The sequence below is a fragment of the Sciurus vulgaris genome (assembly GCF_902686455.1).
Source record: "Sciurus vulgaris genome assembly, chromosome: 6".
NCBI lineage: Eukaryota > Metazoa > Chordata > Mammalia > Rodentia > Sciuridae > Sciurus > Sciurus vulgaris.
The window spans coordinates 88,558,258-88,630,346 of record NC_136466.1 but is presented as its reverse complement, the minus strand read 5'-3'; positions in this window follow the sequence as shown (position 1 = coordinate 88,630,346).

Here is a 72,089-nt window from a genome sequence, read left to right as displayed (position 1 = left end):
AGTATATCTACTATTAAAATTTCTATTTCATGCTTATAGTGTGTTTAGAGATATATTATCAAAATATTTTTCAAAGCAGTGTACCAAATTGTATTCCCAAAGACTCCAGTCACTTAACACCTTTTTTAACACTGATTTTTGGCAGTTTATAGGATCTTATTTTTAATCTATCTCAGTGTATTAATTAGTTAAGAACTTAATCTTCTCTATGTACACGAATAGACATTTATTTAGCAACTCTGAGCTTCTATCAACTGATCTCAGTTTCACAATGTAAAATATCAGTTCTTAACTGGGGACAGTGACTCACATCTCTAATCCAGCTACTGAGAAGGATGAAGAAAGATGAGGGGGAAGGATGAGTTGAGTCCAGGAGTTTGAGACCACCCTGGACAACATAGTGAGACCAATCTCTTAAAAAATGACAAATAAAATATCTGGGCTTGAACATTCATATTTACAATGTATTTGTGTGCATTTGCATTTTTTTATTTTAAGTGACTTTGAAAACAACTATAGAATTACCTTAGTCTGGCATTAGGAATCACTACAATCTGGTCACTTTATTTGTTTATTTATTTATATTGTATATTATACATGCATGGTGTCTCAAATATTATGGTTCAAAACGAGGTTATATTAACAGAACAGATGAAATATTCCCTCCTATATCTAATGAAAATAAAGTCTTAGACTTTTTCTGAGAGATTCCCTTTTCCTTTTAGAATAGCTCAGGTTTTTCACTGGGTAGTTGGTGTATCACATATAATGGAGATAAGTGGTTAAGGGCCTGAATTTGGACAGGTATATATAAGTACATTTATTTAGCTCTACTAAAATTCCTATTTCACCAACTTACTTGTGGTGTGATTTATGCATGCATATTCTTATATCATCCTCTTATAAGATTATTGGTATAATGAAATAACACAGGCAGCACTTAGCTTTGTTTTTGATATACGGAAGATACACAATACTTATAAGTTATTTCTTCCCATACTTGAAGGTCATGTTTGAGCCATTTGTTTTCCACTAACTGTTTCCTATACACTCTTTAATTATTTATTTGATAAATTCTCCTTAATATTTGCTTATTTTTAATTTCTGTCATCTACATAACTTCCAAGGGCATCTTTTATTCCTTGAAGCCTACTTTACTTAGCATGATAGCATCCTGCTTCTGTTTGATGTATGAACAGTGTATAATTGGCTCTCCAAAGCTGTTACAGATCTTTTAATAAAAAGTTTCTTGTGTTCTTTGTATTACTTATTTTCTCACAATATTGTTTTCCCATTTTCATGCTTTTTTATGTCTTCTACCTTTGCAATTACAAACCTCTTTAAATGTCTGGGGATGTTGAGCTCTTCTTGCATCCTAATGAGTGAGAAATAGGAATGTAGGTTGACAGGGCCATATATATGGACAGGGCTAACTGTTCATTGGTGGGTTTCACTGAAGGATGGTTTCAATTGGGATCCATGAAGCTTCATCTATACCACATTTCATTTCAAGCTAATCAATTTTTAATGAAAAAGTAATAACCAGTTTCCCATCTTCAATGTATAACCCTAGTTACCCATTTTCTTAGAGAACAGAAAGAAAAAGGAACCAGTATATCAACTTTTTCTTTTTATTGAGATAAAGAAATGCAGTTGGCCTTTTTGCACAGAACCAGTGTGCGGCCAGCTCTGGCCCACCCACAGGTTGCTTCAGAGACCAGCACAGGGCAGCCAGGGACATCCCCAAGCAGCCCGGCTCCCTCCAGCAGGAAGCGCCTTTTTAGGCTAGCTTCTCGGAGCAGACCACCCAGTGAGAGCCTTTCTACGCAGAGCCAGCCACAAGTCCCCAAGCCAGCGGAGACCTCCGACCCATAAGCAGCTTCTGGGACCAGGGTTGGGCAGCCAGAGACCTCTCCAGGTGGCCTTGCCCCCCTCGAGCTGCAGGCTTTTTCCACGGGGCGATCCAAGATGGTGGACTAGAGGGTGACTGCATCTCCAGTCACTCCAGAACCCAGGATTCAAGAAGGGGAAGCATTGAGAGACTTGGACTAAAATAGAACCACAGGGTGAGTCTCCCCCACCCAGTGAAGCTCAGGTGGGCGGCAGACCCGGATTCGGGCTGCTTATTAGAGTAGGACAGGGCAGATATAGTCTCCCCCAGGCAGCCCTGAACACTCTGGTGGTGGGCTCCTCCCACAGGGCCAGATTCTCCAGCTTCGCAGAGCAGGCCCCCGAGTGAGAGTCTTTCTGCACACAACCAGCGCACAGCCAGCTCTGGTCCACCTGCAGGTTGCTTCAGAGACGAGGACAGGGCAGCCAGACCTTCCCCAAGCAGCTCGGCTCCCTTCGGCAGGAAGTGCCTTTCTAGGCTAGCTTCTCGGAGCAGACCACCCAGTGAGAGCCTTTCTACACAGAGCCAGCCACAAGTCCCCAAGCCAGCGGAGACCTCTGACCAGCAAGCAGCCTCTGGGACCAGGGTAGGGCAGCCAGAGACCTCTCCAGGTCTCTCTCCCTGGAACCAGTAGTGGGCTAGGGGCAGCGTTCTTCAGAAGCACTGCATTATCAAGTTACTCCAGGACTTCAGGCTACTTAAGGCTGGTAGGTGATACACTGGAAATCTACAGGGACACTATAAACAAATAGAGGAAACCTGCAATATCACAGAGTCCCATTGACATCTGACCAATATGAGAAAACAAGGGAAGAAAATGTCCCAAACAAACCTAGATACTATGTCAATAAACCCAATGACAGCACACCAGAAGAAATGTCAGAAAGGGAGTTCAGAATGTACATAATTAAAACAATCAGGGAAGCAAACGAGGAAATGAAAGAGCAAACGCAGGCATTAAATGATCGCACCAATCCACAGCTAAAGAGCAAATACGGGAAGCAAAAGAGTATTTCAATAATGAGGTAGAGATACTGAAAAAACAAACAAACAAACAAACAAACAGAAATCCTTGAAATGAAGGAAACAATAAACCAAGTTAAAAACTGCATAGAAAGCATAACCAACAGGATAGAACACCTGCAAGACAGAACCTCAGATATTGAAGACAAAATATTTAATCTTGAAAACAAGGTTGACCAAACAGAAAACATGGTAAGATCATGAACAAAATCTACAAGAATTAAGGGATATCATGATAAGGACAAATTTAAGAATTATTGGGATTGAGGAAGGCTTAGAGAAACAAACCAAAGGAATGAACAATCTATTGAATGAAACAGTATCAAAAAATTTCCCAAAATTGAAGAATGAAATGGAAAACCACATACAAGAGGCTTATAGGACGCCAAATATACAAAATTACAACAGACCCACACCAAGGCACATTATTATGAAAATACCTAACATACAAAATAAAGACAGAATTTTAAAGACCATGAGAGAAAAGAATCAGATTACATTCAGGGAGAAACTAATAAGAATATCAGCAGATCTTTCAATCCATACCCTAAAAGCTAGAAGGGCCTGGAATAATATTTACCAAGCCCTGAAAGAAAACGGATGCCAACCAAGAATCTTATACCCAGCAACACTTACTTTCAGATTTGATGATGAGATAAGATCCTTCCATGATAAACAAAAGCTAAAGGAATTTACAAAAAGAAAGTTGGCATTACAGAACATTCTCAGCAAAATAATCCATGAGGAAGAGATGAAAAACAACGATGCAAATCAGCAACGGGAGGAACTAGCCTAAAGGAATAGCCAAATAAAGGAGAAATCAAAACATGTCAAAAAACAAAAAAAGAGTCAAATGACTGGGAATACAAATCATATCACAATAATAACCCTGAATGTTAATGGCCTGAACTCATCAATCAAAAAACATAGACTGGCAGATTGGATTAAAAGAAAAATCCAACAATATGCTGCCTGCAAGAGACTCATCTCACAGAAAGAGATACCCATAGACTAAAGGTGAAGGGATGGGAAAAAACATACCATGCACACGGACACAGCAAAAATGCTGGAGTATCCATCCTCATTTCAGATAATGTGGACGTCAAGACAAAACTAGTCAGAAGGGATAAAGGAGGACATTACATACTGCTTAAGGGAAGCATAAATCAGCAAGACATAACAAAGATAAATATCTATGCCCCAAACATTGGCTCATCCATGTATGTCAAACAAATCCTTCTCAATTCCAGAAATCAAATGGACCACAACACAATAATACTAGGCAATTTTAACACACCTCTCTCACCGCTGGATAGATCGTCCAAACAAAAACTGAATAAAGAAACCATAGATCTCAATAACACAATCAACAATTTAGACTTAACTGACTTATATAGAATATACCATCCAACAAAGAACGAATACACTTTCTTCTCAGCAGCACATGGATCCTTCTCTAAAATAGACCATGTTTTATACCACAAAGCTACTGTTAGCAAATACAAGAAGATAGAGATACTACCTTGTACTCTATCAGATCATAATGGATTGAAATTAGAAATAAATGACAGAATAAAAAACAGAAACTTATCCAATACTTGGAGATTAAATAATACAGTATTATATGATGAATGGATAACAGAAGATATCAGGAGGGAAATAAAAAAAATTCTTAGAAATAAATGAAAATGAAGACACATCATATCAAAATCTCTGGGACACTATGAAAGCAGTACTTAGAGGAAGATTTATTTCATGGGGCGCATTCAACAAAAGAAGTAGAAATCAACAAATAAACGACTTAACACTACAGCTCAAAGCCCTACAAAAAGAAGAGCAGACCAACACCAAAAGTAGTAGAAGACAGGAAATACTTAAAATCAGAGCCAAAATCAATGAAATTGAAACAAAAGAAACAATCGGAAAAATTAACAAAATAAAGAGTTGGTTCTTTGAAAAAATAAACAAAATTGATAAACCCATAGCCACACTAACAAAGAGAGAGAGAAAACTCAAATTACTAAAAATCAGAATGAACAAGGAAATATCACAACAGACACAAGTGAAATACAAAACATAATTAGAAGCTATTTTGAAAATCTATACTCCAACAAAATAGAAAACCTCGAAGACATCAACAAGTTTCTAGAGACATGAATTACCTAAACTGAACGAGGAGGACATACACAAATTAAATAAATCAATTTCAAGCAATGAAATAGAAGAGTTCATCAAAAGCCTACCAACAAAGAAAAGTCTGGGACCACATGGGTTCTCAGCTGAGTTCTACAAAACCTTTAAAGAAGAGCTCTTTCCAATAAAGAAGAAGAGGGAACCCCCCCAAACTCATTCTGTGAAGCCATTATCACACTGATACCTAAACCAGACAGAGACTCATCAAGGAAAGAAAATTTCAGACCAATATCCTTAATGAATATCAACACAAAAATTCTCAACAAAATTTTAGCAAATTGCATACAAAAATATATTAAAAAGATAGTGCACTACGATCAAGTGGGTTTTATCGCAGAGATGCAAGGTTGGTTCAACATCCGGAAATCAATAAATGTCATTCACCATATCAACAGACTAAAAGTTAAGAATCACATGATTATTTCAATAGATGCAGAAAAAGCATTTGATAAAATACAGCATCCCTTCATGCTCAAAACACTAGAAAAAATCGGGGTAGTGGGAACATTCTGTAACATTGTAAAGGCCATCTATGCTAAGCCCATGGCTAATATCATTCTAAATGGTGAAAAACTGAAAGCATTCCCCCTAAAAACTGGAACAATGCAGGGATGCCCTCTTTCACCACTTCTATTCAGCATCATTCTTGAGACTCTAGCCAGAGCAATTAGACAAACCAAAGAAATTAAAGGGATACGAATTGGAAAAGAAGAACTCAAACTATCCCTGTTCGCTGATGACATGATTATATATTTAGAGGAACCTGGAAATTCCACCAGAAAACTCTTAGAACTCATAAGTGAATTCAGTAAAGTAGCAGATTACAAGATCAATGCTCATAAATCCAATGCATTTTTATACATAAGTGATGAATCTTCAGTAAGAGAAATTAGGAAAACTACCCCATTCACAACAGCATTGAAAAAAATAAAATATTTGGGAGTCAATCTCACAAAAGAGGTGAAAGACCTCTACAATGAGAACTACAGAACACTAAAGAAAGAAATTGAAGAAAACCTTAGAAGATGGAAAGATCTCCCATGTTCATGGATAGGAAGAATTAATATTGTCAAAATGGCCATACTACCAAAAGTGCTATACAGATTCAATGCAATTCCAATTAAAATCCCAATGATGTACCTTACAGAAATAGAGCAAGCAATTATGAAATTCATCTGGAAGAATAAGAAACCCAGAATAGCTAAAGCAATCCTCAGTAGAAAGAGCGAAGCAGGGGGTATCGCAATAGCAGATCTTCAACTCTATTACAAAGCAATAGTAACAAAAACGGCATGGTATTGGCACCAAAATAGACAGGTAGATCAATGGTACAGAATAGAGGACATGGACACAAACCCAAATAAATACAATTTTCTCATACTAGACAAAGGGGCCAAAAATATGCAATGGAGAAAAGATAGCCTCTTCAACAAATGGTGCTGGGAAAACTGGAAAACCATATGCAACAGAATGAAATTAAACCCTTATCTCTCACCCTGCACAAAACTCAACTCAAAATGGATCAAGGACCTCGGATTCAGACCAGAGACCCTGCATCTTATAGAAGAAAAAGTAGGTCCAAACCTTCCACTTTTTGACTTAGGATCAGACTTCCTTAACAGGACTCCCATAGCCCAAGAAACAAAAGCAAGAATCAACAACTGGGATAGATTCAAACTAAAAAGCTTTCTCTCAGCAAAGGAAACTATCAGTAATGTGAAGAGAGAGCCTACAGAGTGGGAGAATATCTTTGCCCTCATACTTCAAATAGAGCGCTAATTTTCAGAATCTATAAAGAACTCAAAAACTCTACACCAAGAATACAAATAATTGAATCAACAAATGGGCTGTGGAAATGAACAGACACTTCACAGAAGATGATCTACAAGCAATCAACAGATATATGAAAAAAATGTTCAACATCTCTAGTAATAAGAGAAATGCAAATCAAAACTACCCTAAGATTTCATTTCACCCCCCAATTAGAATGGCGATTATCAAGAACACAAGGAACAATAGGTGTTGGCGAGGATGTGGGGAAAAAGGTACACTCATACATTGTTGGTGGGGTTGCAAATTAGTGCAGCCACTCTTGAAAGGAGTATGGATATTCCTCAGAAAGCTTGGAATGGAACCACCATTTGACCCAGCTATCCCACTCCTTGGCCTATACCCAAAGGACTTAAAATCAGCGTACTACAGAGATACAGCCACATCAATGTTCATAGCTGCTCAATTCACCATAGCCAGATTGTGGAACCAACCAAGATGCCCTTCAGTTGATGAATGGATAAAGAAAACTGTGGCATATATATACAATGGAATATTACTCCATCATGAAGAATGATAAAATTATGGCATTTGCAGGCAAATGGATGAAATTGGAGAATATCATGCTAAGTGAGATAAACCAATCTCAAAAAACTAAAGGATGAATGATCTCGCTCATAAGCGGATGAGGACATATAATGGGGGTTAGGAGCGGTTGGCGTTAGGGTTAGGTTTGGGTTTAGGGTTAGGGATAAGGAGGGTGGTAAGAATGAAGGAAGGAAGGACTGTATAGATGGAAAAGAGTGATGGGAGGGGTGGGGGGAAGGGAAAATATAACAGAATGAATCAAATAACATTGCCCTATATAAATTTATGATTTTTAATTAAAAAATGGAAAAAAAATTTAAAAATAAATGTAGTTAAGAAAATTTTCATAGATTTTAAGTGTAGTTCAATGAGTTTTCAAAACAGTAAACAGCAATATAAACACTATTGCAAAATATAGAATATATCATTGCCCTAAATTGTTTGCTCACTTTCCTCACCAATCCTCTGCATAGAGATAACCACTAATTTCTAATCAAGCTACCCAATTTCTAATTTCTGTCAAGCTACCAAACCCCAAATTTAGCTCTTTCCTTCCTCCAGTTTGTCAAATCCATTGATATTTTTCTCTGCTAGAGGTTTCCAATCTTTACTGCTATACCATTGTATCATACTATCATCCTATCCTTTTCTCCTTTCTTTTGTCTGTTTAATCATTTTAGCATTAATTTGTTAGATTTAGAAGGAATCATAAGAAATATGTTTGCTCTCACTTTTTTTATTTTGTCTTGTTTTTGTTTGGTACTGGGGATAGAACCCAGGGTTGCTTAACCACTGAGCCATATCTTCAGACCTTTTTGATTTTTGTTTTGAGACAGGGTCTCACTGAGTTTCTGAGGCTGTCCTCAAACTTGTGATCCTCCTGCCTCAGCCTCCTGAGTTACTGGATTACAGACTTGCACCGCCATGCCCAGCTAATCCTACATTTTTAATGTACTTTTCAATATAATTTTCTAACTTTTTATTTTCATACTTATTTAATTTTTGAGCCTACATAGTACAAGCACCTGCAATCCCAGTTACTCAGGAAGCTGATGCAGGAGGATTGAGAGTTTGAGGTCAGCATGGGAAATGTAGTGGAACTCATTTCAAAATAACAACAAAACCGTCTTAGTGCTTCCGCCATTGTTCTTACAGTTTATTAGTGAATGACTTTAATCACTTACTCTCCCAACATTGCCATAGTTCTATTGAGTGAATGAATGCAATTTTTGTTTTAAATAGACATTACTTTTACCACTCCAATCCTTTGGTGTCATCAATAATAACCTTTCTTTGTTCCCTAGGACCTTTAAAAATAATGTTAAGTATGTCTCTTGCAGATTATTTAACCTTCTTAATAATTAATATTTGACAATATTTTTCCATATAAAGAGTTATTTATTAAGTACATAAGCCCTCTGTATACAGCTCTTGACTGGCCTTGAATATACTACTGCAAGATAAAGTGGGTTGTGACATATTAACATATATGTTTTCCTAGGTATGCGCCTGCTTTTTTCAATCCCAATAAACAAAACCAGAAAGTATATTAACATTTTATCCATTCACAGGTATTTCACCAAAGTCACTTGATTGTGATTTCTTTCATCGCGCAAACCATGTGACTCCTTCATTACTTTTCAAATACAGGTTTTTTTTTTTTTTTTTTCACATAAGTCCTTAAATAATTATGTTTTGGGCTCTAGTTTTCACAGCAAATACTCATTGCCTTACTTTATAAATGAGAAAATTATGATTTATAGGGATTGTAATTGCTCTAGATTTATAAAACTATTTATTGGTAGTCTAGATCCCTTAAAGTTGACCCAGGGACTTCTGGTTTTTGCTTCCTACTTTGCCACCTGGGCCACCTACTCTGTGCAGAGATTAGAGTTAGTAGAAAAAAGAATGGTCACCTGGTAGATCATTGCCAGTATTCCCTGAGCATATAAATGGCAAAACTTACATTTCTATGCAAGGTTTATATCTCTCAGTGACTCTGAGATTGGGAGGCTGAAGGAGGAGGATTATAAGTTTAAGGCCAGACTCAGCAAATTAGCACGACTCCATCTTCACATAAAATAATAGAAAAGACTAGGGGTGTAGCTCAGGATAAAGTGCCACTGGTTTTAATCCCCCAAAAGAAATAATAATCATCTAACACATTAGAGTCCCTCTACATAGGGGAATATTACTACTCTGTAACAATTAGAAAGCTTTACTGTAAATGCCTAGGTAATAGAATTTTCCTGCTTCGGAGATAAGGCACTGAGATTCACGACTATTAACTTTTAACTTATAAAATTTCCATTCCCTCTCTGTCTGACTCCTATGATTAATATATACCCTATGAAATGTGGTTAATTGAACTAGGTATTACAAATGTGATCATCCATAAACGAAATATAAGAAAATATCAGAGGGACAAATTTCCACCAACCGACATGTACTTAGTTACTTGTTGAGGCAACTTGGTGAAAATATGGAGGGGGTGCTGTAGAAAGACTCCAAAAAATTTCTTTACTCCTCAGAGATCAGCCCCATTGTGAATTCTCATGATTTGGGTACAGTTGTTCAAAATAAGTTAGTGGAGAATATCAGCGCAGTCGGTCCTGTACTATCTGCCAGTGGTTGACATCAATAAACTAAAAGTCAGAATACAGAATATTAAACCTCAGAGGCTCTGCTCGATTAAAGTGTTGTCATGTTGTCTTATTGGTATTTGAACTCTCCTTCTGCCCTCATCTCCAGGCAAAGCCTTACTCTCCCTGATCATAGCTTGTTCTCATAAACTGAGGGGTGGCATCCTCTAGGCCTGCCATTCAGCTGCGGCAGAGAAGCTCCAGGACTCTTTCCATGTGGGGAATTTATTTTCCATTAGCAGATGCTTCCCGCATATTATTCTTCTTTAAAGTGCTGAAATGATGCTACATTACAAAAAATGACTATTGTAGAAAGGTCTAGGAAAACTTCTAAATCCTGTTGGCTCATTCCAAAATGTAACTGAGGAAAGAAAGTTTAAAACTAAAATATAAAATAAAAGCTGTACCTAAGACAATGACAGAGTCCCAAGCCTTAATCTAGAACTTGGGAAAATAAGCCAAATCTCAGGTAGAAAATATTTCCCTTCTTTAGAAATAGCCAGAACTCTAATACAAATGTAGGACAAATTACTTACTCTTTTTCAACTAAGGAAACAAAAAAAAAAAAAGGAAAAAAAGAGAGAGCTTATTGCAATACTTTGATTAGAACTGGTACTGACTTCCCACTGAAGTTTTACTGAGGGTGGGAAAGAGTTCTCAAGCAAAGCAATGCCAAGCTCATTGTACCCTGTTGCACAGTGGAAAATATTCTCGGTGGGGTGGGAGGGGATGTTTAAATTTCAAGGAATTTGGTTCTTTTTTTTTTTTTTAATGTTGGTGGGTCTTCATTTTATTCATTTATTTGCATGTTGTTGCTGACATTCGAACCCAGTGCCTCACATATGCTAGGCAAGTGCTCTACCACTGAGCCACAACCCAGTCCAGGAATTTGGTTATTAAGAGAAATAACTACATTGGACAGGCCCCAGACAATCTGAGCCTACTATCACTCTGGGAAAAGCAAATCTTCTTTCCTGTAATCATGAGAAAGAAGGGCAGGGCTCTTGAGTGAGTCCACAACTGCTTCAGCTCTCCAGGATGGTGGAAAGGAAACTATCCTAATCAAAAACAACCACTGCACTGTGGACCCTGCTCTTTAACCTTCTGAAAATAATAATGATAATCTTTACTCACTATTACAGTGATTAACAGAGTCCAAAAATAAGGACTAAACTGTATAGCCAGGCTTCACTAATTTGGGAATGGAACTAGGGGCTAAGAAGTAGAGCTTTCTTAAACGAATATTGACAGTGATTTCCTGTCCCTTTGACTGACCTTTACTCCTGCCACTATTACACTCTCAGAAATGTTTTTCTTTTTTGTGATTTTGTTTCTTCTAGAAATGATATATGGAGTCCATCTCAGGCTGAGGCTGCACTCCAGGATTTCTCATGACCTTGGTTTCCAGTCATTCAGTCAGGTTTTTAGTTTTGTTTTTCATAATCCCTTCCAAACCTCTGGTGATGTGACCTTCATACCATTGTCCATTTGAAATTTATGACCACTTTCATTAGTGTAGCCACAGACAACATGGGTTAGGTTGATTCACATTTAAATTTGGTAAAAAGATTCTCCGCCCAAAGAAATAATACACTCACAAACCAGGCAACTTGCAGATTGCGCAGCTCAGTGATGGCCATGGCCTTAAGACTGAAAGCAGGATTCCTGGGTGAACTGGCAATGGGAGTGAAATTCTTGACTTGCCTTCTTTCTGATGTCAAGTACAATGATGATCACAAGAAAAAGAATCATATTAATACTGATAACTAGGGACCAGTGATAAAATTACAATCCCTAGCACATTAAGTATTTAGAAAAAAAAATGGCACTTGAATTTTCTCACCTGTTAATTACTTTCTGGAATGAAAATATTGTACATTTTTATTTGATGACTACACTTCTAAGAATTCATTCCTAGCATATAATTGGATGAAGGCACAAAGTTATGTGTAAGAGAACATTTTACAATATTGGTTTTAAGTCTAAAAATCAAAAATAAATATCCATCAATAGAAAATTAAGTCAATGAATAAAGCCATTCAATAAAATATTGTGTAGTTACTGTAAAGATGATATACAGCTAGATCAGCTAGATTTAATTCTAATGAGCATACTACATATTTAGTGATTATACTGCTGAATGGAATATAGGATGCTATTTATATCTAGATTTTTGTATCTGTTTATATATGTAAATATATATGCAGGAAAGAGATATCTGAAAGGATTATGCCCAATATAATAACAGTAGTAAATTCTTTTTTTAATTTTTGAAGATGTTGATGGACCTTTATTTTATTCATTTACTTATTTGTAGTGCTGAGACTCAAACCCAGGGCCTCACACATGCTAGACAAGTGCTCTACCACTGAGCCACAACCCCAGTCCCGTAGTTAATTTTTGTTGGCCAAATTTAGATTCATATTCATTTTCTGTCATTCCCTATTCCATTACTGTTTTTTTAATACTTTAGTAGTATATGCAACATATATGAGCTATGTATACTGCATCAATATTTATCTTTAGAAATGATAAAAACTAAATGAACTAAAGAAAATGTATTTCCCATATTTTATTATCTTTTATTTAGTAATTATAAGTTATATATACATAACTCTTAAAGATAATATGTATATATGTGTTTATGCATAAATCTATGTTTATGTTTATTCATACATACCAAACGTGGAGTAATTTTTATATTTTACATGGATTATTTCAGTAACACTGGTGATATAAAAGATGCTATGTTGTTTTTAATATTCATTATTTCTTTTGGTATCTTGCAATAAATTTCTTGTGTAATCCAGAATAGAACTAAAAGTCCTTAGAAATGATAAAACATAAGTGAACTAAAGAAAACATACTCACATATTTATCATTCTATATTTAGTAATTTTGAGTTGTTTATACATAGTTATTGAGTTGTTTAGATAAATCATTTATAGATTTAGGTGTATTACCTAGGAAGTGTTCAGGCTAAAACTATCTTTCTAAAGGCATGGAGGTAGAGAATCATGATTTTACTGTGCCCTGCTGTCCTGACTATTGGGCCTGATGCTAGATTTGCTTTGGCTTTATTGAATACAGAAAGTAATTTAAATGACTGGCACTCCTCCAGTTGGAGGCCAAGTGATACTAGTCATCATTCCAGGGCTATGAAACAAAACAACTAATGGTTCCAAGTCAGCTAAGAATCAGTGCATACGGAAGAGATCTTTTGAGAGACATATAAATCCTTTTAACAAGATTTGGAACTGGCACCATTCCAAATTCTAGGAAGAAGAAACCCTCACTGAACCCAAACAAGATTATGCAATGCAAATTATTCCAGGAACCTAATGATGGTAGACACAGAGATTTTGGATTTTGTTGGTTATTACAGGTGTATACAAAGATACTTAATTGTATTTTGATTTGTTTTTCTGTAGTTGCCATTTTAGTTGAAACAACAGTAACCCAAGCTTCTAGGATCCACCACTGCAACAGGTGTATCTGTCTATAAATCATGAAGTCTATGTCAGAGACAGTTGGACAATTTATTTCTTCACTGTTCTGTAGAGAACCTCTGAATTACCCATCTCTATTCATTGAGTTTTACCCTATGTTTGAGCCAAACAGTGACAAATATAAAGTTACCCAGAGTTCACCAACAAAAGTACTCCCACTAAGACTTAGTTGCTTCTTTCTAGACTTGTTTTCTTAGTTGCTTTATTTTTCTTTTAGCGTATTTTTCTGATATTAATTACTAATTTTGATGTGGTGCACTGTGCCTAAGGAAAAGCCTTTTCTGGAAGCATTTATCATTTTCAATAGGATTTCTTACCTTGGTAGGATACATAAGTTGTAATGAATGTCAGCTTGGACAAAAAACATCAAGTTCCTATTCTATGCCAGGTTTCCTGCCAGGCCCTGAGGAGAAAACTGTGGACGTAGCAGCGTGGTGTCTGCTCTGATGACACCCACATCCTTACTTGCTGTTAGGCATTAACCTGATATCATTTTGAAGAGAGCACATGTCAAGGCAGATGGACAAGATGCCCATGCACTGCTAATTGCTAATGAGTGGACATGGTTATACTTTGCTTTACTTTCCTCATCTATGAGGTGTAGATAATAATAAGACTTGCTTCAAAGGGATATTCAGGGCATGAAATGAGATAATACCTATACAGTGCTTTGAACACAGTCTAACATACAAAAAGATTCATGAATGGCAGCTATTATTAATTCTTACTACACCTGTTTAGTGTTTATTTAGGAAATCATGAATAGTTTGCAAATGTTTCTTCTGAAGTTGTTTCTTCTGAAGTTGAAATGTTTCTATGAATTGAAGTGGAGGTGGCAATCGAAATTCCCACAGGACAAGTCCTGCAGTAGTTTCTGTTACGCATCCCTGAATCTTTAATACTCATTCTGATTCACCACTTGTACAGCTGTAATACTTTATTCAAAAGTTATTTTATTTTTCATTTTTTCCTAATTTTTATTAGTTCCTTACAGCTACACATAATATTAGGGTTCATTTTGACATAATTATACAAGCACAAGCATGGAATAATATAACTTACTCCAATTCAGTCCCCATTACTTCTCCTTTTCATCTCCTCCTCCCCCGTCTCTCTGTTCCCTTTCCTCTATTTTACTTCTATGTAGTAATCTTTCTTCTATGTAGTTATAGTTTTCTTAAATAATTAATAAATTTTATATATAAATAAAGTCGAAATTCACTGTGGCAAATTCATATATGTTCATAGGAAAGTTTGCTCAGATACATTCCACAATTATTCCTTTTTTCTGTCTCTCCTTCCCACCCCTCAAACCTCTTTCCCAACTCCACTGATCTCCTATTTTCATGGGATTTTCCCACACACACTTTTTTTTTTTTTTTTTTTTTTTTTGCTTTATTTTGAACTAGCTTCTGCATATGGGAGAAAACATTCAACAGTTGTCTTTCTGCATCTGGCTTATTTCACCTAGCATGATGTTTTCAATTTCATCCATTTACTAGAAAATAATACAATTTCATTCTTCTTTGTGGCTCAGAAAAACTTCATTATGAATATATACTACATTTTCTTTATTCATTTGTATGTTCATGAGCACCTTGCCTGATTCTATAGCTTGACTATTGTGAATTGTGCTACTATAAACATTGATGTGACTAGATCCATATAGAATGCTGATTTTAAATCTTTCAGAAATATGCCAAGGAGTTGGGTAGCTGGATCATGTGGTGGTTCTATTCCTGGATTTTTAGGAATCTCCATACTGCTTTCCAAAGGGGTTGCATTAATTTGCAGTCCTGCCAACAACACAAAAATTAACTTAAAGTTGATCAAACATCTAGGAATCAGATCGGAAAATCTGCAACTTCTAGAAGAAAATGTAGGCTCAAGGCTCCAACATATGGGTACAGGCATTAACTTCCTTAACAAAACTCCTAAAGCACAAGAAATAAAATTAACAATAAGTAGATGGCATTAAACAAAAACTTCTGCACAGAAAACACTTAAGAATCTGAAGACAAAGCCCACAGATCTTTGTCACCTATTTTTCAGATAGTGGATTAATATTCTGAATATGAAAAGGACTCAAAAAACAAACCCCAAAATAAATAAATAAAATAAATAAATAAATAAATAAGCAAAAGAACTAGAGGCACTTCTCAAAATAAAAAATACATATGACCAATAAATTACTTTAAAATTGTTCACCATCTTTAGCAATCAGGGAAATGCAAGTCAAAACTACATTAAGATTTCATCTCACTCTAGTCAGAATGGCAATTATCAAGAGTGCATATAATAATAAATGTTGGTGAGGATGTGGGGTAAAAGATATATTCACACATAGATGGTGGGACTGAAAATTAGTGCAACCACTTTGAAGAGTAGTATGGAGATTCTTCAAAAAAACTAGGAATGGAACAAATAAATGCTATTGCATTCTTTGGTATATATCCAAAGATCTCTAATCAGCATACTATAGGGATGCAGCCACATAAATATATATAGAAGTGTAATTCACATTAGTCAAGCTGTGGAACCAACTTAGGTGCCCATCAACAGATAAATGGATAAAGAAAATGTGCTACAAATGCACAATGGAGTTTTTCTCATCCATAAGGATAAACGAAATTAAGCACTTATTTAGAAGATATGTTTTATAGTCTTTTGATTGTTGGACTATATCCTGTCACCTTTACATATAGGAGATCATTTCAATGCCTAAAAAAGCCTGTGTGTGACTTGCAGCAGATGCTGTTGGTGTTCACCTATGTCCTTTTAGTACTTAGATTTCAGGAATATCAATCAAGTTTGCAACTGACAGCATTTGCATCTTCTTCCATGAGATTATTCTTTGGCTTCCAGAGCCCACCCTGCTCACTATGCCTGTATATACAATATACATGGGAAGTGCCATGAAATCAACTCTGCCCTTAGGTGGCCCCCTACTAACGAGTGCTTGAAGTCAGTGGATAAATGCCTCACTACTCTTTATACTTGTGTGGGATAAATGTGAGGTACACATTTTGCATATTTCTCAGACTTTTCTGGAATGATTAGGCTCCAATTACCTACAGAAGAAACTTGCTTGAAAATTCACCCAGTGCCTAACATTACTGTCTCACTTCTCACTCCCCCATCACAGTTCCTTGGGATCATTCCACCAATAAACTACTTGTTCTCAATTTTTTATCTCAGAGTTACCATTTAGAAGAACCCAGTCTAAGACCATACTTTGACTCTAAAAACTGAAAAACATGCTCCATTTTCTTATATAATCAAAAGTTGCAGAGAAGTCTAAGAAAAACTTCAATCATTATTTCATTGGAAATTACCTTTTTCCCCTTTATCTTCATAATTCTAAAGATTTTCAAGATGCTTATAGATATGGATCTTTTTTCTTGATAGTGTCTAAAACTTAAAAATTTTAAGTTATTTATTCAGATCATAGTTTTTTTTTTCTATTGTGTTTTATTATTGTTTCTATTCTAGTTGTTTTCATTTCCAGAAATACAATAGTATTGGTATAAATTATCCTATATTTATATTGCTCTCATTCTAATTTTTTCTTATATTCAATGATTTTATCCTTGTCTTTCATGTAATCAATTTAGTTTCCTAATGTGATTTTTGTTGTTTTCACAATGTCCAATACAGATGTTTGCTTGTTGTTACCCAGCAATTCTTTCCAGGGCCACTCTTTCCCTGATGCCAAGAGACCATAACATTTACCATCTTATTAAGATGAAAAGTTGTCTTCCTTTTTGGGTCTTCATTCAGAAGAGTGATTACTTTTCTGAATTCTGTTAGAAACTCCATTGTTCTATTCTCATGTTTTGTAGCATCTCATACAGTAGTTCCCTGGAAGTGAAAAAAAAAAAAAAAAATTCTCCCTAGAGAACATCTTGCCACATGCTGATTTGTGCATCATCCTTTTCCCTCTCTGTCTCCTGATGCTGGTGAGATGTCTTCTCAGTTCTACAGCGGGAGTGGTGTAAGTGGGTACAACTCTTACTCTCATTTTCAGAGGTTAACTTTTATCCTCCACAGTTTATGGACTGAGATGGAAAACTATCAGAACTCATTTGTTTGGTTTTCTGATATTGAAAACATGAAATACATGAACATAATTCTTCTATGTACATACATATATGCATGTGTCTATTTTATGTTATTTGAAAATGATTTAAGACAATTTGATCCCAGTTTTGTACTCTAGCACACTCCTGTGTCCAGCCCTATTTAAAGTATTTTAGTTTGATATTGCACAGTTCAATGTAAAATATGTACCTCAGGCCTCCTCTTTCTTTCTATGTAATTTTCGTTTTTCCTTTTTTTTCTTTTTTCTTTTCCCCAGAAAGTGTAATTTCTGAATCAGTACAAATATGGATGAACACATGGTTCTTTGGTGTATTCAAAGGCAGCCACACAGTGAAAGGATTCCTGTTCAGTTTTCTGATTAATAGAGATCTCTTGTAGATTCTGTTCATGATTTCTTACCATCTTCTCTGTTTGTTCAACTTTGTTTTCAAGGTTAAATATTTTGTCTTCAATGTCTGAGGTTCTGTCGTCCAGGTGTTCTATCCTACTGGATATGCTTTCTATGGAGTTCTTAATTTGGTTTATTGTTTCCTTCATGTCAACGATTTCTGTTTGTTTTTTTTTTTTTCATTATCTCTAACTTTTTATTGAAATGATCTTTTGCTTCCTGTATTTGCTCTTTTAACTGTCGATTGGTGGGATCATTCAATGCCTGCATTTGCTCTTTCGTCTCATCATTCAGTGCATGCATTTGCTCTTTCATCTCATCATTTGCTTCCCTGATCATTTTAATTATGAGCATTCTGAACTCCTTTTCTGTCATTTCATCTGCCATGCTGTCATTGGGTTTTATTGATGTAACATCTAGATTTGTTTTGCAGGCATTTTCTTTCCTTGTTTCTCATATTGTTCAGGTATCAGTGGACCGCTGAGATATTGTAGGTTCCTCTATTGACTTACAATGTCCCTGAAGATTTCTATATATATCCCCTCTTAGCCTTCAGTAGCCTGAAGTCTTGGAGGAAGTTGATAATGCGGTGCTCCACAAGGAAGCTGCCTCTCTAGGAGTGGTGGCCTTCAGGTGGGTTATATTCCCTGCTAGTGGGCAGAGGTGCCTCCACTTGTTGACCAATGGTCATCCATAAGGGGACCTAGGCTGCGGGCTGAGGCAAGGCCTGTCGGGCCTGTTTCTCTGGTTTTACCGTCCTTGTGGGGAAACCTTCCCGGCAGGGAAGACTCACCCAGTGGGGAGGTCTCACTGGTCATTTCCCTCCTAGAGGTTCCCCTCAATTTACAGCTACCGCCTGGGCTGGGCTGCCTTCCTCTGCAAAGTTCCCAGGGGCCTGGCCCTACCTCCTGGGCCAGGGAGCCTTACCCTTCGCAGATGAATCTCCTTAGGCTGCCCCTCCTTAGAGAATCTGCCCGCATTCCTGGAACCTTCACTGCGCCCCTAAGCGTGTCTCTGTGGGGCTCTTCCACCAAGAAGCCTCCTAGATCCTGGGACCCTGCTGTGCACCTAATCGCCTGGCTATGCGGTCCCTCCTCTGAACAGTCACCTGGGGCCCCGTACAATCGCTCTGAGTCCCTGAGACCCGCCACACACCTCTTCCTCCAGACAGCCGCCCAGTATTCCGGTGCGGTCACTAGGAGTCCAAGAAACTCACTTCGTGCCTCCTCCTCCCACCAACCACCCGTAGCCCTGGGCGATCAATCACTCCGAGTCGAAGTGACCCTCCCCGTTCCTCCTCCTCCTCCTGGTAACCCCCCGGGTGTTCAGGAGCGGTCGCTCTGAGTGCTCGTGAATCCACGTGACCCGCTGCACGCGTCCTCTGGAAACTGCCTGGAAGGGCTCTTGATGTGGCCACTCCAGACCAAGCGACCCACCGCGCTTCTCCTCCAGGCAGCCCCCCTGTGTTCAGGAGCGGTTCGCTTAAGGCCAAAAAACTCACCAATCGCCTTCTCCTACAAGACTATGGGATATCATGAAAGGTCAAGATTAAGAATTATTAGGATTGAGGAAGGCTTAGAGAAACAAACCAAAAGGAAGTGAACGAATCTATTCAATGAAATAAATCAGAAAATTTCCCAAATCTGAAGAATGAAAGGAAAATCAAGTTCAAGAGGCTTATAGGACTCCAAATACCAAAATTACAACAGACCCACACCAAGGCACATTATAATGAAATACTACATACAAAATAAGGCCAGATTTTAAAGGCTGTGAGAGAAAGAAACCAATTACATACGGGGGGAAACAATACGGATATCAGCAGAGTTTTCAATCCCGACCCTAAAGCTGAAGGGCCTGGAACAACATTTTCAAGCCCTGAAAGAAAATGAGAGTACCAACCAAGAATCTTATACCCAGCAAAACTTAAGTTCAAATTTGACGATGAAATAAACCCTTCCATGATAAACAAAGCTAAAAGAATTTACAAAAAGAAAGCCCAGCATTACAGAACTTTCTCAGCAAAATATTCCATGAGGAAGAGATGAAAAACAAAGAAGCAAATCAGCAAAGGGAGGAATTATCCTAAGGAATTGTCAAATAAAGGAGGGACCAAGTTTGTGTCAAACAAATAAAATAAATAAAATTTAAAAAATGAACCAAATGACCGGGAAACCAAATCATATCTCAATAATAACACTGAATGTTAATGGCTGAATTCATCAATCAAAAGACATTGGCTGGCAGATTGGATTAAAAAAAAAAGATCCAACAATATGTTGCCTACAAGAGACTCACCTCATAGAAAAGATACCCATAGACTAAAGGTGAAAGGATGGGGAAAAACATACCATGCACATGGACTCAGCAAAAAAGCTGGAGTATCCATCCTCATTTCAGACAATGTGGACTTCAATCCAAAGTTAGTCAGAAGGGATAAAGAAGGTCATTTCATACTGCTTAAGGGAAGCATAAATCAGCAATATATAACAATCATAAACATCTATGCCTCAAACAGTGGCTCATCTATGTATGTCAAACAAATCCTTCTCAATTTCAGAAACCAAATAGACCATAACACAATAATACTAGGTGATTTTAACATGCCTCACTCACCACTGGACAGATCTTCCAGACAAAAATTGAACAAAGAAACCATAGATCTCAATAACACAATCAATAATTTAGACTTATCGGACATTTATAGAATATACCATCCAACCAAGAGCAAATACACTTTCTTCTCAGCAAGCACATGGATCCTTCTCTAAAATAGACATATATTATGCCACAAAGCTAATGTTTAGCAAATACAAGAAGATAGAGACACTACCATGTACTCTATCAGATCATAATGGATTGAAGTTAGAAATAAATGAAAGAGTAAAACACAGAAACTATTCCAACATCTGGAGATTAAACAATATGCTATTATGTGATGAATGGATAACAGAACATATTAGGAAGGAAAATAAAAAATTCTTAGAGGTAAATAAGAACAAAGAAACATCATATCAAAATCTCTGGGACACTTATGAAAGCAGTACTTAGAGGGAAATTTATTTCATGGAGCGCATTTAATAAAAGAAGTAAAACTCAACAATAAATGACCTAACACTACAGCTCAAAGCCCTAGAAAAGAAGAACAGACAGCACCAAAAGTAGTAGAGACAGAAAATAGTTAAACTCAGAGCTGAAATCATGAAATTGAAACAAAAGAAACAATACAAAAAATTGACAAAATAAATAGTTGGTTCATCGAAAAATAAACAAAATTGATAACCTTTACCCACACTAACAAAGAGAAGATGACCAGAAAACCCAAATCATCTAAAATTCAGAATGAACAAGGACCAATATTTCACAACAGACAGGACTGAAATACAAAACATATTAGAAGCTATTTTGAAAATCTATACCCCAACAAAGAGAAAATTTCGAAGACATCAACAGGTTTTAGAGACATTATGAATTGCCTAAACTGAACGAGGAGGACATACACAATTTAAATAGACCAATTTCAAGTACTGAAATAGAAGAAGTCATCAAAAACCTACCAACAAAGAAAAGTGTGGGACCAGATGGGTTCTCAGCTCGAGTTCTACAAAACCTTTAAAGAAGAGCCCATTCCAATACTTCTCAAAGTATTCCATAAATAGAAGAGGAGGGAACCCTTCCAAACTCATTCTATGAAGCCAATATGACACTGATACCTAAACCAGACAGAGACTCAATCAAGGAAAAGAAAATTCAGACCAATATCCTTAATGAACATCAACGCAAAATCTCAACAAAATTTTAGCAAATCGCATACAAACACATATTAAAAAGATAGTGCACCATGATCAAGTGGGTTCATCCAGGGATGCAAGGTGGGTTCAACATCAGAAAATCAATAAATGTAATTCACCATATCAATAGACTTAAAGTCAAGAATCACATGATTATTTCAATAGATGCAGAAAAAGCATTTGATAAAATACAACACCCCTTCATGCTTAAAACATTAGAAAAAATAGGGATACTGGGAACATTCCTTAACATTGTAAAGGCCATTTATGCTAAGCTCATGGCTAATATCATTCTACATGGTGAAAAACTGAAAGCATTCCCCCTAAAAACTGGAACAAGGCAGGGATGCCCTCTTTCACCCACTTCTATTCACATCGTTCTTGAGACTCTGGGCCAGAGCAATTAGACAGCCAAAGAAATTAAGGGATACGAATTGGAAAAGAAGAACTTCAAACTATCCCTGTTCGCTGATGACATGATTATATATTTAGAGGAACCTGGAAATTCCACCAGAAAATTCTAGAACTCATAAGTGAATTTAGTAAAGTAGCAGGTTACAAGATCAATGCTCATAAATCCAATGCATTTTTATACATAAGTGATGAATCTTCAGAAAGAGAAATTAGGAAAACTACCCCATTCACAATAGCCTCGAAAAAAATAAAAGACTTGGGAAATCAATCTCACAAAAGAGGTGAGAGACCTCTACAATGAGAACTATACAACACTAAAGAAAGAAATTAAAGAACACCTATAGAAGATGGAAAGGTCTTCCATGTTCTTGGATAGGAAGAATTAATATTGTCAAAATGGCCATACTACCTAAACTGCTATACAAATTCAATGCAATTCCAATTAAAATCCCACTGATGTACCTTACAGAAATAGAGAAAGCAATTATGAAATTCATCTGGAAGAATAAGAAACCCAGAATTGCTAAAGCAATCCTTAGCAGGAAGAGTGAAACGGGGGTATTGCAATACCAGATCTTCAACTCTACTACAAAGTAATAGTAACAAAAACGGCATGGTATTGGTACCAAAATAGAAAGGTAGATCAATGGTATAGAATAGAAGACACGGACAGAAACCCAAATAAATACAATTTTCTCATACTAGACAAAGGTGCCAAAAATATGCAATGGAGAAAAGATAGCCTCTTCAACAAATGGTGCTGGGAGAATTGGAAATCCATATGCAACAGAATGAAACTAAACCCATATCCCTCATCATGCACGAAACTAAACTCAAAATGGAAAAGGACCTTGGAATCAGACCAGAGACCCCGCAGATTATCGAAGAAAAAACAGGTCCAAATCTTCACCTTGTTGGTCTAGGATCAGACTTCCATAACAGGACTCCCATAGCACAAGAAATAAAAGCAAGAATCAACCACTGGGATAGATTCAAACTAAAAAGCTTTCTATCAGCAAAGGAAACTATCAGCAATGTGAAGATCTTTCTTTGCCAATATCTTTGCCAATCATACTTCAGATAGAGCACTAATCTCCAGAATCTATAAAGAACTCAAAAAACTCTACTCCAAGAATTCAAATAATCCAGTTGACAAATGGGCCAAGGAAATGAATAGACACTTCACAGAAGAAGATCTACAAGCAATCAACAAACATATGGAAAAATGTTCACCATCTTTAGTAATAAGAGAAATGCAAATCAAAACCACCCTAAGATTCCATCTCACCCCAATTAGAATGGCGATTATCAAGAATATGAGCAACAACAGGTGTTGGCAAGCATGTGGGGAGAAAGGTCCACTCATACATTGCTGGTGGGGCTGCAAATTAGTGCAGCCACTCTGGAAAGCAGTGTGGAGATTCCTTAGAAAACTTGGAATGGACCCTCCATTTGACCCAGCTGTCCCACTCCTTCTCCTATACCCAAAGGACTTAAAATCAGCGTACTACAGAGACACAGCCACATCAATGTTCATAGCTGCTCAATTCACAATAGCCAGACTGTGGAACCAACCTAGATGCCCTTCAATTGATGAGTGGATAAAGAAGCTGTGGTATATATATACAATGGAATATTACTCAGCCATAAAGAATGATAAAATTATGGCATTTGCAGGCAAATGGATGAAATTGGAGAATATTATGCTATGTGAGATAAGCCAATCTCAAAAGCCAAAGGACAAATGATATCGCTAATAAGTGGATGATGACACATAATGGGGGGAGGGAAGGGTTAGTGTTAGGGTTAGAGTTAGGGTTAGGGAGGCGGGCAAGTATGGAGGAAGGAAGCACTGTATAGAGGGAAAAGAGGGGTGGAAGGGGTGGGGGGAAGGGAAAAAATAACAGAATGAATCAAACAACATTACCCTATGTAAATTTATGATTGCACAAATGGTATGCCTTTACGCCATGTACAAACAGAAAAGCAACATGTATCCCATTTGTTTACAATAAAATTTAAAAAAAAATAGAGATCTCAAATTTCTGAATCAGAGGTCAAATGAATGACATATTAACTACTTTTTCTTGGCATAATAAAAAATGCTGAGTGGCAAATTATAATGTTTATTTCATTGTGTAACCCTCAAGAAATTCTATGCACATTTTTTCAAATATTGATTGTGATATTATGAGGTTATGCCATCCTTTTGTCTTCCTCCCTGTTTAAATTATTTTAATTAGCAGAAGTTCATTATATTGCATTAGAGGATGCCAACCACTTTAAATTGGTAGTTGGAACATTCAGTTTTTTAAAGAGAAATTTTATGGTAAGAATAATAATGGCCTGGGGCCAGAAAGAAATGAGTTGATATCCTGACTCAAACACTTAACATCTCTGTGAATGTGAGCAAGTTTCTTAACTTCCTGAGCCTCTGTTTCCTCATGGGAAATAATAATATTCACCACACAAATTTGTTGAGAGGGTTAGGTGAGACAGTGCTATGTAAAGTGCTTAGCACAGTGTTCAACTCAGGAGCCCTCAAAAAACATGCCATGAGCCAGTCTGCCTGCTTTGGAGTTGACTTTTGCATGACACAAGGCAGCCCAAATTTAACCTATTTCAAACCAAAGTCATATCAGCTCCCAACTCTAACCTTATTTCTCTTTCAGGTTTCCCTTACATGTTCGTATATAAAAACTAGGAAACTAGAGATCTGTCACACTTTGTCTATGTTTTCCCAACAGTGTTATGTGATGCTACCACAGAGATATAAAATTTCTCATTGTTTTACCTTGCTGAAGCTTCATTTCTCTTTGCAAAAGAAGGGCAAGCCCAATGATAATCTTCATCCTTCCCACCTAACTATTCTGTGGTTTGAAATAAAAATTGCTAAATGTATTTGCATGGAGAGATGAGAGAAGGAAAATATGTCTAGCAGGTCAGTGGCACACTTAGAATATCCTAGCTAATCATTTTAATGCTTTGACATTTAATTGTTGCTTGATCATTTGATACTGGATCACATACTTAATAATATGTTATATTTTTAAGATTTTCATATGCTTAACTGTTGGGGTCCTCTCTGCCACATCTGGCATGGAGGAGGAAAGGGTTAACTGCTGGAAGAGGATGTTGGTGGCTTTTCTATTACCCAAAAAAACTTATCTACTTAATAAATACACGAGAGCCAATACTCTTTTTATGAGAGGTTGTGTGACCGTTTCTGCCATACCAGCTCTGGCCTCTTCACAACAACCAAGTCACCCAACTCTCCTTTATAATATGCAAGTAAAAGGGGGCAAGGACCAGGAGGAGCTTCTTCTGTGATGGACAGGATGGGGTGGAGTTAGGGGAGACATCCTCTTAGGGGGAATATTCCAGAAGGAGACAGAGAGCCACTGCCACACACAACCACATACTTCCCGGCAGTTCCTAGAAGCCAGGTCTCTGAGTTCCAGGGCTCAACCTAGTCTGATTCTGCTAAATAAGGACGGCTTCCCACATTCAACCTCTTCTTCTTAATTAAATTGTAAGTCCCAAGATCCCTAAGACTGTGATACGTATATCTTTGTTCTGTTTTTGCCAGCACAGTCATGTGACCATAGGAAGTTCTTAAGAAATATTTGTAGACTTAATGCAGGTATATATAAATAGAATTTATAGTCCCTGAAGGCAGAGATGCATCTTAAATTATTTTATTGTATAAATATTTTTGCAAACATATATTTTCTTGTGTCTTACATCTCCAGATGGGTTAATTATGAGTAATTGTCAAAACTCTTTTCAAAATGGTTGTATCATTTACACTTCCACCAAAACTGTGTGAGAGATCTAGTTGCTCCACAACACTGGGGACTGCCAGTCTGTCAATTTTATGGCCCCTCTAGTTTATACATGTGTGGCTTCTTGTCATCTCTTCAAGTATTTTGCCTATTTTTGTGTCGTTTGTACTTTTTAAATGTATAGTAATTATCTCTATATATTTATTACTATATATTATACTGTAATATAGCATTATTCCTATATATATGTATTTACATATGTAATATGTATGCATGATAGATGTAGATGTTTGTAAATGAGTTTCAAAACTTTATCTCAGTGTGTAACTTTTAAATTTTAATAACATCTTTTGATGAGCATGGGACTTTTACATTCTGATTCTGATTAAGTACAATTCTTTTATTTTATGACCCTTACTTTCATGTTCTATCTCTGCCCACACCTCGGTAATGGAATTTTATAGAGCTATGTTTTGTATATGGTGTGAGGTATTGGTTAAAATTTATTTTTTCCCCATTTGTATAATCATTTTTTCCAGTACCTTTTATTGGAGAAGTGACATTCGGTTTCCCCATTGAATTTCTTTGTTGAGAATTAATTGGGCATGTAAGTATGGATTAAATTGTTCAAGCATTTTCTTTCTTCATAGATTATTTTAATAGAATATTGATGGCTGAATCAAATTCACAATACAGAACTATTGTACATTTAATTTTAAGGTTGTCATTTGTTACTAAAATACTATCTTAATAAAGATGTGTACATGCATAACCTACTTATATTTGAGTAAGGCCACATGAGGCTCACTAGGATGGGCAAACATAATGGAACAAGAAGATAAGCGGATGAATGAGCCCTCCCATCCTATGTCTGTATAGTTAGTTAGAGAGATAAGGAACGGTAACACATGTAGACTAAACCCCTGAAACACTGAACAACGTGGAAGGTAATTTTAAATGTTTAACATAGAGAATAATAAATTCTAAGTTCTTTGAAATGTGTCTATACCCAAAGGTGAGGTTTTTACGTTGTGGTTTTTGAATTAAGTTCAGTTTCACACGTGAAAATAAAATGCTAATCCTATGAGGGGTCAGGAAAGCCTCAGTTTTCTATCACACTCCTCCAGTTTGTTGTTTTAGTCATCAAAAATGCAGATATGTTTTCCTCAGGCATGGAGTAGAAGGGATCACTATTTCAACCTCAGGGAATATTTCCACTTATCTGGACACTTTTTATTAGAAGGAAAACTGTCTGCTGGGTTGAATGATGGAAAATATAAGACTGCAATGGCTTTAATTACAGTGATTTGTGATGGGGTACTGATAAATTATCTCCATAAATGATCTGATCCATTCTCTTTTTGCCTGGAATGTTCTTGCCCCATCCCCACCTCCTATATGGATTAGAAGGTTCTGCCCAATGGTATACATTGCAGAGAAGCAGACGCAGTGCTTGCTTATCAATTTAGATTTTCATCTCTCTCATACAGAGCTAATTATTTTATATTTCTTTATTTTATTAAATAAAATTAATATTTTATTTGAAAATAAAATTATTAGAAGCACATGCATAATTCCTACTGAAGTTGTCTTTTCAATTGAAATAGAAAAAAATTGTACTATAAATTGTTCATAGAAAAAAACATGTAGACACATACCAGAGAGAATTTATTAACCAAAGAAACTTTGCTTATATATTCACTGTTAAACATATAACCTTAGAAATGACTTTTTCCCATGGAAGTGCTTGATTGTACTATATTAATTAAGCGGGTTTTTTTGCACAAGTAGTCATCCATTCAATGCATTGAATGCTTCATATATAGTAGCATATCATTTTAAAGTAGCAGAAATATTTTTAAGGCTGAATCTCAGTTTTTTATTTTATTTTGCTCTATAATAATGTAAAATTCAGAGTAGTTTTATTTTATAAATGAAATTCAGAGTGGTTATGTACTTTATGACATTAATTTTCACCCCATGTCATCATGACTTTATGATCTCTAAAATACAAAACAAGGACCTTAAGGATTGTTTGATTTCTTTGAAGCCATGTTATTAATTAATGCATTTTTTGTAGTTTTATTTATGATCTTTAAAAATTTATTTATAGAATATTGTTTTATTAATTGTGAGAAAGGGTAAGATTTTTCAGCTCTGAAAATTAGCAGTGTTATGGCGAATTATTAACGTCACAAGCTAACTAAAAGATCATTGGCTGTCTTTTCTGACTGTAATGTCAGGTGTCTTTTCATTTAAGAATAAACTTTTTTTTTAAATTCTAAAACCAATACCTATATGTCATCAAGGGAGAATGGTAATCTGTGAGCCTTCAACCACAATTTAACAGGGTCTTCACTCACTGGCTTTACTGGTGCCCTTCCATGAAGATCTTCACTCTGCTCCAGTTTAAAGCAGTGAGGAAATTTTCTGTGGAATTTTTTGGCTTTTCTAAATATAGACTCATGTCCTTGTCAAATAGTGATAGTTTGAGTTCTTCTTTTCCTATTTGTATCACTTTAATTCCTTCTATCTGATTGCTCTGGCTAGAATTTCAAGGATGATGTTGAATAAAAGTGGTGAAAGAGAACATCCTTGTCTTGTTCCAGTTTTTAGAAGCAATGCTTTCAATTTTTCTCCATTTAGAATGATGCTGACCTTGGGTTTAGCATAGATAGCCCTTACAATGTTGAGGTGTGTTCCTGCTATCACTAGTTTTACTAGCAATGGGGAGACACAGACATGGAACTAACTTCCTCCCATAGTCTCTCCTCCTGCTTCTCAAGAGATATTGGATTTTGTGGTAATTGTGTATCATTGGAAACTAGTAAATTATTATAATCTATTCAATAATCTAAACATATAACCTTTTGGGGACTAATTTTGTTCTCTTTCTCTTAAGGCTGATTTTATTCTGTTTCTCTTAAGTCAAATCTTTCTTTTTGCTTTCAGTAAAGCATTGAAAATTGTTTAGTAAGAAAATATCATGTGTCCACTACTGAACAAGATGCAAAGAAGTAGGTAAATGTTACTTCAGAATTTTCTGATTTTATTTAGAATTATTCTACAATGTAAAGCATTGAAGGTCATATTATTTGCTTTACTTTTTCAAGAATACAAAAACAGAAGTACAACCAGGATTAAGAACCAAATTGATTCCTAGTCTATTGTTTTATGCATAGCATTCATTGTTGCTTTGAAGTCAATTGATAAAATTTGCTTTGGGGACAGGAAATCTATTCAACAATTAGATACCAGAATATGCAGCTTACTGTCAGGAAGAACTAAGTAGAACTTCAGTTCTGTGTAAAAGCCTGGCCAACATCTTAAACATGAAGCAATGACACCACAAAAAGTTATCCGTTTTTACTCTAATCTTGGACATACACAACAAATTTGGAAAAGCTAGGTTAGATTTAATGATTTTTTTTTTATAGAAGTCTTTACAAAACCCTGCATCCATCTACATTCCCACTGGAAAAATAAGAGAGTCGACTTACTTCACATTCAGGTTCATGCTTTATATTGTCTATTAAAAAATATTCAAATTGATGTGCCTTAGTATTTTCTTAATATTTCTAATTTGCTTTTCCCTGACAACTAATAATATTGAGCATCTTTTCATGTCCTCATTGTTTATTCATTTACATTCTTTTTGTGCTGTGTATTTGCTGATTTTTAATTGATATTTTATTAGTGTTTATTTTGTGTAATTTGAAATGCAAGTCCTTTATTAGTGTATTTTTCCCAGTGCATGACTTACCTTCCTATTTATTTTTTAACAGTGTCTATGGAAGAACAGAAATTTTGAATTTTGATTAACTTTAGCATTCATTTTTGGTTCCATTGTTGTGTGTGTTCTATAGAAGAACCATATACTTCTCCAAGGTCACAAAGATTTCCTCTTATTTACTTCTAGAAGTTTTAAACTATTACCTTTTCTCTTTTAGTTAAAATTCTAGTTTTTGGTAATATTTTTCATATTATTTTAGGTAGCGGTCTGTGCTTATTTTGTTGTTCCCACATGGTTGTTTATTTTTTCCAGTACCACTTAATGTAAAAACTGTGTAATTGACCATTGCATTTCTTTGACCCTATTGTCAAAAGTCAGTTCACTATCAATTTGGTTTTGTTGCTGGATTGTCTCTTCTGTTTCATGTGTAGTTGTTTTCTTGTATGTAACCAAGAATTTAAGGTTTGGGTCCCTGCCCCTACCCCCATTCTTACATTGAAACCTAATCCTTGATGTGATGGTAGTAGGCAGAAAAGCCTTTGGTAGGTGATGAGGTCATGAGGGATCTTCCCTTGTGAATAAGATCAGTAATTTTATATAAGATACCCCCAGGAGCACCTTGCCACTTTAGCATGTGAGAACACAGTCAGAGGATGGATGCCTATAAACCAGAAGGCAGTCCCTCAAAAGATAGTGAGATTGCAGGTGTCTTTGTCTTTGTCTTCCCAGCCTTCACAACTGGGAAATATAAATTTCTGTTAGAAGCCATCTGTCTCTGGCTTCTTTTATAGCAGCCAGAATGAACTAAGCCATATGTTTTAAAACTAGGTAGGATAAATCTTCTTAATTTTGATTGTCAAAATTATTTTGGTTATTTGAGGTCTGTTGCATTTCCACATAAGTTTGGAATCAGCTTGCCAATTTCTACAAAAGGCTTGCTGAATTTTAGCTTTCGTGGCTCAGAAACTATAAATTCTTTGTAGAAACTGTTGGCTTTTCAAAACTTAGTGTTTAGAATCAGGAATATGGTACATCTTTCCACTTATTTGGGTATTCTTTAATTTCTTTCACTAATGATTTATTGTTTTCTTTGTAGAGATTTTAAACATATTATGTTTAAGGCTTCCTTATTTCATGTTTCAAGACTACATAGTAAATAATATTTACTATTTATATATTTTGCACTGCCACTAAATGAAAATACACTTGATGTTGACTTCAAATCCTATGACTTTGTTAAACATAATTAGTTCCAGTAGCTTGTCCTTTCTTTATTCATAGAATTTTCTGTATATGAAATCATGTCATCTAAGAATAATTTTTTCTATTTTTTAATATGTATGATTGTTTTAGTTTTTAAGCCTTAATGCACTTAAGACCCCATTTAATCTTGAATCTAAGCAATGCCAAATGATATCCTTGTCTTTTTTCTGATCTTTAGGAAAAAACAGTTGATATTCACAAGCAAATATGTTACTTGTAGGTTTTCATGGGGGCTTTCTATGAAGTCAAGACTGTATATTCTGCCAGTGTAATATTATCAAGTCCATATCTAAATCATTATTTTTATTTACAGTATTTAATGTGGGTAAGCACTGTATTTGAGGGTGCTAATTTTGTGTGTCACTGGACAATTTCTTGGTAAATATTGTATTGCCTATCCAATAAAACTCACTGAAAAACTTTTGTTTTGTATCCAGGGTTTCCTGTTGAAAACTCTGAGCTGACTGTTGATAAGAGTAGTCAATAATTAATTCTTTCTATACCTGTTATTTGAGTAATTACATTAAAGAGAAGCATCAGCAATACTAAATTGTCTTGATTATACTGAAAGGGAGATGGATGATTAAGAGATTGGATAGGCATTAATTTACTACCTAATTGACACTTAATTCTAACTGACTATTCTATTTGTTTCTTCTCTCCTTTGGGTAATGTTTTCTTAGAAGAAATAAGAATTACACTGGAATAATTGGCAAGATCATACATAGAAATATTGCACCTGTGCAAGGGAACTAGTTGGACAGCCTTGTCACAGCAGATTAGTAAATTGCTTATGACTGCAGTCAGTGTTGCAGCATTTTAAAGCACAGTGATCCATTATCACTTATTTTGTGATACATGAAAAAAAATTGCCCCACAAAAATCTGATTTTCTTTTGGTGTGATATGATATTGCTCAGAAGGCAATGGAAAAATCTCTTTTCTAAAATATCAACCATCAGAGGAGGAACTCCAAAACCAGTTTGTTGTTTTGTTCCTCAAGTCTATTGTGTATTACCAAGGAAAGTTCATTAACAACTTTAATCATTCTACATTTGTATTTAGTTTTGTTTTACTTACACAGTGGTAAAACAAAACCAGCTATAATTATATTTCAATAATATAATATGTATAATAATTATACATATATAGTAGTTATACATATAGTATTTATGCATATACAGTATATCTATAGTATGTATATGTGGTATTTGTACATGGGTGAACAGTTATATAGAAGAACATACAATACTTTTTTGTTGATAAGCTTAGAGCCAATGAGCATAAACCAATTAAAACCTAGGATAATTATGGGGAAGACATTTAGAAACAAAATTTTGAGTTTCTGTTTAGTGGTATCAACCACATATCCAAATCAAAAGGAGTGTTAAAATTCATTATAAAAAAAATACTTGATGAAACTAAATGGAGAATAATTTAATAATATTTGCTTTCCTAATATAGAAATCCATTGAAAGATAACTAGGTTTGTTATGGTTCTTCTGAAACAGAATTTTTAAAAAATAATTTCACATGATACTTGATTCCTAAAATTACACTTCCTTTCACAGAAAAAAAGCAAAGCCTTATAAAAAGTCTTTGATTCAAGAAACTCTTTTATACTTTGGAGGGATTGTGAATTAGTATAACCACTATGGAAATCAATGTATGGATGGAGTTTCCTCAAAAGACTAGACATGTGACCCAGCTATATCATTACTTGGTAATAACCCTGAAAAATTGAAGTCATCATACTACAATGATACTTGCATACTGATGTTTATAGAGCATAATTTTCAATAGCCAAACTATAGAACCAGACTAAGTGTACATCAACAGATGAATGGATAAAGAAAGCTTGGTATATATACACAATAAAGTTTTATTCTTCTATAAAGAAAGAATGAAATTATGTCATGTGCAGAAAAATGGATGGAACTAGAGACCATTACATTAAGGAAAATAAGTCAAACTCAGGTCAGTGGTCATGTTTTGTCTCATATGCAGAAGCTAGAGAGAAAAAAAGAAAAGAAATTTGGGAGCAGATCTCATGTAAATCAAGGAGAGATAGTAGAGGAAAGGGATCAAGGGGTGAGAGGTAAAGAGGGAGGGGAAGTGTTGGAGAGCGATATTGGTTAAATTATATTTTTATATTTGTGTCCATGTTCGAAGAGTTAACTATAAATCCCATCAGTATGTACAATTATAATGCACCAATTAAAAATAAGGAAAAAATCCTCTTTATTTTGCAAAACAAACATAGAGCTCTTCCTGCTCATCAAATAGATTTAGCGATTACGGCAGAGACAGTCACTCCTCACTGGCCATGCAAATCCCAATTTAACACCTGCATCTTTGGAGTTAGGCAGGGTTTGGGAACCTTAATTTTGTTCAATAGGTTATGTGTAAAAGAACAAGTGTCACTTCCAGGAAGCAGTTAACAGCCAGTGTATGACTCCCTGACTTTTCTTCTTTTCAGTGAAACCAATACATTCATGGACTTCTGGCTAGAAGACATCAGAATTTCTGACTCTGATATCTCTGATATTTCTGCTCTGTCACTGAGCAGGTCACTGAGAAGGTCACTGAGAGTTTGTGTAAAAGAGGAATTTCTCCCAGTAGTTCACATTGAAACTTGCTCACATCCTGTGAACAAGAAAAACAGAACTACCTGCTATAATAAGTCACTGAGGTTTCAGGATTATGATGTTATTAAAACATAAGTCATAAGTCAGGCTATCCAAATTAATTCAGTGAATTAAACCAAAGAGAATATGACACACAAATCAAGTTTCCCTATTGGCAGATATCATTTTAAAATGGGAAAACAAAACAAACAGTTTAAAAAATCTTAATTTTTAGCAAAATATGATCTCCATGGAAAGAATTGATGCGAATTGTTGCTTCATCTCCAAGAACTGAGCCCATACCACTTTTTAAGCCCCACCTGTGAATGAAGTTTTCCCATATGAGGAATCTGGCTGCCCTGGAACATGTGGTTCAAGGCAGCCTATGCGGGGCAGAGAGGAAGATGCCTCTGAGTCCAGGGAAGGGGTTTGCAAGCTCAGCTCTGTACTAATTATTCTTCAGTTCTTTTCTATTCTTTTTCAAGCTGAAAGTATTAATGCTTATCCTGTTTGTACTAGCATATGGTCAGTATTGCTCAAATAATTGTATTTTAATCAATACCAGGGAACACCCTACAGAGAGGAAAAAAAAAAAAGCCCAAAAATGTACCAGGTGCCAGAAACTATGTTTTTACCCCTTTTTAAATGCACATTTTATTTTTAATTAGTTTTAGTTGTATAAATTTATGGGACACTATATAATAATTTGATACATATATGCAGTTTGTGATGATCAAATCAGGGTATCTAACATTTCCATATCCTTAAACATTTACAACTTTTTTGATCAGCATGTAATATTTACACATATTTATGTAGTATGGTGTAATATTTCAATACACATGTGCACTATGTACTGGTCAAATTAGGATAATTGACAAGAGTCTGTTTTCATTAGCCATATAAGCACAATTGACACATAGACTCACATACACACAGAACTCTATCATGGTAGGGCATGTGGTGAATATTTAAGACACTGGTTCTGATACTTATTGGATAGTCATGTTAACGTTTGTGGAAATTAGGTTTGTCCAACTCTAATGCAATATGTCTTGTGTATTTTCAAAATTAACATTCAAATTCTATGCACAACAGCATCTGGCCCAAATTATCCTTTATTAAATATGCATGTCTGGTCTTAGATCTCTTGATATGAAAACAAGGATTCTTTGTATTAAGAGTAATTTTCTTGGTAATTTCAGAAGTAATTGCATACTTATTTACCAATACAGTGACCAGTCTTTGCCAAATACCATGCAAGAGATTACACATACAACCTTGCTCCTGTCCCCAGTCCTATGTTTTCCTATCTTTCCCAGAATATAAAAAGAAACAAACAAAAAAATCTGAGAATGACTTTCAGGTAGAGGGAAATTAAATAATATCTTCTCATTCCTCTAGTTTATCTATTATACTAAAGACCTTTTTGATATCCCATGTAGATATGAGCATTTCAATTACCCTGTCAATTCATTAACAAGGTTTTGACTGTAGCGCCCATCCCATCTTTTGCATTTCTTACTCCCTTCAAGTTCTAGCCTCTTCCCCATTTGAATCGATGCAATTATAATTAAAAGAACAATAATGTTTCACTTCCACCCTTACGTTTGACTGGCTAACTGTGCCCCTACACAGTTAAAAGAAAAACACTAAAATGTGAAAGTGCTAACAGTTGCTGAAACATAAGCATAATTTATGGCAGTGTGAATCCACACATACATGCACATGTGTGTATTACTCTGGAACCTATTATTGGCGTTGAAAATCTCTGCCGTGGCTTCACCAGCTGAGTGGCACTGGGCTTGAATATCAGTCTCTCAAGAACTTGCATCCTCAGAACTCCTAGAAATCATGGGGTAGAAATGAACTGCAGGCATTGTTCCTATTGTCAACATAGTGGATTCTCGACCCCGCTCTCTTCCTTCTTTACCCTATCCCTGCTTCACTTCACGTGGATTTCCACATGGATCTTTATTCCTATGTGCCATGTCTTTGAGCAACTGAGTTTCTTCAAAGAAACATGAACCCACAGACCTACGTTATTCATGTGGACTTATTTGCCAAACTTCTAATTGTTCAAGTTCCTGTAGCAGCTGTACTGTGAGGAACTTGGACAGCTGTATTACTTATGAACACCTATGAGAACTCTTGGAGAATTGCCAGCTATCTTTATTTCCCTGCTCTTATCTCTATGCAGTTTAGGAAGGATTCTGGATTTGGCAGAGGCCGTGGTGTTCAAGGAATCAGATGCTCTTATTTGAAACTGTTGGCAGCGCTCTCATTCTGCACCTCTCACAAACATCCCAAGGTTCAGTAAGCACTGAATTCCAAAGAGGGCAGCACAGTATCAAGGAGCAGCTGGTAAGGACAGGATTCATATTTGGAATTGAGATGTGGACTTGATTGTGCTTCCTTCAAGTACAGTGTTCTAGCACTTTGGCAACTTCAGTACTTGGCTGTATTTTCTTTCTTTTCCTTTATATATTTGCAGTAACTAGGACCGCAACATTGACAAGCATATATTGTCAGCTTTGTTTTGTTCAAATCTTTGTGTGCACATGCATAAACAATGAGTAGCTTTACGTATTTCCATCTTAAATGATATTGTGCTATATGTATTATTTTCTCATTTTTCATAACAGTTCTATTGAGATAATTCATGTATCATAAAATTAACATTCCTAAAGTGTGCAATTAAGTGGTTTCACTATATCTACAGAGTTGTACAATCACCACAACTAATTTTAGAACATGTCCATGGTTCCAAATAATCATTAATAACCATTCCCCATTTTCTCTCTCTACAAGCCCCTGAAAACCACAAATTAATTTTTTTAAATTTATTTTTATTGTAAACAAATGGGATACATGTTGTTTCTGTTTGTACATGGAGTAACAGCACACCATTTGCATATTCATACATTTACATAGAGTAATGACGAATTTATTTTTTGTCTCTAATGACTAATCTATTCCAGGCAATTCATATAAATGAATCATAGAAAATATAGGCTTTTGCTTCCAGCTTCTTGTACTTAGCATGATTTTTTCCAAGGGTTGTCCATCTTATAGAACTGTCAGAACTATATTTTTCTTTGTTGCTGAATACTATTCCATTTTATATAGCACATTCATTGATCTATTCATTGCTTAATGAATTTTTCAGTTGTTTTCTCTTATTGACACATTAAGAACTGTAAAACATATGTTCTCAATTCACCTTTATATATCTAGGAATGGAACTACAGGGCTGTAGGATAACAATAATTTTGAGAAACTACCAAATTATTTCCAAAGCAGCTATGCCATTTTACTATCCCAACAGCAATGCAGAAAGGTTCCAATTTCTGCACATCTTCATAACACTTATTATTGTCTGTTTTAATTTTAATTTAAGCCATTCTAGAGTGTGTAGAGTGATATTTTAGAGGTTATTTGCATTACCCTAATGGCTACTGATTTATACCATTTTTAAAGTGTTTTTTGAGCATTTGCCTATCATCTTTGGTAAAATACCTACTCAAATATTTTTCCTATTTTAAAATTCAACTGTGTGTCTTTTTATCATTGGGTTAGTATTTGCAAGTTTTTCTTTCCCTTTTGTAAATTTTTTCTTTGATGTGTCCTTTGGAGAAGAAATGTTTCTCATTTTGTTGAAATTCAATTTACTCAATTTTTCTTTTGTCACTTGTGTGCTTGGTGCTATATGTAAGAAATTGCGTATCCAAGGTCATGAAATTTTCTCCCATATTTTTTCCTAGAGTCTTGTTGTTTTACCTCCTAAACGAGTTGATTTTTGTGTGTGCAGTCTGGCATGGGAGTGTTTTTATAATTTTGCATATGGCTCTCCTATGATCCCAGCATCATTGCTTGAAAAGACTTATTCTTGCTTCATTAAATGCTCCTGGCATTTTTGTTAAAAATTGATAGCCCAGTCAGTTGTGGTGGCATATTCTTGTAATCCAAGTGACCCAGCAAGCTAAGGCACATTTAATGTCAGTTGGACAACTTGGTGAGAGCCTATTTCAAAAAAAAGAAAGGTCTGGGAATATAGCTCAATGATAGAGTGCCCCTGGGTTTAATCCCTAGTACCATCACCACCAAAATAAATAAATAAATAAAAGTGACATTCCACAATATTAGGGTTTATTTCCAAACTCTTGATTTAATGGATAGGTCAATCTTAATGCCCCTAGCACACTATTGCACTTCACTATTGCAGTCTTCACTATTGCAGCCATAGAGTTTTGAAAAATAAAGTGTGTGTATTCACAATTTGGCTGCCTTTTTCCAGATTTCTGAGTTCCCTGTTATTCCATATTAATTTCAAGATTAACTTGAATTTCTGCCAAAAACCAAACTGGAATTTTGATGAGAATTGTGTTCAGTCTATATCCTACAATTAATTCATTTATCAGTTGATTGTGTATGTTCTTATCTTTTAAAAATGCATGATTAAGACAACTGTAAATTTATTCTAATATTGGCTTTTTGATAGAATTCTAAAGTACAAGTTATTATACTTTATGGCCCACAGTAGTTAGAGTTTAACTTTCTTGCCAAAAGATTTTTCTGTAGTCAATATTATCCCAGGACCTTTGAGATGCATAGAAATTTCAATGTCATCTGCTACCAACTTTTAGTCAAAAATAAGTTACTTTCTTCCTGATTTCAACAGGGAGGCATTGGTAATGAATAGCTAATGAATACTCCCCTATAGTCTATGATCAGTAGATTCAATAGCAATTTCTTAAATACCTTGCACCAGGCATTATGCTAAATATCTGTTACATGGTGCAGTAATCAATTTTCATAACAACCTGAGAGAAGGGAAATGTCTGCATCCAATTTGTCAACCATCTTGATTAAAAATCACCAAAGGCTGAATGTTTTCCCTGATAAGTGGATGATGATATATAAAGGGGATGAGGGTGGGGAGTAAGAGAACAGAGGAACTTTAGATTATGTAGAAGGAAATGAGAGGGAGAGGGGTATGAAAAATGGTGGAATGAGGCAGACATCATTACCCTATGACATGTATGATTACACCAATGGTATGAATCTACATTGTATACAAGTATAGAAATGAAATGATGTACCCCATTTGTGTACAATGAATCAAAATGCAGTCCATAAAAAATTTTAAAAAAAGAAAAAAGAGTCACTGTCATTTCAGAAGTTATTTTTTAAAAATACTTTGCCTGGGGTAACCATTTCTTGAATTGTTATATGGGTTAACTTTAGTTGTTGCCTTCAATTTGTCTTACTTGAATAAAGCCCAATGTCTTTTATATAAAGGCTGACAATTGTTTAATTTGATTTTTCTGGACATTTCCATTACTATCACCAACAGTTGTTTGGTATTTAATTTATGTTTTAGAAGTCATTAAAAAGAAAATTTAAGAAAGCACTAATTGTTTGACAGAAGATAAATGAGTTAACAAAGAAGAAATTCCTTCATTAAAATGATTTTCAAAATGTTTTGAACAGTAAAGTTTTAAAAATTCAGTTTGCTAAAAATTTCAAATTGTTTTGGTTTGTTTATAGCCTTGATTGTTTTAAAACAAGAATGTTGGTTATAGCTTTGGAACTTTAATGCTCTGGGACAAATACAAGTTTGAGTATTGAAAATAGAAGATATCCTGTGTTGTGATGTTAAAATAACCCAAGCTTCAAATGATAGCAAATTACTACCTACTTAAGCAATTCTACTTTTGAGTAATGGAACTTTAGAGGAATGTAATCATATCCAGCAGATGGATAAATACCACAGACAACAAACAGACTTGTCCTGATTAAGGCAAAAGTACCCACCCTTGATACCCTATGTCCCCTGGCAACACCTGGGAGACCAATTTGGGGCCCTAGGAATCAAATCACTGCTGCTCTTAACTGTGTTTAATCTCAGGATGTACTCAAGTCATCACAATGCCTAAAGAACAATGTGGTGGGCAGAATAATTCTCCTCCAAAGATGTGCATGTCCCAATTCTGGGAATCTGGGAATACATGGCAACCTTACATAGTAAGGGGGACTTAGCATATGTGATTAAATTAAGAATTTTGAGTTAGATTATCCTAGATCATCCATATAGGTCCTACAAAATCACTAGGAACCTACTAATTGAAAGGGGGAAGTAGGAGATTTAGAATCAAAGAAGTAAATGTAATGGGGAAGCAGAGGTTGGAGCAACACAGTTGTTGACTTTGAAGATGGAAGGGGAGTTTGAGACTATGAACCAAGGAAAGCAGGCAGCCCCTAGAAGCTGAAAGGGGCAAAGGGTAAGGAATTGTTATTCCTAGAACCTCTAAGAAGAACACAGACCTACTGATTTCTTGATTTTTAGCCTTGTATTTTAGAATTTAGATTTTACAATTATGACATCCAGAACTGAAGGGTAATGCATTTTTGTTGTTTTAAGTCATTCAATTAGTGGTGATGTTATAGTAGCAGGAGAAAACTAATGTAAGTAATAAATTAACCACAAGTAAGTGGACATGTCCTGACTTGTGTTTATTTGAACCAATCAGCAAGGTTTTCCATATTAGTAACAAACCAATTGTTTATTTTCTTTATAATATAAGGGTAAGTTATAATTTCTGTGGATGCAAGAAGTTGGAAGAATTTTAAAATATGTGTAATTTGGGGCAAAATTAAAAGAATTTAACAATCTTGTGACCTCATAGTTTTCAAAGTACTTTCACTTTATTTCATTTAACACACACACACACACACACACACACACACACACACACACACACACCCTCATACACACGCACATATGACTGTCAGGGACCATTAGCTCGTTTTATCTATGTCAAAAGTTTACTTCACTCCCCAGGTAAGAGATAATGAATAATTTAACCCAACAAATTTATAATACTTCAGGTCCTTTCATATTACTAGCAGGCAATAATAAAATCTGAAATAGAAAATCATCATTTCGCCAGGCCTGGTGGCATATCCCTGTAATCTCAGCATCTCGGGAGGTCAAAGCAGAAGGATCGCAAGTTCAAAGCCAGCCTCGGCAACTTAGGAAGGCCCTAAGCAGCTTAGTGAGACCTGTGGTTAAGCACCCCTGGATTTAATCCCTGGTACCAAAAAAGAAGAAAAAGAAAATCATCATTGCACAGAGCACACAATCTCCCAGCTCAAACCTTCTCTACTTTGAAAAGTTCTGCTTTATTCAGAGTGTCTCCCTTAAAGCTTGAACACCTAGGCACCAATTGTATCCTTTCAGGTCACGTATCATATAACTTTTGACTTAACTAAATAAGACATCTGGAGAAACCAGGCCGCTGTCTCTTCCTCTCAGTGCCCTCTTACTTCCAGCTTAAATTCTAGTGACAATTTCAGTTTTCAGTATTTCTACCCTTTTTCTTCTTTCCAAATCATAATCAAGGTTGTGACTGAAATCTAATTATAATAAGTGATTTTACTATCATTTATACTTTGGCATCATTATTATCATGTGGAACTAATTCATCACCTTCAGGAGACAGCCTGAGAAGAACTAGTTGACTTATTAATCTCTTTATCCATCTCAAACTTCATTTTATGGGTTGTTTTCATCTAAAAAGTTTTTGACAAAAATGACAACAGAAAAAAAATGATCTGAGGAATTCTAGTCTCTTCTTGTCACATATTTATTTGTATGTTGAAATTGCCCAAGGAGTGGGCCTACACCATCTTTAATCTTATTTAGGGCCTGATAAAATTTATAAATAAAAACAAATAAGCAAATAAAATCTGGGCTGAAAAAAAACTTTAAGATTAGTAAACAAATGTCTTTCAGGAGGAGAACCACCAGAACATTTCTGGAATGCTTTACTCTGTTTCTCTGATCATGAACCAGTTCTGAATTTCAGAAAAGGCTGTATTGTTCCCCAAGACCCTCACCTTACTTCACTCTGATGAGAAGAGGAAGGTTGGAGAGGTTTCCTTCACTCCATAAAGTTACACTTCTGTTACCGGTAAGCGGGGAAGTCATCCTTTAAGCCCAAGTCTTGTGATCCTTCTTCCATAATACTTTTCCTGGTGACATTTCAAACCACAGTGCCTAAAAAAATTCAGCATGGAATTTCATAAGAGCCCATTTGGTGCCTAATAACTGTGAGTCACAAAGAACTATGTTTCTGATAAGTTTAAAATACTTTGAATCACTACATAATTCAACTCTGTTTGCCAATCTGCTTCATTTGCCTTTGTATCTGGAGAGGGAAAGAGTGACTGACCAAGTGAATGCTTCAACCTGGCAGGGTTTCCTCAGGAAACTTGAAAATGGTCAGAGATATTTGTTGCTTTCTAGCTGGCTTCATCCCCCGCTTTCAGAGAATTTTGCCTGTAATGTTTCCTGCTAATCTCATTCTGCACCAGGCAAGAGCTGCTTTCTTTCCATTTGGCATCTGAATATGCCTGTGTTCATTTAATTTATTTTCCTGCCCTGTTCAGCTTGGGTTTCCTACATCTTTTCCATGATAAATAAGAACATTAAAAAAAGAGGTAGAAATAAAATAAAATTCAAGTTACTTACCTTTTTTCACAGATTATAGTTTTATTTTTCTTCTTCTTCTTTTTTTTTTTTTTTTTTTAAGAAAATGATCCTTTGGTGATTATACACCTGTTACATTCCAACAGATTTTTCCATCAATAAAGGATGTATAAAGAATGAGTTTTCTTTTATAATTTAGCACTAAGGGTCCTTCACTTCTGTACGGGTGAAATGCCTTCTCTCTTTCTTAATATTTCAAAGCACTTATTTGGCAACAAATCATTTTGCAGTATACAATTTTTATCTCATCATTATATTTATGTTGCACATTATGTCTTTATCATTCTTTTTTGCATCAGTGGCAGCCTCTAAAATCAAAATAATATGGAGAGACTCATTTCCATGGGAAATATTTAGCTATGTGTCTTTTGGTAAATTGCATAAACCCTCTGGGTTTTTCATTTGTATACTAATTCAACAGTGATTTGTTGAATTCCTGTCCCAGATACTGTTCAGAGACTGTGGGATAGAATTTAAACAATTGCAGCCACCTTGATGTCTGTTACACTCAAATCAGTGATGGCTGAAGGAAGGAGTGAGGGCTGGTGGTTGAAGCACCTTAAGAACAGGACATCTGGGCTCAGTTTCAAAGGATAAGTAAAAAAACAACCAAGTAGAAAGCACACAGAGACGGGAGCAGGAGGGGGAAATACAGGCACAGAAGACAACTTAACCAAAAGCAAGAGTGAAGGGAAGAATCTTACATTAAGGCAAATATGAGCAGGAAAATATCACCAGGTCAAAAAGTGTGAAGCGTAGAATAAAGAGATGAGATCAGAGAGTAATAGGAAGCACAAAGTAATGGAGAGTGCTCATACACAATCATTTGATAGAAGGAATGGATGAACTCTGGAGATATTTTAAGAAGGAAAATCATGGGACTAAACATGTTTAAATACATTAGGATTTATGTAATAAGTGGATTTGAGAAGTCTTAAAACACGAGACAGTCCCAATTTCAAATATATCCCATTGTCCCCATGAATTTATGTTCATCAGATGACATGTACTATTTCTTTTGGTTTAGTAAATGTGCACATTGTATTGCTCTGTAAAACAGGGATATTTGATGTTCGAATGACTTAATCTTACCTTTGTATGTTCTAACACCTATAATATATGAATTTAGTGTCATTAAGGTCATTAAGTTTCTTACATCCTGAATGAATGAATGCTTCTCCCCTACATCTGTTGCATGTTAGGCATAGTGTTAAGTCCTTACATTTGGTATTCACAGAATAACACAATATGGAAATGTGGTACCATCACACTTTACTATAATCTTAAGTGCTAACTAGATGCTCTGTGTGTTATAATACCTTATTTTAGCTTCATAACAGCCCTTTAAAGAGTTGTGGTTACCCCCATTATAGAGATTATAAAACTGAGTAACAAAGCTTTATGCAAGGTTATGTAACTAAGTGGTGGGGATGCAGTTAAGTCCAGGACTCTGCCTTCAAAACTCATCCAAGTGATGTGGGATGGATCCATGGCACAGTGTTTTGCCCTGTACTTCTAGAGGAAAATAAGAATTAGACTTCCCATAAGTTAACCAGGGCTTCTTGGCAGGTGGCAGTCAGTATTGCATCCTCTGATTTCACACGTTCTACTTTCTTTCCATTTTACCACTCCTGTCTTCTATTGTATTCATGGAGCTGCACTATGAAAACCAATGTTCCACATGAACATCCTCACACTTTGTAGCTCTGATTTCCTCCTAAATTTTTAAACAGAACTTAAACAGGAACTCATAAATACATGCACACACACACACACACACACACACACACACACACACACACTCTGTGATCAGACATTGATCATCTGTTCTAGACCTTCTCATAACTATATATTCTTCTGTCCGTCTCTGTTCTTTCACAAAGGTTATTTACTTTGTTCATGTTTAAGAAGCTTATTTACTTCATTTTCTTTTAACGGTGGTATTAATTCTCTATTGTAACAAATTATCACAAATTAGTGGCTTAACACATCATAAATTTCCTATTTTATACTTCTGGAGGTCAGAAGTTGAAAATTAGTCTTACAAAGTCAAAATCATGTTTTGCAGACTGGTACTTTCTGGGAAAGAAAAATCTAGTTTTTAAAATTTTAATTTTAGTGAAAAATCAATTTCTTGCCTTTTCCAAATTCTTGAGGCTGCTTTGGTATTCCTTGGCTAATAATCTAAATCATTCCAATACCTGTTTCCGTTTTCATAGTGGATTCTTTTCTGTCACCAACTCCTTTGCAGAAGGACAACTTGAAAGTACATTTAGAGTCTTCCTGGTGAATCCAGCATAATCTCCCCATCTCAATATATTTGATTTAATCATGTTTGCAAAATTCCTTTTATCACAGAAGGCAGCAACAGGATGTTCTTAGGAAAATGATGTGGATACCCAGGTTCAGGACAGAGAGGAGTATTATTCAACCTGATGCAACAATACATCCTTGGTAGCACTCTTTTAAAGTCATTAAGTAGTGAATTTTCTTACTTTTTATAGTTGCATAATATTTCACTTTGTGCATATAGACAACACTGTAAATGAATAACTTTATAAATATAACATTTTGGACCTGTACAGATATATATTATCTAAAAATTAAATACATATAATAAACACACAAAGATAATAAATATATAATATGCCAGAGAAATTAAAATGCTGCTTCTTGCATGCTCCTTGTGAAGATATCATGTACTTCCAGGGCATACATATACTACTTGCTGTCAAGAACACAATTACATACTACTTCAGAATATATTGTCAATACCAATGACCATATTTTTATTTTAATCTCTTCTTAATGTCATGCATAAATTTTAGAAGCACTAAACTAAGGTAAGGACTCTCTAAAATATCCCCTCTTTAAGAGCATGGATTATCTTTCAGCTTTATCAAATTCTCCAGAATATCTCCTGGTATTTGCCAAATATATGGAGATAATAAATGCTTATAGATTGAGTAAAAGAAAGCTTAAGAATAAATGTAATCCATAAACACTGAGTGCAAATTTGTCCAGGTTTCTGTTCACCTAACAGTTCTTTTTAGATGTCAGAGCCTTGGTTTTGACAGGAAGGTTCCAACCAGTTTAGCTGCCTCTGTACAATGGCACCAGGGCAGTAGGTAAGACTGTCCCACTGTCTGAGATGCCTGGCTGGAGCTCCAAGGCAGAACTCAGTGGCCACACATTCTAAAGCAGCACTAGAACAAATATGCAGAAATTGTTGGTAGGTGGCCTTAAGTGGTTCTATAACCCTTCTCCTATCACCATCTGCAGCCAACCTGTAAGGAGTCTAGTAAATGAATGAGGACAGACGAGTGAGGATTTCCTTCAGAAAAGTTTTGGAGTGCTTGACTTTTCCTCTTCTGTTTCTTGGAGAGGAGATGCTCTCTTCTACAAATTCAGCCAAGTGAATCAACGCCAAGGCAATCATCCAAAGATCATGGAGGTAGAGAAATTCATGCCCAACTCTCACTGGAAAAGAAACTGCTAAAGGCTGAATGGTGTTCCCTGGGAAGAGAAACATAGAAGGTTCCATAGGGGTCAATGTTTATTTCCAGTGCCTGGTCGAAAAAGATCCATTTTCCTTAGATTCCGTAGATATTGAGTAACGTAGCTGAGCTTGAACCAGAATGGGGTGGGCCCAAGAGCAGGAAACTGTGCAGAGCATTTGTAGAAAGAAGGCAGCAGAAAAGGAGGAAGGTGGGAGATACTAGAACTCTCAAGAGAGGCTGCTGATATTGAAGCATTGGCCATCTAGCAAGCTGCTGGTTTTAGATTAAAACAGTACTAGTGATATAAAACCTTTCTACCCCTTTAGTGCCTCCTCTGCTCACCATCTTCCTTCCATCTTTGTAAATAGGGGAGGGTCTAAACTCACCAGAACAAGTGTAGGGCCGCAAGAGTGAGGAGGGTAAAAGGGGCTGACCAGTCCTCACTACTTACCGCAGGTTTTCTAGCATAGGTCAGGCTGGCTGTGATAGAATCCTTGATTGCAAGAGACTAAAATTATAAATTAAAACATCAGGATTGACTGGATTTTTAATACCTGAAGAGGTGTCTTTGTTAACAAATACATTAACCAAAAATGTTAGAATCTGCCTGAGATAATGATTACTAAGTCTGATTGAGAAAAACTGTAATAAAATATAGCTATTCCCTGTTGAGATCCTATCTATGTTCAATTCAGCAAACCAGTTACATAAAAATACCCAAAATGGATTTTTAAAATATATTTTTAGTTGCACATGGACAGAATACCTTAATTCAAATTATTTATTTATATGTGGTGCTGAGGATGGAACCCTGTGCCTCACTCATGTTAGGCAAGCACTCTACCACTGAGCCACAACCCCGTCCCCCAAAATGGATTTTTAACTAAAGATTTCAAAATGATATTTTGGGAACTCATCCATACCCTCCAATGTGAACCTCTTTACAACCAATTTTAACAAACTATGAAGTAGAAACTAATGTATGAAAAGTGAGAGAGAGGGGTTAAATTTCATTCTGCTACATGTGGATTTCCAGGTTTCCCAGCACTATTTGTTAAAAGAGGCTGTCTTTTCCTCAATTTACTTTAATAGTGCTTTGTCTAGTATGAAATAACTGTATTTATGTGGGTCTGTCTCTGTGTCTTCTATTCTGTTCCATTTGTCTCCATGTCTGTATGTTTGGTGCCAATACTGCTGTTTTTGTTATTATAGCTCTGTAGTATAAGACAAAGTCTGGTATTTTGATGCCTTCTGCTTCACTTTTCTCACTCAGAATTTTTTTGGCTATTCTGGGCCTCTTATTTTTCCAAATGAATTTGATCTTGCACAAAACTCAACTCAAAGTAAATCAAAAACCTAGGTATTAGGCCAGAAACCCTGCACCTAGGAGAAGAAAATGTAGACCCCACACTCCATCATGTTGACTTAGAAACAGACTTCCTCAACAGACTCTTAAGGTGTAAGAAGTAAATTCAAGAATCAATAAATGGAATGGTATCAAACAGAACAGGTTCACAATAAAGGAAACAAGAATGTGAAGAGAGAGCCTATAGAATGGGAGAAAATCTTTGCCACCTGTACCTCAGATAGAACTTAATCTCAGAAAACTTAACACCAAAAAACCAAATAACCAAATCAATAAATGGGCAAAGGAACTAAACAGATATTTCACAGAAGAAAATATATGAATGATCAACAAATACATGAAAAAGTATTCAACATCTCTAGCAATTAAAGACAGGCAAATTAAAACCACACTGAGATTTTATCTCACTCCTGTTAGAATGACAGCAACCAAGAATACAAATAACAATAAATGTTGGCAAGGATGTGGGAAAAAAAGGTTCTCTACTACATTGCTGGTGGGTCTGTAAACTGGTGCAACCACTCTAGGAAGCAATCTGCAGATTCCTTAAAAAGCTAGGAATGGAACCACCATTTGACCTTGTTATCTCACTCCTTGACATATATCCAAGGGTGTTAAAAATGAGCATACTACAGCGACACAGACACATCAATGTTGACAGCAGCTCAATTAACCACAGCAAAGCTATGAAATTAACCTAGGTGCCCTTCAACAGATAAATGGATAAAGAAAATATGGTATATGCATATATACAATGGAATATTTCTCAGCCAAAAGGAAGAATGACTTTATGACATTTGCCAGTAAATGGATGGATCTGGAGACATCATACTAAGTGAAATAAGTCAATCTCAAAATACTAAAGGTCATATGTTCTCTCTGATATGTGAATACTAACACACAACAAGGAGGGAAGGGAAGAATAGAAGTTCAATGAATTAGAGTAAGTTGGAATAAAGAGGGTAGGAATAGGAAATACAATGGAATGAATCTAACATGACTTTCCTAAGTATATGAATACATCAGAGTAAATCTCCACATCATGTATATTCATAAGACTGGGATCCTAATTAGAATAAGACATACTTGTATTTGTATACATATGTTAAAATATACTCTATTTGTCATGTATAACTAAAAAATAAATAAATATTTTTTTAAAAAGTAAGAGAGATGAGGCTTCAGTGTTGGAATAAGAATGCTACCATGAAGCCCCTTAGCATTTTTGAAGAAATGTGATAGAGCCCACATTCAGATTTTATTGGGTGCAGGGAAAAGAGAGAGAATGAGAGATCTCTTTAGAACCACTTTGGGAAGTAGGAGTCACTTCTATTTGGAGTACAAAATGAAAATGTAGTTACTATTCCTTTGGGAACCAACTGAACCCCTTTGCATTCCCACCCTCCTGTAATTGGATTCAGGTACTATTTAATAGACTGTTCTGTAGACATTGGGTCCCTCTCTTTTTGTCCTAATTTCCTAAATCCCCAAATTTGCCTCCCTTTCCAGTGTCTAGTGAACTCTTCAGTAGGCAAGTATTGTGAAAAATTACATCTCATATTTCTTATGTGTTTTCTTCATGACAACCTTTTCTAAACAATCTAAATTATTTGTTTAATTCTTTTTAAAAACTCTGGTACTATAGGTGTAATTGCTGTTCTCATTTAAAGACCTTGAATGAGAGGCATAGAAAAGTCAAATGACTTCTACAGTCGGTTGGCTCAGGGCCTGCCTTTGAACATGGGCATCTGGATTCTGACCCGCAAACCTCTTTCCATCTCATTACGCTGTCTTTAAAGGAAACTCGCTTCTCCATTCTGAGTGAACAGGCAGTCTGGGCACGTATGTGGAAAGTTTCCTATGTACCACTAGTCGAACTTTTTTGGAGTAACTTACATTAGAACTTTGTAGGTATTGATTCATTTTTAAATAAGCAGGGTATGCCAACCTGAAGAGCAGATGCTTTTGGTAGGACATCGGATAGTTTTATGTATCAGATTCCAAGTTTAGGAGCCATGAAATTATAATCAAAAGCTATGGATAGTTAAAAAAAAAAATAAAGATAAATCAAGACACAGAAAAAAGGCATGAGTATCTGAAACACTTGAATCTATCACGTTGCATGTTCCTGAGATTTGTCATGGCACCAACTCTACTGTCATGACTTTGGAAAAAAAAAATTTGTCACATTGACCTAAATGTCAACAGAGTATGCAATAATGGCCAAATTCCCTCACATTTCTTCATTATAGCAAAAATTCAGACTTTTGTAAGATTGAGAAACTCAACATCCATTTTGTTAACTCTCTCTTTCATATTGTTGATGTTGTCTGCAGTCTTCTAGGTAAGCCGAATGACCATTCTTGTCTGACAATTATTCTGAGACAGAGGCCTAAGAAGTAATGTGTTAGGTGAACAGTCTTTACTGAAGTATGTGCTCCTAGAAGTGTCTCATGGGACGTTTATGAATCAGGCTGCCAGGAGCCCTTCCAGGCACTATGCAGGGTATGCTCCCACTTATTCCCACCATAGTGAGATGGTGCCTCCCTCCCACTCTGACTGGTGTGGGGGGCTGTCCCATTCTGCTAATTGCAAGGCTAATTTTTATTATCAAGCAGAATGTATTTCCAGGAAACATGAAATCCTATCTTTCTTTGTCCCTCTACAAACCTTAATTTGATGATGTCTATCAGGTACCAGAAGTATCCTTGCCTCTCTTAAAGATTATTACTGGGGATAAGAGCCTTTTCCCTTCAAGTTCACACAGGAGCAGCTCTCAGATGAGGCTGTGAAATATGAGTTCTGGAGAGGCTGGAGGCAGTGAGGGTTGTTAATCTCACAGTGATCTAAAGGGACAGATCAGGGTATAAACCTGGCTGACAGGGAACAGTGAGTAGAACGTTCTGGAACCAGAAGGTGGCAATGTCAACTTCCAGTGACCTTTGCCTCCCCTGCAGGGAAACCTCCTTTCCAGACCTTGGAGACAAATGAAATCATGATCTGGTTTGGAACCTCCTCTAGTGCTGGCCTCTTGTCTGCTGTCACAGCATCAAAATACAGAAGGCTGAGAAATTCAGAAACGGTATGAATTTCTTTGTTACTTTATAAAAGAGTTTGATGTAAACATGATTAAGAATTTAAATTCAATCTACATTCATTATATCTACATTTTCACATAAACAGTTTCCCTCAAGGTTAACAGAAGGATAGGCCCTTGCAGGGGGTTCTTTCGTAACCTCAAACAACAATGTCCGTAGCCAGGCATGTGAAGCATGCCTGTAATCCCAGTAACTCCAAAGGATGATGCAAGAGGATCGCAAATTCAAGGCAAGCCTCTGCAACTTAGCAAGACCCAGTCTCAAAATAAAAAAATAAAAAGGGGATTAGCTCACTGCTAAAGTGCCTCTGGGTTCAATAAGAAACGTGAGAATGAAACATGAGATAAGAAACATGAGAAAAAGAAAAGGAAAAAAAGAAAAGAAAGCTGTGTCTGTGTCCTAATTCCCAGTGCCAGTCAGTGAATGGGACTTCAGTGAAGATAGGGTCTTTGCAGATGAAACCAAGTTGACATGAGGTCATACTGGATCTAGGTAGATCTTAAGTCCAGTGACTGTCATCCTTATAGCATGAGGAGAGGGCCCAGGCAGACTTGCATAGAGGGAAGATGGACATGTGAAGATGAAGACACAAACTGGAATAATACAGCTTTGAATCAGAGCACCAAGGCCTGCCAGTACCCCAGAGACAGGGAAGACTTTTCTTCAGAGACTTCAGAGGGACATGGCCCCACCAACACCTTGAGTTTGAACTTTTAGCCTCTATAATTGAGAGAGAATACATTTGCAATTTTAAGCCATTGATTTGTGGTAATTGTCACAGCAGCCCAAGAAATTCATACAAACCTAGATAGAAAAAAATGGTTTTATTCTGAGGCATTTTTTTCCTGAAACAATAAAGTACCTCAAAACACAGACTCTGAAGTCAGACTATCTGAGTTTAAATCGCATCTTTGCCAGTTACTAACTATAATGAAACTGAGTAAGTTATTTAACCATTCTCTTTCCCAATTCCTTTATCCTTAAATGGGAATAATACTAGATACTGTAAAGAATCATTATGAATATAAAAAGTTAATATTTGTATAAATCAGAACAGGACCAGGAACATATCAAATGCTATATTAAAATAGTATTTTTATTAAATTCATAGATGCTTTTTCATTTGGGAAAACATTTACAATCTCTCCTAACTACTCCCTCAAATTTTCACAATAGAATCTTAATTTTCTCTGCCTATTAATCTTTCTCTAATATCTTTTAACATTAAATAAACACTGTCAAATTTAAAATTAGATAATTTAAAAACAAATTTGCAATGTCTTTTTTTGTTATTTAATTATTAGAAGGAAAAGGAAGCAGAGATGAGTTCTGGAGATGGAGATTTATTTCAAGAGTATTAATTAGGCACTTAATACATAATCAGTTATAGTAAAGTATATTGAGTTCTTATCATAATAGAGTTTATGGTATATTGGCAATATGGTGTTGGAATAATTTATTAATTGTGTACATTCCACTTTGATATGAATATTTAAGGGCACTTGAGTTTCTAGAAGCATAGACACTATTAAATTTTGTTTTCAGAATTCAACATTATTGAAGCTTTTATTGGATTTGTTTACAAAATTTCTTCTATCTTTTCAGATACTTTACCATCTATTTTGTGTTCTTCCAGAACATGCTGCTTCAGGTGATATACTTATTTGCTATTCTCTTATTTACAGGAGAGGAACTAGATTCTTGGCTCAGATTAAACATACTAATGTATTTATCAGTTTGATTTTTCTCTTTGAGATCCTAACATATTAAATGAATCTTTCCATGACAGTTAAACCTAGTTGTGCAAATCAAAGAAGGGACCAGATGTGGGATGGAAACGTGTAAAACCTGCACAGCCTTCTCTGTGATACATGCCTATTTTGGAGTATTAAAATATTTTTTTGAGCTACAACCATGGATTAATAATAGCAAGGTAAAATTAGATGTTTGGTGATCATAAAGCTATTTCAGAGTGCTTTAAGGATTGAAATGAGCGAATTTGGAGGGAGATGGCTGCCTGCTTGTTCAGTTAGTTCTCTGAAAACTTCTATCAGACATAGGCTATTTCTAATCCAAGGGTGGGGCCACTCTGCAGCTTTGTTACCCTTGTTGCAGTCTCCAACAGCAAAGGTGTAGAAGGAAATCTCAGGCTGGAGATTCCAACTCACCATTAGATTAAATGCCAAACTTTGCATTTAATACTCTCACTCTTTTTAGCTCAGAACTTGAACTTTAAAATGAATTGCTTTTGACTAGTTAACTAATGGAGGGCTTTTTTATGCCCCCCAGGAAACACCTTTTTGGGTTTTAAATTAAATTTCAGAGCTGAAAAAAAAATTAAAACAAAAAGAATTTAGTACCATATATAAAGTGTTATACATTGATACATTGTAGATCCACCACACATCTCTGCAAATCTTATCCTTTAACAAGAAAGAAAGAAGGAAAGAAAGAAAATACCTTAAGCAAAATACATAAAGTGCAAATTTTCAAGAGTTCACGTAAGAAAAGGTAGGTACAAAATCACTTTTAAATTAAAAAGCAGTTTGTCTCTAAAAGTTTATCTGTGAAAAATGAGAGAATATTTTGTATATAAATCTTTCCAAACAACTTTCATGTATCTTAGGAGTTCATTAAGCATGTCTCTAAATACCACTTTTTTTCTTACAATGAACATCTTAGAGTACCTTTTTTGGTATATTTTTATAATATTAAAGTATGTAATACTTTAGTAATATTAAACATAATTTTTATGTTTTTGTAATAATGTGATTGATTACTAAAATTTCCCAAACCATGGGTTGAAATTAGTATTCCATTTTTAGCTTCTAAAATGCAACAATTTGCTTTCCACTTTTTTTTTTTTCCCCTGTGGACTTTCAGGACAACTTGAGCGAAATGGAATGTCCTCAACCTTACATTTCTAGAGAACCAACAATTCACTTAGCACTTGTCCCCAGGATCACAGTCCCAGTCACTGCAGTAGTTATATGTTGCATTCTCTCTGAAAATCTGGCTAATTATTTCAACCAAAGCTGCTACCAATCTTTCCCACCACGACACAGTAAAGGGCAACAGTTAAAAATATAAAATGGACTTGCCTAGAAAGAAGAGCAAGTACTTTCTTCTAGCGAAGTCCTCTGAACTATCAGTATAGAAAGTTTCTTCTACTGGATACCACAGTTTTTTGTTTGTTCACTTGTTTGTTTATATTTTAAAGGAACAATAGGATATGTTGACTTACAAGAATATTTTTGACTTCAGATTTCTGAAATAAAAATGACAAGACAGAAGTGGATGATTCACCAGAAGGTACTAGTAGACTCAGAACAGGAACAGAGAGCAACTTAGGATAAGTGACAAACATGCATGAGAAGAAAGTTACTTCTCAGCTCCTCCTGTGATCAGGGAGACACAAATAAATGACCCAGGCCTATCTTTCATTTGATACTGGATGAGTTTTGTAAATTCTTTCTAATGATATGACAGTGTCATCTACTGTCAAAGCATGGTTATTCTGAGGCATCTAAAAGGAGATGGGGTCAGGTACATTGGTCAGAAGTCAAACACTCCCTCTCTTTATCATCTTCTTTATCTTCCTTGTCTTACAAAATGAGATCTTTTAAGGTCAGTAATTTAGTAAACATACCTACTTTGTAGTAGGTACTGTACTAAAAGGTTTTATACTCATTTTATTGCATATTCACTAAAAGATATATTATTTCCATATTCTGGATGAGTATCAGAACAGTAATAGAACTTGAACAAACAGAAAGGTGCAGACTTAGAATCAAATTCAAACAGATATCATTACCCTATGTACATGTATGATTACATGAATGATGAATCTACATTGTGCACAATCATAGAAACGAAATGATGTACCCTAATTGTGTACAATGAATCAAAATGCAGCCTGTAAAAAATTTTTAAAAAGTAAAATAAAATAAAATAAAATAAAAAGAAAATTACAAAAAATTAAATTCAGATGCCAGAAGTTCAGAAACATGCACTTAACCCCTGTACTGGATCTACCTATGTTTGGGGTTTAACTACATGGGACATGCATACTCTCTACCTGTACATCAATTCTACTGTCATTCTCCTAGTCAACTTCACTCCTTAACCATAGTCATGACACATAAGAGAAACAGATAATAGTGTTCTTACTTCTTTTAACATGTCTTCACCTTATAATAGAGCATCTTATCTTCTAGGTTGCCTAGTTTTAAAATCCAGATGCCTAAGGTAATTCAAGTAACTAAAGTGTCAAATGAGAGAAAAATATTATAAGAATGGTCACTTAGCATGAGAAGCCTCCTTACAAAAACAGAAGTATTCATTCATCCATTCTTGTGTATTCTAAACATTTTCTAGAAAATATAATAGCTGAAACATTCAAGAGAAAATGTTTTAAGCCTAAATAGAAAGGAGTAATATGAAAACTGCTCTTAAATTTCTAATATCAATTCATTTTATTTATTTTTTTATTTTTAATTTTTTTAATTTATTTTTTATTAGATTTTTTTATTGTAAACAAATGGGATACATGTTGTTTCTCTGTTTGTACATGCAGTAAGGCATACCATTTGTGTAATCATAAATCTATATAGAGTAATGTTGTTTGATTCATTCTGTTATTTTTTCCCTTCCCCCCACCCCTCCCACTCCACTTTTCCCCCATACCATCCTTCCTTCCTCCATACTTGCCCCTCTCCCTAACCCTAACTCTAACCCTAACCCTTCCCTCCCCCCATTATGTGTCATCATCCACTTATTAGCGATATCATTCGTCCTTTGGCTTTTTGAGATTGGCTTATCTCACTTAGCATGATATTCTCCATTTTCATCCATTTGCCTGCAAATGCCATAATTTTATCATTCTTTATGGCTGAGTAATATTCCATTGTATATATATACCACGGTTTCTTTATCCATTCATCAAATGAAGGACATCTAGGTTGGTTCCACAGTCTGGCTATTGTGAATTGAGCAGCTATGAACATTGATGTGGCTGTATCTCTGTAGTACACTGATTTTAAGTCCTTTGGGTATAGGCCAAGGAGTGGGATAGCTGGGTCAAATGGTGGTTCCATTCCAAGTTTTCTAAGGAATCTCCACACTGCTTTCCAGAGCGGCTGCACTAATTTGCAGCCCCACCAGCAATGTATGAGTGGACCTTTCTCCCCACATCCTCGCTGACACCTATTGTTGCTTGTATTCTTGATAATCACCATTCTAATTGGGGTGAGATGGAATCTTAGGGAGGTTTAGATTTGCATTTCTCTTATTACTAGAGATGTTGAGCATTTTTCCATATGTTTGTTGACTGCTTGTAGATCTTCTTCTGTGAAGAGTCTATTCATTTCCTTAGCCCATTTGTCGACTGGATTATTTGTATCCTTGGAGTAGTTTTTTGAGATCTTTATAGATTCTGGAGATTAGCGCTCTATCTAAAGTTTGAGTGGCAAAGATATTCTCCCACTCTGTAGGCTCTTTCTTCGCATTGCTGATAGTTTCCTTTGCTGACAGAAAGCTTTTTAGTTTGAATCTATCCCAGTTATTGATTCTTGCTTTTATTTCTTGTGCTATGGGAGTCCTGTTAAGGAAGATTGGTCCTAAGCCTACATGTTGAAGATCTGGACCTACTTTTTCTTCTATAATCTGCAGGGTCTCTGGTCTGATTCCGAGGTCCTTGATCCATTTTGAGTTTAGTTTCGTGCATGGTGAGAGATATGTGTTTAGTTTCATTCTGTTGCATATGGATTTCCAATTTTCCCAGCACCATTTGTTGAAGAGGCTATCTTTTCTCCATTGCATATTTTTGGCACCTTTGTCTACTATGAGAAAATTGTATTTATTTGGGTTTGTGTCCGTGTCCTCTTTCTGTACCATTGATCTACCTTTCTATTTTGGTACCAATACCATGCTGTTTTTGTTACTATTGCTTTGTAGTAGAGTTGAATATCTGGTATTGCGATACCCCCTGTTTCACTCTTCCTGCTAAGGATTGCTTTAGCTATTCTGGGTTTCTTATTCTTCCAGATGAATTTCATAATTGCTTGCTCTATTTCTGTAAGGTACGTCATTGGGATTTTAATTGGAATTGCATTGAATTTGTATAGCACTTTAGGTAGTATGGCCATTTTGACAATATTAATTCTTCCTATCCAAGAACATGGAAGATCTTTCCATCTTCTAAGGTGTTCTTTAATTTCTTTCTTTAGTGTTCTGTAGTTCTCATTGTAGAGGTCTTTCACCTCTTTTGTGAGATTGATTCCCAAGTATTTTATTTTTTTCGAGGGTATTGTGAATGGGGGAGTTTTCCTAATTTCTGTTTATGAAGATTCATCACTTATGTATAAAAATGCATTGGATTTATAAGCATTGATCTTGTAACCTGCTACTTTACTAAATTCACTTATGAGTTCTAAGACTTTTCTGGCAGAATTTCCAGGTTCCTCTAAATATTTAATCATGTCATCAGTGAACAGGGATAGTTTGAGTTCTTCTTTTCCAATTCGTATGCCTTTAATTTCTTTGGTTTGTCTAATTGCTCTGGCTAGAGTCTCAAGAATGATGTTGAATAGAAGTGGTGAAAGAGGGCATCCCTGCCTTGTTCCAGTTTTAGGGGGAATGCTTTCAGTTTTTCACCATGTAGAATGATATTAGCCATGGGCTTAGCATAAATGGCCTTTACAATGTTAAGGAATGTTCCCACTATCCCTATTTTTTCTAATGTTTTGAGCATGAAGGAGTGCTGTATTTTATCGAATGCTTTTTCTGCATCTATTGAAATAATCATGTGATTCTTGACTTTAAGTCTATTGATATGGTGAATTACATTTATTGATTTCCTTATGTTCAACCAACCTTGCATCCCTGGGATGAAACCCACTTGACCATGGTGCACTATCTTTTTAATATGTTTTTGTATGCGATTTGCTAAAATTTTGTTGAGAATTTTTGCGTTGATGTTCATTAAGGATATTGGTCTGAAATTTTCTTTCCTTGATGAATCTCTGTCTGGTTTAGGTATCAGGGTGATATTGGCTTCATAGAATGAGTTTGGGAGGGTTCCCTCCTCTTCTATTTTAGGGAATACTTTGAGAACTATTGGAATGGGCTCTTCTTTAAAGGTTTTGTAGAACTCGGCTGAGAACCCATCTGGTCCCACACTTTTCTTTGTTGGTAGGCTTTTGATGACTTCTTCTATTTCAGTACTTGAAATTGGTCTATTTAAATTGTGTATGTCCTCCTCGTTCAGTTTAGGCAATTCATAATGTCTCTAGAAACCTGTTGATGTCTTCGAAATTTTCTCTTTTGTTGGGGTATAGATTTTCAAAATAGCTTCTAATAATGTTTTGTATTTCAGTCCTGTCTGTTGTGATATTTCCTCGTTCATTCCGAATTTTAGTGATTTGGGTTTTCTCTCATCTTCTCTTTGTTAGTGTGGGTAAAGGTTTATCAATTTTGTTTATTTTTTCGATGAACCAACTATTTATTTTGTCAATTTTTTGTATTGTTTCTTTTGTTTCAATTTCATTGATTTCAGCTCTGAGTTTAACTATTTCCTGTCTTCTACTACTTTTGGTGCTGGTCTGTTCTTCTTTTTCTAGGGCTTTTAGCTGTAGTGTTAGGTCATTTATTTGTTGAGTTCTACTTCTTTTATTAAATGTGCTCGATGAAATAAATTTCCCTCTAAATACTGCTTTCATAGTGTCCCAGAGATTTTGATATGATGTTTCTTTCTTCTCATTTACCTCTAAGAATTTTTTAATTTCCTTCCTAATATCTTCTGTTATCCATTCATCATATAATAGCATATTGTTTAATCTCCAGATGTTGGAATAGTTTCTGTGTTTTACTCGTTCATTTATTTCTAACTTCAATCCATTATGATCTGATAGAATACAAGGTAGTGTCTCTATCTTCTTGTATTTGCTAACATTAGCTTTGTGGCATAATATATGGTCTATTTTAGAGAAGGATCCATGTGCTGCTGAGAAGAAAGTGTATTCGCTCTTGGTTGGATGGTATATTCTATAAATGCCCGTTAAGTCTAAATTATTGATTGTGTTATTGCGATCTATGTTTCCTTTGTTCAATTTTTGTCTGGAAGATCTGTCCAGTGGTGAGAGAGGCATGTTAAAATCACCTAGTATTATTGTGTTATGTTCTATTTGGTTTTTGAAATTGAGAAGGATTTGTTTGACATCCATGGATGAGCCACTGTTTGGGGCATAGATGTTTATGATTGTTATATATTGCTGATTTATGCTTCACTTAAGCAGTATGAAATGACCGTCTTTATCCCTTCTGACTAACTTTGGGTTAAAGTCCACATTATCTGAAATGAGGATGGATATGCCAGCTTTTTTGCTGAGTCCATGTGCATGGTATGTTTTTCCCCATCCTTTCACCTTTAGTCTATGAGTATCTTTTTCTATGAGGTGAGTCTCTTGTAGGCAACACATTGTTGGATCTTTCTTTTTAATCCAATCTGCCAGTCTATGTCTTTTGATTGATGAGTTCAGGCCATTAACATTCAGGGTTATTATTGAGATATGATTTCGTTTCCCGGTCATTTGGTTCATTTTTTAAATTTTATTTATTTATTTGTTTGACACAACTTGGTTCCTCCTTTATTTGACAATTCCTTTAGGATAATTCCTCCCTTTGCTGATTTGCTTCTTTGTTTTCATCTCTTCCTCATGGAATATTTTGCTGAGAATGTTCTCCAATGCTGGCTTTCTTTTTGTAAATTCTTTTAGCTTTTGTTTATCGTGGAAGGATTTTATTTCATCGTCAATTTTGAAGGTAAGTTTTGCTGGGTATAAGATTCTTAGTTGGCATCCATTTTCTTTCAGGGCTTGGTAAATGTTATTCCAGGCCCTTTTAGCTTTTAGGGTCTGGATTGAAAAATCTGCTGATATGCGTATTGGTTTCCCCCTGAATGTAATTTTGTTCTTTTCTCTCACAGCCTTTAAAATTCTGTCTTTATTTTGTATGTTAGGTATTTTCATTATAATGTGCTTTGGTGTGGGTCTGTTGTAATTTTGTCTATTTGGAGTCCTATAACCTCTTGAAGTTGATTTTCCATTTCATTCTTCAGATTTGGGAAAATTTCTGATATTATTTCATTGAATAGATTGTTCATTCCTTTGGTTGTTTCTCTAGGCCTTCCTCAATCCCAATAATTCTTAAATTTGGCCTTTTCATGATATCCCATAGTTCTTGTAGATTCTCTTAATGATTTCTTACCATCTTCTCTATTTGTTCAATTTTGTTTTCCAGGTTCAATATTTTGTCTTCAATGTCTGAGGTTCTGTCTTCCAGGTGTTCTATCCTACTGGATATGCTTTCTATGGAGTTCTTAATTTGGTTTATTGTTTCCTTCATGTCAAGGATTTCTGTTTGGTTTTTTTTCAATATCTCTAACTCTTTATTGAAATGATCTTTTCCTTCCTGTATTTGCTCTTTTAACTGTCAATTGGTTGGTGCGATCATTCAATGCCTGCATTTGCTCTTTCATCTCATCATCAATGCGTGCATTTGCTCTTTCATCTCATCGTTTGCTTCCCTGATCATTTTAATTATGTACATTCTGAACTCCTTTTCTGTCATTTCTTCTGCCATGCTTTCATTGGGTTTTATTGGTGTAACATCTAGATTTGTTTGGGGCATTTTCTTTCCTTGTTTTCTCATATTGTTCAAGTATCAGTGGACCGCTGAGATATTGCAGATTTCCTCTATTGACTTATAATGTCCCTGAAGATTTCTATATATATCCCCTCTTAGCCTTCAGTAGCCTGAAGTCTTGGAGGAAGTTGATAATGCGGTGCTCCACAAGGAAGCTGCCTCTCTAGGAGTGGTGGCCTTCAGGTGGGGTATATTCCCTGCTAGTGGGCAGAGGTGCCTCCACTTGTTGACCAATGGTCATCCAAAGGGGAACTAGACTGCGGGCTGAGGCAAGGCCTGTTTGGGCCTGTGTCTCTGGTTTTACCGTCCTTGTGGGGAAACTTCACCCGGCAGGGAGGATTCACCCGGTGGGGAGGTCTCGCTGATCAGTTCCCCTCCTAGAGGTTCCCCTCAATTTACAGCTACTGCCTGGGCTGGGCTGCCCTCCTCTGTAAAGTTCCCAGGGGCCCGGCCCTACCTCCTGGGCCTGGGAGCCTCAACCTTCTCAGATGAATCTCCTTAGGCTGCCCCTCCTCAGAGAATCTGCCCAAAGTCCTGGAACCTTCGCTGCGCCCCTAAGCGTGTCTCTGTGGGGCTCTTCCACCAAAAAGCCTCCTAGATCCTGGGACTCTGCTCTGCACCTAATCGCCTGGCTATGCGGCCCCTCCTCTGAACAGCCACCTGGGGCCCCGTACAATTGCTCTGAGTCCCAGAGACCCGCCACACGCCTCTTCTTCCAGACAGCCGCCCAGCATTCCGGTGCGGTCACTAGGAGTCCAATCAACTCACTGCATGCCTCCTTCTCCCGTCAACCACCCGTAGCCCTTGGCAATCACTCCGAGTCGAAGTGACCCGCCCCGTTCCTCCTCCTCCTCCAGGTAATCCCCCGGGTGTTCATGAGCAGTCGCTCTGAGTGGCTCTGAATCCACGTGACCTGCTACATGCCTCTTCTGGGCAGCTGCCCGGAGCTCTGGTGCGGCCTCTCGAGACCAAGTGACCCACCACGCTTCTCCTCCAGGCAGCCCCCCGGTGTTCAGGAGCGGTCTCTTTGAGTCCAAACAACTCACCAATCACCTCCTCCTCTGAGCAGCCGCCTGGAGCTCTAATGCAGTCACTGGGAGTCCAAACAAACCGCAGTGCTCCTCCTCCTCCTCCTCCTCCTCAGGGCAGGCCCCAGTGTTCTGAGTCCACACAGCTCTCCTCGCCACTCCTCCCCTGGGCAGCCACCGGAGCCCCAGTGGTTGCTCCGAGTCCCAGCGTTGTGCTGAGCGGCCTCCTCTACGAGGCTCCCAGTTGTCCGAGTTCACTGCTCCAGCGGGGGGAGGGGCGTCTCCCCGGGCAGCTCTACTTCACAAAGTTCCCTGCGTTCTGGGACTACCGTCCCATCCGGAACGCCTCCCCAACAGGAGAGACTCACCCGGCTGCTTTCAGTTGGTTCCAAGTCTCTCAATATCTCCTCTTTTGAATCCTGAGTCCTGGAGCAACATGAAATGCAGCCACCTCTAGTTCACCATCTTGAAACTGTCTATCAATTCATTTTAGATAGTTTATAAAATTAATCCTTTTGAATTATTGTTGTTTTTAAAGACAACATATATCATGTATAATTTGGGGTTCTTTTAAAGTGATAGATTGAAATTTTCTTTTAAAGAGATAAATTGAAAATAATTAAAATCACTGTCGAAAAATAGAGCTATCATGGCAGAGAAACTATTGGGAACCACATGAAACCACGTAATTTTTATTTCCAATTAATATTGGCTTTTAGGACTAAAAACTTGAAGTAGTATTAGTCTAATAAGAAGAAATTTTAAAGTGCCCTTTCTGAATTCAGGTTCATGATCTTTAAGGACCAAAGATACACATCCACAGAGAGCACCGTGAAATGGTCAGTGGAGAGGGGGTGAGCCGAGTTTACCGTGAAGTTAGTGTCCCATCAGAGTTCAGACCTCCCTTCCCACTCTTGTACTCTTCCAGATTCAGACCAAGGAAGCCATGAGGCTTTCATATTTGCAATATAAAGCCAAGGATAGAATTTATAGTATTTAAAAAGCAGTGTTGTTGATGTCTTTTTCTCCTTTTCCAATTTCTTTTTTTGTAATTGTGTTATCTTTCAAACTTACATATTCTCTAATTTAAATTTGTATGTATTTATCATTTTTCACTTGTAAGTATGTTCACAGTTTACATATTTTAATCTAAAACTTTTAATTGAAACTATATTTTAAAAAATATGAAACCTCTAAAAGCTCATGTGAGCATAAAGAAGGAAAAATATCTATCTTGCTATCTCATTTTTCTCTACTTGTCTCTGGTGCTTCCTTTAGAAATATGTAGGAAAGAAAACTATTCATATGGTACATGGTTTATCCATAAGTCTTTTTTTCCTTGATCATATATACAAGGAAGTGGTTAATTTTTGTAGCTGTTGATTTTAGTTTGGAACCTTGGTTTCTCCCAGTTGAGGTTGATGGAAATCAGTCTTGTATTTTATAGCCAAACACTTTTCCAAGTATTGCCAGATTAGAAAACTCCTCATCCAATCACCAGTCACTGGATTCTAACAGTTTATAGACCAATTGAGATCCAAAAGGTTAACAATATCAAGGTGAAGCAACCAAATGCATATCACATTGGGAATTAGAGCCACAGCACAGCTATTAGGACTAGGATTTTTTTTTTTTTTTTTCTGTCCTAGGCACTGAACCCAGAGTTTGGAACATGATGGAGAAGCCTCTTCCACTGAGCTTCATCCCTGACCTGAGGACCAGGATTTCTGAACTCTTTTTAGCATAAATACCAGGAAAAATTTTGTGGGAAAAATATTGGCTTAGTATATTCTGTAGCTGGAGTGGAAAGTGTTTGTCAAGATGAAGTGCCCCTAGTTTAATGATGTTGTAACAGAATTCTACTTGCATGATTGTCTGTTTAACAATATGATAGACTATCAATGAAATTTTTAAAATATTTATTCTCATAATAAGTGGTTTCGATTCATATTATTTCCCTCAAATGTGTCTTGATAGATTATTAGGGTATTAACATATGGTGTTAAGATAATTTAAAGCATTGGATACCCATTTGTCACTAACTTACACATTACAACTCTGTGTGTCAGTACCTGTATCAGATACAAATATGGTTAATCATATATGTGTGGGTGAACATATGCATTTACAAAATGCTTTCATCATCTGTTCCTGGCCTCCTGCCATAGGGAACAATCTGTACTGTCAAAGAAATTGACATTAAGAATCTTTCAAGCTAGTTGCTTCCATTTGCCCAGAACTTCACAGCTATCTGAATATATTAAAGTATTAATGAAAAAATACACTCATTAGAGATCAAGAATTGGTAATTTTAGTAGAGTCTGCTATAGGTTTAATTTGACATGAGTCAAATTCATTCAAATAATTTGAATTATTTATTATTAAATTTTGATGGTGTGTGTGATGAGGCAGTTTGTTTCATATTTTCCCTTAGGACATGAATATCCACAATAAGCCCCACAGTGAGTTCAGATGAAGCAAGAAAGACTAATATTTCTCTTCATGATCTCTTAGGCCAGAAGAAGTAAAAATACAAACTATTAAATATACAAACATCCATTAACAAATTAAATAACTATCTACGGAAAATGTTCGGTTTCCTGACAGGTTTACAATGTGTCCCGTATTTGGGGGGCATGCTATTAATGAAGTATGCATCTAGTAATTGGCTAGTCAGATCACATACTGTCAACTATTAGCATGGCAGATTCTTCATCTGCTGATTCAACCCGCTGCTGATCAACTTAAAAAAAAAAACAAACAACTCCATCTGTACTGAACATGTACACAGAGTTTCCTTATAATTATTCCCTAAATATGATATAACAATTATTTACATAGAATTTACATTGTATTAGGTATCATATATCATACATAATCTAGAGATGATTTAAAGTATACGGGAAGACAGGTATAGGTTATAGGTAAATACTATTCCACTCTATATAAGGAACTTGAGCAATCACAGATTTTGGTGTTTGAGGGAGTTAACCTTGGAACCAATCCTCCAGCAAAATCTGAAGGACAAATAGAACCACTCCTTTTTTTTTTCCTTCCAATTTGTTATACATGACAGTAGGATGCACTTTGACACATCATACATATATGGAGTATAATTTCTCATTCTTCTGGTTGTACATAATATAGAATCACATGGGTGGTGTAGTCATACATGTACATATGATAATGATACCTGACTTATTCTACTATCCTTCCTTCTCCCATACCCGCTCCCCTCCCTTCACTCCCCTCTATCTAATCTAAAGCAACTCAATTCCTCCCTAACCTCCCCACCCCCACCTTATTGTGAATTAGCAGTCACATATCAGAGAAAACATTCTGCCTTTGGTTTTTAGGGATTGGCTTTTGACATAAATAATTGTCTTTCCTTCCTTCCTCCACCTGTCTTCTCCTACTCTCTCTATCCCTCCTTCCAGATTTCTGTTTAAATGAATTTTTCAAAATTGTGTGTGTGTGTGTGTGTGTGTGTGTGTGTGTGTGTGTGTGTTGTTTTTTCTATCTCCTCTTTTGAACATATTCTGGAACTTAACAAGGAAAATACATTTCTTTTGTGTGAGAAGAATTGTCTCAATTTGAATATATTTGAAAAGTACTAAACAAAGACTTTTTTTTGTAATTTTTGTCTGTACAAGATAGTGATCCATATTTCAAACTGGAGGTTTCTCCAAAGCATAGTTTATTAAATTGTTATCACTGATCCTATCTGGGTAATGCATAGCAGTGTACAAAGTCTTAGCACATATATCAGCTAAGGTTATTTTCTCATTATGGAAGGTAATAATGAAATTCCATTTGGAAACAAGTGTTTTGTATAAGGAAAGAGCACTGTTCAAATTTGAAGTGGTACAACAGAAGGCAAGTAAAATAAGCAGGGATTTTATGGAATATGAGCTAAGGACAGCTAATAAAATTATGTCTCCCTGACATTGCACGAGAGGAGGGTCAAGGAGGTAAATGTTAAATTACCACGGGAAATGGTTCAAAGAAAATTGCTGCCTTAAATGCAGTCAGCCTTTGTTGTAATTCAGACCTAGAAGTTTACTATGTAAAACTCAGAACTGGTGACTGCTTGGGAAAGTCAGTTTTGAGATAGGATAGGGTAGCTATCTCTTGTCTAAGCTTGAATTAAATGCTTTTCAGGAAAATTCAAAGACCAATATAATGTTTATATTTTCATGGTTGAGGCCACTATTATGTACCTGCATCCTTTCTAAAAGATTTTTGATTAATTTGGTTATAAAGTTTTATAATCACTGCAAAGCAAAGTATATAACATTTATAATTTGAACTAGTCACACTGTAGTAAGTTATATCACTTATAATTAACATTGTGAGCCATAATTCTTAACAGTGATGGCATGAATAATTGCCCCAAACTAGAATAAAGCTTTTCTTCAGTTAAACAATAAAAGAGTGTTAAGGGCAGAAACTGGAAAACATTAGGGAAGAAAAAGGGCACAACTTAAACTTAGACTGGGCTCATATACAATTAGGCTTTCACTTTAGATTTATATTGTGCATCTGTAAAACTCTCTGTAACTCTAAGATAAATAAAAGATATTTTTACTTTGATTAAACCAGTAATATTTTCCTGATTGTTGTCCCCAGCCAGGCTGTATCTCTAGAAAGGAATCACTGTGACAGATTTCCAGATATTAACTACATTGGCTAAGTATTTTCTTTTCCAGGTCTGAGGAAAGCAGCGCTACAAAGCTGAGATCCAACAGTATTCAGTGCACTCAGCCTATTCTTGGTCAAAATCTAACATTCAGGGTTGTGACAAAGGTTGGCCAAGACCAATCAACTGGAATGAACAGTACTGTGTGCAGCTGGCTCATTGCATGGTATCTAGCAGCACATCAGCCAGAACTAATTGCATTCAAAGAGAACTCTACAAGTTGGAGCCTTGCAGTCAGCACTTCCTAAAGGATAAACAGCTCAGAATGGGCCTGTGTAAGAGCACTGAGGCTATTCTTGAATGTGAAAGGATGATTTTGAAATGTTCAGTGGCTTAGTGAGAATGCCCGTTGAACATCCAGATACCACCACCTGTTTTATTAGTTTGGAATATATTTGTTCTTAATCTTTTAACAGCACATTACTTTGGGTATGCTATGACAAGTTTTTCACAAGTCTGTGACCTGTTGTCCCCAAACCACTGATGGATTACATGAGGCCAGTTACTAAAGTTATATAAAATTTAAGGAAAGCAGACTGTGTTAGTTCTTCATCACTGTGACCAGAACTTGACAAGCACAAGTTGGAGGAGGAGGCATGTGTTTTGGCTCACAGTTTCAGCTATTTCCATCCATGGTTGACCAGCTCGATTGCTTTGGATCTGAGGTGTGGCAGAACATCACTGCAGAAGAACATGGCAGAGAAAAAGGTGTTTTGCTTATGGTAGCAGGCAAGCAGGGAAAGAGAGAGAGAGACAAAGAGAGAGGGAGAGAGAGCTCACAACGGGCAGACGAAACATAGCCCCTAGGGTCACACCCCCAGTGACCTACTTCCTCCAACTTTGCTCCACCTGCCTATAGTTTCATCTATTTCCCAGTAGTCCATTCAGTATTGATGGATTAATCCACTGATAAGGTCAGAGTCTTCATGATCCATTCTGTTCCCAAAGTCTCCACCTCCGAACATCACTGCATTTGGGACCAAGCTTTCAACACATGAGATTTTGGGTGATATTCCAGATTTAAACCACAACATTGAAGGAAATGTGGGTGGGGAAGGGGACTCATTCACAGAGGAAGAATTCTTATTTCCCTCTAATCTCCTTATCCTCTATAATAATTACATGCTCTTTGCCAGCATCTTAGTCTCTCATTGTGTACACACAACTCTCATGCCATGCTGTTTATTTGCATCCTTTTCTCATTAATCCAAAGCATTATTCAACTTCAGCTTCTTTAGGGGGTGGGAGTGAGACAATAAAACTTCAGCCAAATCTTCCATTCAAGTAGCATTCTAATATCTTACAAAATTAAAGAATTCCTAGCTTTTTTTGAAACAAGGAATGCTCTCATCACGCCTAAAAAAGGGCATTTTTGTTCCACCATTCCTTCAGTATACTTTAAAATCTGCTGAGAGGGCCTGATTTTCAGTGAAACTATGGAGTATCATAGGTTGTATGATAGAAATGAACACTATTTAAATAATGTTTTTACTTTGTATATGTGCTAATATGGTAAATACTACATAACTGCATACTTTAAATAAAAACTCATTCAATTAGCATATTAAGATAGTTCTTCCTCAATAGTAAATAGTAAATGAGTGAAAAAGAGGTTTTTCCAGTAAGACATTTCTAAGTGGTATTTCCACATTCTGTGAAAGAAAGCACTTACATATCAGACCTAAAAAGCTCTTTGGTAGGACTATAAAAAGAAGAAGAAAAAGAGGAAACCAAAAATGAACCAAGACATTTTTGAGGTTTTAGTGACTTAACTGTATTTTTCCTAAATTTATGTGATTATTTTATCATATTTTGATTTAACTAATACTTCATTCAAGTGAAAACTGGATTTTACATTATGTTAAGCAAAATAAACTTACAAGGTCAAAGTGTTGCAAGCAGTAAGAAAGGAATCAAGTTTGGTTTCAACAGGTGGATTTTATCCATGCAATACGCACTCAACATTCCTAATGATAGCAAGTCACAGATACATCTAGTATTCACTCCCTTGTTCACCTAGAGTCCAATCCCCATGGACTTACTCAATGCAGCATCTTTTAGCCAAGAAGTCAGTCAATAAGACTGAGGGGACTCTTCTCAGCCGTAGCCTCTCAGCTCCTCATGTCTTTGGATGTCCTCTGGTGTCCTATAAGCCGATGGCAATTGGATGGCAGTTGTCGTCATGGGAGAGGTGGTCAGTCATCTGGCCTCAATGACAACGGTTGATCAGCAATCAGCAATAGTGTGGACAGTAGTCGGCGTAGTCAAGAGACAGAGGGACAAGGAGTTCTCTCGTCACGGTGCTGCTGACAGTTTGCTCCAGAAATCCAGGGGTTTAAGTAGTGATTTTCAGCCCAGTCATGTTCTGGTCTTCATTGATAAAGACCAGAACACGACTATACTAGGAGCCACCACTCAAATCATAGATAAAGGTTCATATCGGCATTGTTCAGGAGTGTCATCCTGCCACACAGCAAGTTTGTCACCAGTCACCTTTTATGATTTTAGTTTTACAAATCCAGGCAAATACCAAATACAGCTTATTATTACTACATAACAGACAACTATAGCAATTTCTATTATTTCCTTGTCTCATTATACAAAGGATGTGTTTTCTCTCATATGTGGACGCTAGAGAGCAAAAAGGAAAAGAAAGGTTGAGTGGAATCTTATGAAAATCAAAGGGAGGTCAGTAGAGGAAAGGGACTAAGAGTTGGGACAGTGGGTGAGGAGTAAGGGTGAGGGTGTGATATTCGTCAAATTATATTGCTATATGCAACAACAAATCCCAGTATCATGTACAACTACAATGCACCAAGAAAAAATGCAAGAAAAAAAAAAAAACAGGGGTTTACTCAATAATAGTTAAAACACCTTATAAATGGCAAAAATATATTTCATTCTGCTAACAGTATTAACAAAAACTAAAGTGAAATCATTTGACTTAATTAGCATTTAATATTTTGGAAGATTTTTAAAAATATTTGTTCATTCTCTTTCAAAAATATAAAACTCCTCATTTATCACATTGGAATAGAGCTTAATGCACGGTCCAAGCAATCAGGATATCTTGCCAAGGAGAGGATTCCAGATGGAGGGAGAGGAAGAACAGGGAGATGGCAGCATTTAAAGGACTCTTCCTGATGTTTATGATTTTGAAGGAGGAGGAAGGAGTCCAGGGACCAAACCAGGAAGGTGGCCACCAGAAAAGGAAGGAAATGTAGATTTTCCAAAAAAGAACACAATCCTGTGTGGGGCACAGTAAAACATATTTTGAACTTCTGATTTCCAGAACTCAATAAATTTATGTTATTTTAAACCATTTAATGTGTGACAAACTGTTGCAGTAGCAACAAAAAATATAATGTATCTTATACAAAATTCACCTTATTAATTACACATAGCACATTCCACCTCTTGTTATTTGCTACTTATATGTTCTGGTCTCTAATTTTATTATAAACTACTGTGTATAGTGAGCTAATACACAGTATTGCTTGTTGGTATGCTGATAAACACTACATAGCCTTGGATATGGCAGATTCTTGGCTGTCTACTGATAATTTGATTAAGCTGAACAATTTTTTGAATACTTCTGGTAAATAAGCAGTACAGATGTCAATACTCAGATAAGATGTAGTGATAGGTCCTCTATATATATCGATTTACCTGGTCGAGGAAATTTGCCATCTTAATTAGTTAATATGAACAACACCTCTGAAGGATTACTAAATCAATTTACTAAATTAAGAAATTAAATCTTAGTGAAGCAAAAGGATTTGTATATTATTAAATAGTTATTAAGAGGAAAGCTTGCAACTTATAGTCATCAAGTTTGGTTGATTCCAAATTACTGAAATATCGTCATTTTCAAAGTGCTTACTTCTAACTAGATGAAATGGACCACTCAGTACTGGGCTCAGCTATATGAATCTTTACATCACATTTCACTTACTGTGACTCTTAATGAACGCTTGGAAAGAGAATATATCACATTCAGTGATGCTTCCTAGTGAATATCTAAACAGTGTGGAAATTTCTAAATAAAATTCCATGAAAGCAAAGGAAGAAATGAAAGCAAGAGAAAAGAGACTATTTAATTACAATAAAGAGTTATATATAAGCAATAATAACCCCCAGGTATGTGTTATGACCTAAAATTTGATTGGTTTTATTGAATTCAAAATTTTCTCTTTAAAATAAAATGCTTTCAAGGACATAGCTAATTCAAACTTATTAGTAGCAGGCACATCTATACTTACTAAAATCCTCATTTTTGATCTAATATATCTCCATTTATCAAGACAATTACAGATGCTATAACACCTATAACATTCAAGGGATTCAGTGGTACTCCTAAAAACAGCTATGAAGTCATTATAAATACCCATGCCCAGGCTTTCTTGTCACAGCAGAATCTCTGAAAGCACAGCCAAGCATGAGTGTTTGTCAATTGTTCCCAATTGATTCTAATATGCAAAGTGGGAGTCACTGGGTTGGGAGAAAGAAGATACATGCTTTTTATACAACTAATCATATCCCCTTTCCTCTGCTAAAGTTAAAAAGAATCGACTCAAGAAACTAAGAATGGAACCACCAAACTACCATTTGACCCAACTATCCCACTCCTTGGTATATGGTAGAATGGTAAATAGTTGGCAAGAGTATTAAACAACCAATAATAAACTCATTAATACATTTTGGATTTGTAAACCAATTTTAACATTCAAATTTATTAATCTAAGATGCATCCAACAAAAAGCCATTAGCATTGTGAAGATGTTGACAAGTCAGTTCTATAAATCTGTAGGTGACTAGATATTTATAAAAGGGTTTAAAAGAAATGTCCTGGTGTCACCTAAAGGGAAAGCATTGGGCATTGCAAAAATGTGTGCCAAAACCTACTTAATATTGAGGAAACAAAAGGAGTGAATACAACTCTTAGAATGAATTATAACCAACAGCCAAAATTTGATCATTTAGAGACAGTGAAAATCAGAAATAAGTGAGAGGATTAAGGTTAAAAAAGATCCCATTTGCTCTGAATATATATGTCACTTTGTCCATTGAGAATATTGCATGTAAATTATAAACTGCTTCACTCAAAAATGAGCTGGAAATTGTGTCTAAAATCAACTGATGCACAGATGGAATAGCGCAAGCCCCCAAGCACTCAACCTTATAGCTAAAATTCCTTAGAAATAACACAAAAACAAGCATAGCAAGATCCCTTAAAGCTGAGAGGCTATGACCCTGTGACTTGAAGACTGACAAGGCAATAAGTCCTCTGGGTTTCCTTTTTGTTTCTCAAATATCCTAAACAGTACACTGAAGAAGCCTACAGCCTGGAGCCACCAACAAGCAAAAACAAAAAGTTCCAAGAAAAGTCTGTCTAAAATAGCAGAAGACTGGGGGGGAAAGAGTAGGCTGGGGTTGTGGCTCAATGATAGAGCACTTGCCTAGCACATGTAAGGTACCAGGTTCAATCCTTAGCACCACATAAAATTAAAGAAAATAAAGGTGAAGTATGAAAAATGGTGAAATGAGACAGACATCATTACCCTATGTACATGTATGATTACACGAATGGTATGAATCTACCATGTACAACCACAGAAACGAAATGATGTACCCCATTTGGGTACAATGAATCAAAATGCAGTCTGTAAAAAATAAAAATGTCGGGGTCTTAATACCCCCTTGCTCTTCTCGACCAGCGACAAGGGAAGGGGACACTCCCCAACAAGGTCAGACCAGGATAGGTAGGGCCGACTGACTGCCCGCTCCCAGCCCTCCGGGTGGAGGACAATCAGATGTGTCAGGGAGACCAGTCACAGCAGGAACTCGTTTATTGAGGAAGTCACACAGCTTTTATGTAGGGTGGGGGCTAGGTGGGAACCAATCAGCTTAAAGGACAGCAAGGCAGGGGGGTTCACGCAGGCGAGAGTCCCATCGGACTATATGGCAAGCACGAGCTGATCATGTTGGCGGAACTGTTGTTAACCAATCCCTGACGGTGGTCCAGTTTATCAGCATGAACCTTTGAAACCGCCTTTGAGCCTTGATTTTGCTCACTCACCAAGGGATAAGGAGTCAGCCTCAGTTAGTTAACATGTCATTAGTCCCAACATAAAAATAAAAATTTAAATTTAAATGGTACTGTGTCCATCTACAACTAAAAGACATTAAAAAAAAAAAAAAACTGAGAAAAGAGTGATCTCTGGAAACACATGTCCTACTCCTGCTAAACACTAACCTAAGTGTTCATATGTGCACACATGCCCATGCACACTCCCTGCATGGTTTCAATGAGCCAAACTTCCACTTCCACCTTATTCTGTGGAAGCAGGTAGTGTCATTCCAATCCTCCCTCCAGTGGTTTTATTGGAACACAGATGGCATCAGGTCTTTCATTCCCCATCCAG